The sequence below is a fragment of the Marmota flaviventris genome, chromosome 8 (assembly GCF_047511675.1).
Source record: "Marmota flaviventris isolate mMarFla1 chromosome 8, mMarFla1.hap1, whole genome shotgun sequence".
NCBI classification, from domain to species: Eukaryota; Metazoa; Chordata; class Mammalia; order Rodentia; family Sciuridae; genus Marmota; species Marmota flaviventris.
This window is the reverse complement of record NC_092505.1, coordinates 64454178-64526266: the sequence shown is the minus strand read 5'-3', so window position 1 is coordinate 64526266 and position 72089 is coordinate 64454178. Positions and strand designations below refer to the sequence as shown.

General features: G+C 34.9%; 1 protein-coding gene and 1 non-coding gene across 4 annotated transcripts; both read left to right on the top strand.

Moving 5' to 3' along the window:
- Positions 1-4908: 4908 nt before the first annotated feature.
- LOC114093402 (U6 spliceosomal RNA) lies at positions 4909-5012 on the top strand. Its single transcript, XR_003582886.1, has one exon. It is a non-coding gene; the product is annotated as a U6 spliceosomal RNA (small nuclear RNA).
- Positions 5013-37936: 32924 nt separating this feature from the next.
- Positions 37937-71668, top strand: Gramd1c (GRAM domain containing 1C). Of its 3 annotated transcripts, none has more exons than XM_071615816.1 (13): positions 37937-38257; positions 41171-41289; positions 44445-44577; positions 47123-47285; positions 54279-54416; positions 59173-59291; positions 60699-60841; positions 61596-61699; positions 62985-63161; positions 64183-64234; positions 66073-66183; positions 66431-66536; positions 71097-71668. In XM_071615816.1, exons 2-13 carry the CDS (start codon positions 41246-41248, stop codon positions 71175-71177), a joined length of 1371 nt encoding a protein of 456 aa, XP_071471917.1. In that variant the 5' UTR covers positions 37937-38257; positions 41171-41245; the 3' UTR covers positions 71178-71668. The 3 variants fall into 3 exon arrangements, with proteins under 3 accessions (XP_071471917.1, XP_071471918.1, XP_071471919.1); XM_071615817.1 differs by lacking the exon at positions 71097-71668 and adding an exon at positions 68647-68718; XM_071615818.1 differs by lacking the exons at positions 37937-38257; positions 41171-41289 and having other exon boundaries at positions 44451-44581.
- The last annotated feature ends 421 nt before the right edge of the window (positions 71669-72089 follow it).

The following is a 72089-nucleotide window of genomic DNA, read 5'->3' as shown; positions in this document are numbered from 1 at the left end:
TTAAGTTGCTGAGACTGGCCTCAAACTTGAGATGCTCTTATCTCAGCCTCCTAGTTGCTGGAATTATAAGGTTGCACCATCATGCCTAACTATATTGTTTTTCTCTTTAAGGCTGAATTTCTAGTAGTGACCATACATGTCACTCAGTGCTTGCTTAATGATGTGTTCAAATGCATAGAGCCAGTATGGTTTTTCCCTTCTACTGACAGCAGTATGTATAGATTGGGGAATATATTCAAAGTTTAGGCTGTTTTCGAGTTTGTCCCAGTTTTTATGTTCTATTGAGATCTCTTGTGTCCCTAGCCAGGAATATATGGATAGTTGTTTCTAGTCTTTTCTACATATACATGTAAGCCTCTGTTTGGCCAGGAATATGTGGAGAGTATATCAAGCCCATCTGTGGCTGCCTTTCCTTCAAGATTTCTCTGTTAAGTCCCTTGCTCATCTGTCATTTGGCTTACAGCAATGGGGACCAAACTTTCATACTTGCTTGAATAGATTTAGGGTTTCCCCTTTTACTTCCGGGCATAGATTTCCTGCTTTCCACTCCCAGTGAGCTCAACTACCTCGGTTAACATAGCTGCCAGTTTTTGTGGCTTGTTCTACCTTGGTAGAACTATCCCACTAACTTAACTGGTAGAGGAGAAAGGGTTATGAGAACAGGCCCAGGAAAGAGGGCCCACAGACTTCTGCTCCACTGACCCAAGTTCAGATTTCATAAACAAATATTTGACAATTTATTGTGTATCTTTTATCAATTTCCAGCCACTTGAGATGATTGTTAATATTTTTTTTTCCAGCTATATATTCACTTTGAAGAGATAGAATTGCCAAATTCTTTATTATGTTGGAAGTCGTTTCTTTTGTTCTTTTTTCCCTCCTTCGTGTTTTTGAGATGTTTATGTTTTTCATCTGAGAACATATAAAATATTGCATAGAAAAACATGTGATTTTAAATTTTATTAATGTTCTAAGATATTACAATTGTAATTAAGCAGAAATTAAAATTTTTCTATTGTTGCAGATTTCAAGTTCAACATACAAAGATAAGAATGAGGAATACAAAAGACAGTTCACACATCTACCTGATACAGAGAAGCTGATAGCAGGTAAAAAAAAAAAAGATGGAAATTTGCAAAAAACAAACAAACAAAATCCATTTTTAACCATATTATCAAAATAGAAGTGACATGTGACAGTGTATGTAGAAAATTTAAGCCTTTATGTAAGAGAGAAAATAGTTTTCAAGATAAGCACCATCTTCTCATTCACAATTAGACAATATAAAACTAAGTTATAATTTGGGGAGGAGTGATTTCTGACTTAGTAGGTAAGAAATAGAATTAAGTACTAGGAAAATATAAATAAGAAGAAATGATTTGTCACAGTTTCTCCTGGTACTTGTTTAATATGGTGTTAGAGGAAATATTTAAGCTTGATATTCAATATATATTAACTCTCCCTGAAAAGATACACGCTTTAATGAATGTACTCATAGAGAAACTTAATAAAACATTTTAGAGATGAATTAGTATTCATGTCTTTGTTCACATAGACGTTTTTTTTTTCAGAGAAAAAAATCATTTGGCTTATGAACGTACTTCATTTTTAATGTAAGCTTATTACAGATTCATGACAATAAATTATAGGACTAGGTGTTAATTTTAGAATATTTATTTAAAACATTTGTGGGAATTTCTCAGATTTGATACTATGAGGGAATGTGTAATTCAGTGTAAATGATTTTCCAGACGGTTCAGGTCAATAAATATGTTGATGGATTACAATATTTTTAAAAATATTATTTATTGCATGTAACATTCTCATGAAAAAGTTTTCGAATTCTACATTGAACAGTGAGTGATTCTTTCAACCAAACTTCAACATTGTTACAGGGAGATAGCCACTGTTGGCAGTTTCTTCTATGTATTTACAGAAATTTTCTGTGTGTCTTTAGGAACATATGTGTATATATTGCTAAAAAAAAGTTAAATAGTTACATGCTATGATTATTGTTTTGAATCTTGTATGCAGCTCTTTTTAAAAAATATTTATTTTTTAGTTTTAGGTGGACACAATATCTTTATTTTACATTTATGTGGTGCTGAGGATCGAACCCAGTGGCTCGTGCATGCTAGGCGAGCACTCTACCACTGAGCCAGAACCCCAGCCCCTACAGCTCATTTTATTAGCCCTATTTATAAGCCTACATCATGCTTATAATGGCTTCCTAGTATTCAATTGAATGATTTATATTGTAATTTGTTTAATCAATCCTTTACTGATAAGACTTTTTGGTTACGTCTTATCTTTTACCACTAATGTGACATTGAACTTTCTTGTGTGTGTGTGTGTATGTGTGTGTGTGAGTGTGTATTTTTTTAACACATATGAACACATACTCTAAGATAATCTCCGTGAAGTAGAATTGTGACACAAAAGCTAATGAGCATTTAAAATTTTAAATGTTGTTAAGTCACCCTCCAAAGAGGCCTTACAGTTTACATTCTCATCAATAATGTATATGAGTACTTGTTTTGCCACACCTCAGGAACTCTGCTTTATCAAAATTTGTTAGGTAGAAATGGTATTTAATCATTGTTTAAATATGCATTTCCTTAATTGTGAGAGACATTGAACATCTGTTTATGTCTATAAACCATGTGCATTTCTTTTTCTATGAACCTTTCTCTTCATAAACTTTGCCCATTTTTCTAGTGGGTTGTCTTTTTCTAAACTTTGAATAGCTTGTTAGATTTTAAAAACAAATTGTAGATCTTTTTTGCATGTGTGGAATGTTTCTTGCCAGTCTGCCACTTAAAATCAAATACTTTTCACAAAAACTTTTCTAAAATGTATCATCCTCATTACTGCCTTCTTGAAAGAAATTAATCTGATTTTACAGTGAAATATACCCATCATAAAACTGAAAAGCTATATAGAAAAAGTATAAAAAAATGAAAATCGTTGGGGATCCTACTGTCTATATACAATTTGGCTAATATTTTGTAGCTATCTTTTTATAAATGGTTAGTGGGCAGCTCTAATACTACCTCTGGGGAAGAGATTAGGCTAAAAGTTTGCTCACTGCTCCAAAAATATTTGGAGTCAAATTGGTAGGAAAATTTTATTCAAAGCTGGCTTTTAAAAAAGACAGAAAAAAAACCCCTATTGTTTTAAAAGTTCCATCTTTGAGATCTCTGAATGTGAGCAAGGCTTTTAAAAGAGAAGAGCAGCATCCAGGCAGCAGAGGCAGGATGTAAGACAAAAGGCAGGAAGTGTACATGTATAGATTTAGTGTGCTGCACAGGCCTGGGAAGGGGACAGTCTCCATTCTCAGCTTCCTTAGGACATAGTGGTGGTGGTGGTTGTTGGAGGAGAACCCTTTAGCTCCCTCTCAGCATGAGAAATTTGCTCTTAATTTCAGAGGGAGACTTCCAAATTCAGTCTGTTTTAATATCTTTCAGTGTGTATATATGCTTTCAAAAATTAACATTTTTAATTTTTTTCTCACTGCTATAGTAAACCTGCTCCATTTAGAAAATTTGGAAAATGTTATGAGAGGTAAAATGGCTGCCCAGGGGAATTTCTAGGGTGATAGGATGGTTCTACATGGTACTTCAGTGGTGGATTCTTAACTGCTGGTTTGTCAAACCTTTACACAGGAAACTTGTCGCTTAATCAATTAAGACATCAGAATAGTTCTTTAGTATCCCCAGAGTATGATTGGATCCAGGATTTCCCCTCAGATACTAAAGTCTGTGGATGTTCAACTCCCTTATATAAAATGATATAGTATTTGCCTATAACCTGTGCACATCATTTAGTATTCTTTAAATCATCTCTAATACATTTAATACCCCTAATATAATATAAATGCTGTATAAATAGTTATTATGTTTCAGGGATCCAGTATTTGTGCTGCTCAGTACTCAGCTTAAAACTTGAGGGGAAAAAAACTTGGTTGAATGAAACAGTTTTATTCAAAACCAGCTGTGAAGAATACAGACTAGACTTTTTCATCTCAAATCTCTCCTAGGGGCATCAGGGGTGCAAAGGGTTTTTGTAGGAGAAAAAGGAGGTATAGTGGGATAAGAGGCAAGACATCCACATGCAAGGTGAGTCTTCTTCTTCATTATTTGTGTTTCCACTTGTCTGTCTCATCCTTTCCCAGAACATCAAGTAGAGCCTCTCCGTCCCTTGCCCTACTGGGAATTAAACCCAGGACTGCTCATACATCCCCATATTTTTTTTATTGCATTTTAAGACATGGTCTTCCTAAATTGCCCAGGCTTGCCTCGAACTTGTGATTCTCTTGCCTCAGTTTCCAGAGTCTCTGGGATTACAAGCATGTTTCACCACACCTGGCTTGCAATTTCTTTTCTGAAGGTATTACTTTTCTGCAAGTCTGTTCACAAGAGCTAATAAAAGGAAGGGTTGTTAAGGGGGAGGACTCTCTTTAGAATACCATGTGAAAAGGATGAGTTGTAAAAAGATTAGGATAAAGATTAGAAGAGAAGGGGAAAGTAATTCTGTTAAAGACTGCTTCTGAGCAAACTGTTCTGTTATAGTTACAGTGATAGGAGACAAACAGATGTGAGTGGTGGGAACACAAGGTTAAAGGAATAATTTTATAAAATGGGCACATTGTGTTCAAGAAGCAGTTTACCTGTAGCCCTACCTGGCTTAGGTAGACAGGAAGGATATGTCACATTCCTCAGCAAACTACTTGTTATCTTTAGGAGAAATGCAGGCCCAAAATAATGTCCATAAGAGGAACCCACGTTACCCTGAAGGGGGAGATTTTTGTGGTTCTTGTCACAGACCAGATCCTGAAACTCAGAGAGGTAAGGATGATTCCTCCTAATCATAAAATCTGTAAGAATTTGTGGGTAAGAATCCAGTTAAGTGCTTGCTTTGTCAGCACATATACTAAAATTGTAACCATACAGAGATTAGCATGGCCCCTGTGCAAGGATGACATGCAAATTTGTAAAGTGTTCCATATTTTTTCCTATACATAAGTGATGAATATACTGTAGGAGAAATTAGGAAAACTACTCTCAAACAGTAGCCTCAAAAATTAAAATACTTGGGAATCAACCTAACAAAAGAGGTGAAAGACCTCTATAATGAAAACTAAAGAAAGAAATTGAAGACCTTAGAAGATGAAAAAATCTCCCATGCTCTCAGATAGGCAGCATTAATATTGTCAAAATGGCCGTATACCCAAAACTGTTATACAGATTTAATGCCACTTCTACAACAGTCCCAATGACATTCTTCATAGAAATAGAAAAAGCAGTCATGAAATTCATTTGGAAAAATAAGAGGCCCAAAATAGCTAAAGCAATCTTCAGCAAGAAGAATGAAGCAGAATGCATCACAATACCAGACCTTAAATTGTACAACAGAGCTATAGTAAGAAAAACAGCATGGTATTGCCACCAAAACAGACATGAAGACCAGTGGTACAGAATAGAAGACATAGAGAAAAACCCACATAAATACAGTTATCTCATACTAGACAAAGACGCTAAAAACATTCATTGGAGAAAAAATAGCCTTTTCCACAAATGGTGCTGGGAAAACTGGAAATCCATATGTAGCAAAATGAAATTAAGCCTCCATCTCTCACCCCACACAAAAATCAACTCAAAGTGGATCAAAGACTTAGTCACTAGAACAGAAACTCTGCAGCTAATAGAAGAAAAATTAGGTCCAGATCTTCATCATGTTGGCTCAGGACCTGACTTCTTTAATAAGACTCCTAAAGCACAAGAAGTAAACCCAAGAATCAATAAATGGGATGGATTCAAACTAAAGAGCTTCTTCTCAGCAAACTAAACAATCAATAATGTGAAGACAGAGCCTAGAGATTGGGAGAAAATTTTTCCCACATACACCTCAGAGCCCTAATCTCCAGGATATATAAAGAACTCAAAAAACTTAACATCAATAAAACAAATAACCCAGTCAATAAATGCAAGAATAAGCATTTGAAAGTGAGATGTGGTCTTCATTCTGCCTCACTTCCCCAGAAGGCCCTTTCCTTATAACAATAGTATATTGTTTAGGGAATGATGCAAGCAAAAATATTTATACATATTCAGTATGGGTGAAATCTCCCTTCCTCCCTCTCACCCCTCTCCCTCCCATCCCTCTCCCTCCCTCCCTCCTGCCCCTCTCCTTCCCTCCTTTCCTTTCTTCCTTCTTCCCATGTGTATGGAGGGCTGACTTTATAGATCTATTCCATAGCTCTGTTTGCTGAGAGGATTTAAAACATAGTACCCTAGTAATAACAAGCATGTCTAGGGCCCAGATTTCAGTTTCTAAATACCACTCTCCAATAAAAGGAACAAGAATTCTTTGAAGAAATAGCCTGTTATAGGGCTGGAACAGTGAAAATGCAGAATGAGTTTGAAATATCTTGTAGTTATTTCAGAAGTCAGGAGAAGAGCTTATTAAAAAAAAAAAAAAAAGGAGCCAAGTTGAAAATGGTCAAATCTAGAATTGCTTGGGCAACAAAGTAACAATAATTTTGGATTGTAATTTTAAGAATCAAATAAATATTCATGAGCCCATAGTGTTATAAATAAATGCTTGAATAATTAAATAGGGAGAAGCCCACAACTCTACCTGAAATTCCAAGCATCCCTAGGTAATTTATATGCACATTAAATTTTGAGAAAATCTAATCTAGGGAATAAGTGTGCACCTGGGTTGAAAGCCTTACTAGATTCTTACACTCTGTACCTGTAATGGTGAAGAAAATCTAAAATATTTTCGCCAACAACTGAATAGTGACAAAACTTATTTCATCAATGTTAATGCATGTCTAACATCCTGATTAACAAGCCAGTAATTTCACCAGTGAAATTCCTTTTTTTTTTTTGGTACTGGGGATTAAACTCACAGGTGTTTAACAACTGACCCACATTCCCAGCCCTCTTTTATAGTTTATTTAGAGGCAGGGTCTCACTGCTAAGTTGAGTTGCTGAGGTTCCCTAAATTGCTGAGGCTGCCTTTGAATTCATGAACCTCCTGCCTCAGCCTCCCAATTTGCTGGGATTATAGGCATGCGCCATTATGCCTGGCTTGAAATCCCTTTTCTAATGTATCTATGCTAATTAGCCAAACATTTGATGTTAAACTGTGATAATAATAGTTGAAGTGCTTATGGTAGTCTCTGCTGGAGTATAGTTATTTTAATTAGATTGTTAGTAGACCCATACCAAGTATGATTCTGTAAATTACAACTAACTCTCCCTACTTAAGCCTGGGTATATATATCTGCTTTTTCACTTCTAATATTAATTCATGTTTATCTTTTTTTTTTCTTGCCTGATCTTGGGCAAAGAAATGTTTATTAAAATTAAAAACATATTTGACCCAGCAATTCTACTTCTAGAAAAAATGGTATTATGGGGATACATTAATTTCCCAATACTTTGGCTTATCATGAGTATGCAGGTAGCAGAGCCTTTGGGTAACGTGATTGAAGTGCTAATAGTTGGAATCTGGGCTGGAATGTATGGAAATGCATTGAGTAGAGCATACTATCTGTTATTTAAAGAATCTATAATCCTTTAATTTTATCAGTCAAAATTCTGCCAAACATAAGGCCTTATGCCCAGATGTTTTCAGAGATAATATTTATTCAATTTTCAAGGAACTGATGGCCCCAAATTATGCAATAGAAGAAAAGCAAAATTTTTCTCATTTTTTTTTTTTTTTTTTTTTTAATTTTTTATTGTGGGTTGTTCAAAACATTACAAATTTCTTGACATATCATATTCCACACTTTGATTCAAGTGGGTTATGAACTCCCACCTTCACCCCATACACAGATTGCAGAATCACATCAGTTACACATCCATTGATTTACAAATTGCCATACTAGTGTCTGTTGTGCTCCACTGCCTTTCCCATCCTCCCCCCTCCCCCCTCCCCACCTCTCCCCTCCCCTCCCCTCCTCTCTCTCTACCTCCTCCACTGTATAACCCTGAGGGTCTCCTTCCATTACCATGCAATTTCCCTTCTCTCTCCCTTTCCCTCCCACCTCTCATCCCTGTTAAATGTTAATCTTCTTCTCCTGTTCTTCGTCCCTACACTGTTCTTAGTTACTCTCCTTATATCAAAGAAGACATTTGGCATTTGTTTTTTAGGGATTGGCTAGCTTCACTTAGCATAATCTGCTCTAATGCCATCCATTTCCCTGTAAATTCTATGATTTTGTCATTTTTCAATGCAGAGTAATACTCCATTGTGTATAAATGCCACATTTTTTTTATCCATTCGTCTATTGAAGGGCATCTAGGTTGGTTCCACAGTCTTGCTATTGTGAACTGTGCTGCTATGAACATTGATGTAGCAGTGTCCCTGTAGCATGCTCTTTTTAGGTCTTTAGGGAATAGACCAAGAAGGGGAATAGCTGGGTCAAATGGTGGCTCCATTCCCAGCTTTCCAAGAAATCTCCATACTGCTTTCCAAATTGGCTGCACCAATCTGCAGTCCCACCAGCAATGTACAAGTGTACCCTTTTCCCCACATCCTCGCCAGCACTTGTTGTTGTTTGACTTCCTAATGGCTGCCAATCTTACTGGAGTGAGATGGTATCTTAGGGTGGTTTTGATTTGCATTTCTCTGACAGCTAGAGATGTTGAGCATTTTTTCATGTACTTGTTGATTGACTGTATGTCCTCCTCTGAGAAGTGTCTGTTCAGGTCCTTGGCCCATTTGTTGATTGGGTTGTTTGTTTTCTTATTGTCTAATTTTTTGAGTTCTTTGTATACTCTGGATATTAGGGCTCTATCTGAAGTGTGAGGAGTAAAGATTTGTTCCCAGGGTGTAGGCTCCCTATTTACCTCTCTTATTGTTTCTTTTGCTGAGAAAAAACTTTTTAGTTTGAGTAAGTCCCATTTGTTGATTCTAGTTATTAACTTTTGTGCTATGGGTGTCCTATTGAGGAATTTGGAGCCCGACCCCACCGACTGTAGATCGTAGCCAACTTTTTCTTCTATCAGACGGCGCGTCTCTGATTTGATATCAAGCTCCTTGATCCATTTTGAATTCACTTTTGTGCATGGCGAGAGAAAGGGATTCAGTTTCATTTTGTTGCATATGGATTTCCAATTTTCCCAGCACCATTTGTTGAAGATGCTATCCTTCCTCCATTGCATGCTTTTAGCCCCTTTATCAAATATAAGATAGTTGTAGTTTTGTGGATTGGTTTCTGTGTCCTCTATTCTGTACCATTGGTCCACCCGCCTGTTTTGGTACCAGTACCATGCTGTTTTTGTTACTATTGCTCTGTAGTATAGTTTGAAGTCTGGTATCGCTATACCGCCTGATTCACACTTCCTGCTTAGCATTGTTTTTGCTATTCTGGGTCTTTTATTTTTCCATATGAATTTCATGATTGCTTTCTCTATTTCTACAAGAAATGCCGTTGGGATTTTGATTGGCATTGCATTAAACCTATAGAGAACTTTTGGTAATATCGCCATTTTGATGATGTTAGTTCTGCCTATCCATGAACAGGGTATATTTTTCCATCTTCTAAGATCTTCTTCTATTTCTCTCTTTAGGGTTCTGTAGTTTTCATTGTATAAGTCTTTCACCTCTTTTGTTAGGTTGATTCCCAAGTATTTTATTTTTTTTTGAAGATATTTTGAATGGAGTGGTTGTCCTCATTTCCAATTCAGAGGATTTGTCGCTGATATACAGGAATGCCTTTGATTTATGCGTGTTGATTTTATATCCTGCCACTTTGCTGAATTCATTTATTAGCTCTAATAGTTTCTTTGTAGAGCCTTTTGGGTCTGCTAGGTATAGAATCATATCATCTGCAAATAGTGATAATTTAAGTTCTTCTTTTCCTATTTTTATGCCTTTAATTTCTTTCGTCTGTCTAATTGCTCTGGCCAGTGTTTCGAGAACTATGTTGAACAGAAGTGGAGAGAGAGGGCATCCCTGTCTAGTTCCAGATTTTAGAGGGAATGCCTTCAGTTTTTCTCCATTCAGAATGATGCTAGCCTGAGGCTTAGCATAGATTGCTTTTACAATATTGAGGTATGTTCCTGTTATCCCTAGTTTTTCTAGAGTTTTGAACATAAAGGGATGCTGTACTTTGTCAAATGCTTTTTCCGCATCTATCGAGATGATCATATGGTTCTTATTTTTAAGTCTATTGATGTGGTGAATAACATTTATTGATTTCCGTATATTGAACCAGCCTTGCATCCCAGGGATGAATCCTACTTGATCATGGTGTACAATTTTTTTGATATGTTTTTGTATCCGATTCGCCAGAATTTTATTGAGGATTTTTGCATCTGGGTTCATTAGAGATATTGGTCTGTAGTTTTCTTTCTTTGAAGTGTCTTTGTCTGGTTTAGGTATCAGGGTGATGTTGGCCTCATAGAATGAATTTGGAAGTTCTCCCTCCTTTTCTATTTCCTGAAGTAGCTTGAAAAGTATTGGTATTAGTTCTTCTTTAAAGGTTTTGTAAAATTCTGCTGTATACCCATCTGGACCTGGGCTTTTCTTAGTTGGTAGTCTTTTTATGGTTTCTTCTATTTCCTCAATTGATATTGGTCTGTTTAGGTTTTCTATATCCTCCTGACTCAATCTGGGCAGATCATATGACTTAAGAAATTTATCTATGCCTTCACTATCTTCTAATTTGTTGGAGTATAAGGATTCAAAATAGTTTTTGATTATCTTCTGTATTTCTGAACTGTCTGTTGTGATATTGCCTTTTTCATCCCGTATGCTAGTAATTTGAGTTCTCTCTCTTCTTCTCTTCGCTAGCATCGCTAAGGGTCTGTCGATTTTGTTTATTTTTTCAAAGAACCAACTTTTAGTTTTGTCAATTTTTTCAATTGTTTCTTTTGTTTCGATTTCATTAATTTCAGCTCTGATTTTAATTATTTCTTGCCTTCTACTTCTTTTGCTGTTGTTTTGCTCTTCTTTTTCAAGGATTTTGAGATGAAGTATGAGATCATTTATTTGTTGGTTTTTTCTTTTTTTAAGGAATGAACTCCAAGCAATGAATTTTCCTCTTAGAACTGCTTTCAATGTGTCCCATAGATTCCGATATGTTGTGTCTGTGTTTTCATTTATCTCTAAGAATTTTTTAATTTCCTTCTTGATGTCTTCTATAACCCATTGATCATTCAGTAACCTATTGTTCATTCTCCAAGTGATGTATGCTTTTTCCTTCCTTCTTTTATCGTTGATTTTCAGTTTCATTCCATTATGATCAGATAAGATGCATGGTATTATCTCTACTCCTTTATATTGTCTAAGAGTTGCCCTGTGACATAATATATGATCTATTTTTGAGAAGGATCCATGTGCTGCTGAGAAAAAAGTGTAACTGCTTAATGTTGGGTGGTATATTCTATATATGTCCATTAGGTCTAGGTTATTAATAGTGTTATTGAGTTCTATAGTTTCCTTATTCAACTTTTGTTTGGAAGATCTGTCCAGTGGCGAGAGAGGTGTGTTGAAGTCTCCCATGATTATGGTATGGTGGTCTATTAGAGTCTTGAACTTGAGAAGAGTTTGTTTGACGAACATAGCTGCACCATTGTTTGGGGCATAAATATTTATAATTGTTATGTCTTGTTGGTGTATGGTTCCCTTAAGCAGTATGTAGTGTCCCTCTTTATCTCTTTTGATTAACTTTGGCTTGAAATCTATTTTATTTGATATGAGTATGGACACTCCTGCTTGTTTCCGAAGTCCATATGAGTGATATGATTTTTCCCAACCTTTCACCTTCAGCCTATGTAAGTCTTTTCCTATCAAATGCGTCTCCTGTAGGCAGCATATTGTTGGGTCTTGTTTTGTGATCCATTCTACTAGCCTGTGTCTCTTAATTGGTGAGTTTAAGCCATTAACATTTAGGGTTATTATTGAGATATGGGTTGTTCTTCCAGCCATATTTGTTTATTTCTGTTACTAAACATGGTTTGTTTTCCTCTTTGATTATTCCCCCCCCCTTTACTGTCCTACCTCCCACTGTTGGTTTTCATTGTTATTTTCCATTTCCTCTTCCTGTAATGCTTTGGCGAGGATGTTTTGAAGAGATGGTTTTCTAGCTGCGAATTCTTTAAACTTTTGTTTATCGTGGAAGGTTTTAATTTCATCCTCCATCCTGAAGCTTAATTTCGCTGGATACACAATTCTTGGTTGGAACCCATTTTCTTTCAGTGTTTGAAATATGTTGTTCCAGGATCTTCTAGCTTTCAGAGTCTGTGTTGAAAGATCAGCTGTTATCCTGATTGGCTTACCCCTAAATGTAATCTGCTTCCTTTCTCTTGTAGCTTTTAAAATTCTCTCCTTATTCTGTATGTTGGGCATCTTCATTATAATGTGTCTAGGTGTGGATCTCTTATGATTTTGCACATTCGGCGTCCTGTAGGCTTCTAGGATTTGGGATTCTGTCTCATTCTTCAAGTCTGGGAAGTTTTCTTGTATTATTTCATTGAATAGACTTCTCATTCCTTTGGTTTGGAGCTCTGTACCTTCCTGTATCCCAATGACTCTTAAGTTTGGTCTCTTAATGTTATCCCATATTTCTTGGATGTTCTGCTCATGGTTTCTTAACAGTCTTGCTGAGCTGTCTATGTTCTTTTCCAGTTGAAATACTTTGTCTTCATTGTCTGATGTTCTATCTTCTAAGTGTTCTACTCTGCTGGTAGTATTCTCCATTGAGTTTTTAAGTTGGTTTATTGCTTCCTGCATTTCTAGGATTTCTGTTTGTTTGTTTTTTATAACCTCTATCTCCCTGTATAGTTGATCCTTTGCTTCCTGGATTTGTTTGCGTAATTCGTTGTCGAAGTGATCTTTCATTGTCTGATTTTGCTGTTTAATGTCTTCCTTGATACTCCAGATCATCTGAAGCATGTATATCCTGAATTCTTTATCTGACATTCCATCTGCTGCAGCTGTTACCTCTTCTAAAGTTGCGTTGACCTGCATTGCTTGTGGTCCTTTCTTTCCTTGTCTTTTCATACTGCTTGCGTATCTTTCCTGCAGGTGCGGGCGGCGGCTCTGCTCTCTCCTTATTCCAATTGGGGTGTCGTGGCTACCACGCCGGCAGGTCACTGGGCCTGTTCTGGGAGCTGGCGGCGGCTCTGTTCTGCCCCTACTCCAATTGGGGTGACGAGTGTACCACGCCGGCAGGCCACCGGGCCTGATCCGCCGGTCGGTTGCAGGTTTGCCTACCCTGCAGGCGCGGGCGGCGGCTCTACCCTGCCCCTACTGCAAATGGGGTGACGTGTCTGTCGTACCGGCAGGCCACTGGGCCTGTCCCGCTGGTCGGTCGCAGATCTGCCCACCTTTCGGGCACGGGTGGAGGCTCTGCTCTGCCCCTACTCCAATTGGGGCGTCGTGACTACCCCGCCTGCAGGACGCTGGGCCTGTTCCTGGCACGGGCGGCGACTCTGCTCTGCCACTATTCCAATTAGGGTGGTGTTTGTACCACGCCGGCAGGCTCCTGGGCCTGATCCGCCGGTCTGTTGTAGGTCTGCCTACCTTGGAGGCGCGGGCGGCGGATCTGCCCTGCCCCTCCTACAACGCCTGCGGACCCCTGGGCCTGATCTGCAGGTTGATCACTGGTCCGCTCACCCTGCGGGCACGGGTGGCGGTTCCGCTCCGCCCCCCACTCCAATTGGGGTCACGTGACCACCACACCGGCAGGGCCTGGTCCGGGCGTGGGAGAAGGATCTGCTCTGCCCCTACTCCAGTTGGGGTGACTTGTGTACCACACTGGTAGGCCACTGGGCCTGACCCACCAGGCTGTCACAGGTCTGTTTACCTTGCAAGCGCGAACCGCGGCTCTGCCCTGCCCCTCCTACCACGCCCATGTACCACTGGGTCGCGGGTCTGCCCACCTTGCGGTTGCGGGTGGCGGCTCCGCTCCGCCCCCTCTCCAATTGGGGTCACGCAGTCACCACGCTGGCGAGCCACTGGGCCTGCTCCGGGCGCTGGCGGCGGCCCGGCTCCTTCCCTCTGGCTCTACGACAAATTGAGGCGACTCGGGTGATTGTGCCTCACCCCCCCTACCAGGAGACCAACTGCTTATGTCACCACTGGTATTGATGAAGTTCCCTCCTCCGCCGCTTTCTGCAGACATCAGATCTCTGCCATGTTGGTATCCTATGCAAATGGCAGCATTTCGTTCCCCTTGCCGGGCAGCCAAAGCACCGGGTGAGTCCTGACCGGCCCTCAGCAGGACCCGGACCGAGAAGCAGTTTCCGCGGGCTCCTAGCCCCGGGCCAGGGAAGTTCCGGGAGCCGGAACTCGGCCACTCTGTGCTCGGTGTAAGCTCCTATAAATGTAAGCTCCAAGAAGCAGTCCCCGCGGGCTCAGTTCCGGGAGCCGTAATTCGGCTGCTTAGTGCTTGTTGTATGCTCTGGTAGGCGCAGGGTCCAAGAAGCAGCCTCCGCGGGCTCAGCAGCCCTGGGCCAGGGCGGTTCCGGGAGCCGGAACTCGGCCGCCCCGTGCTGGGTATTCACTCCGATAAGATCAGGTTCTAAGAAGCACCCAGGCGCTGAGCCCTAGCAATCTGTCTGCAAGCCGCAGGCGAATTGCAGCCTGAAATTACTTGTTCTATGGCTGAATGAGCTGCGGTCAGTCGAAAACAGCGGTGGTGACGTCAGTTTACCAACATGGTGGCTGCTGGCCTCCTCTGTGGTCTGACCGGTGTGGAGAACCGAGATGGACCGCTTCCTTCCCCCGTCTCGAACCCAGAATTCAGCCCTGAGTACGGTGCTTGCGCGGCTGGCAGAAACTGCAGCGCTATAACCCTGCGTCTCTATCCCAGCGCACGCTGCAGATTCTAGCCTCGGGCCGATTTGCTGAATAAGCAGTGCGACAAACCTCTCGCGTTTGAGTCCCCGTAGCTGATCCTCGTGTGATGGAAATCCTTCCTCCAGGTTCCGGAGCACCCCACTATTGCTGGAAATTCCTAACAAGATATCCTTTAGCCGTCCTGACTTGTCATACTCCCACACAGTGAAGCAGCACACGGGGGCAATGCACTCCCCTCGCCGCCATCTTTTGTCTCATTTGTTTTTGAAGTTATGTCAACCTTGAAATAAGTTGGTGCTGGTTTGTAGGGGTTGGGGGAAGGAGAATGTGTGCTGGAAGAATATGAACTGTATAATCTTATGGTTGTCCTTCTATATTATGAATGAAGGAATAGATTGTTATAGAGTTGGAGTGGATTATCTCTAAGCATATCCCTTTGTTTATCCAAGAAAACTCTCCCCTGTATGTATGGAAAGGTAGAAAGGTAGAAAGGAGGCATATTGACTGACAAATCTTTCTTTGTACAGAGAGAAAGCAGATTTGGATTCCTATGCTGTATTAGTCAGCTTTCCATTGCTGTGACTAAATACCTGAGATAATCAACTTGTAAGAAGGAAAGATTTATTCTGGCTCACAGTTTCAGAGGTTTCTGACCATGATTGGTCGACTTCATTGCTTTTGAGCCTGTGGCAAGGAAGTACATGATGGTGGGGAGCATGTGGTGGAGCAAAGCTTGATTACCTCATGGCTTCTGAGAAGCAAAGAGAGAGGAGGGCTGGGGTCATAATATCCCCTTCAATGGCAGTGACCCAACTTCCTTCCACTAGGTCCCACCATTTAAAGGTTTTACTACCTCGCAAAGGTGCTTTAGCACATGGTGTTTGGTGGACATTCAAGATCTAAACTGTGCTATACCGTCAACCTTAAATGCCTACATTCGACTTTTACTCTGGTACACTAACATTCACATTAGGAGCTGTGGCCTTTTAAAGGTTGGGTAAATTCTGCCAGTGTTTGGAAGACATAGTGGGTATGGCTGACCTCTGAGGGAACCCATCGGTTAGTTCCTTGATGTCTGTATCTATTGTAACCATCCCTCTTTGTACTTGCTGATTCTAAGTGTGTATATATAGGGAAGAATGGCTGTATTTCTACTGTAGCTTTTGTCTGTATATTTTTTTCAAGATGAGGCTTTCTCCATACTTTGTTCATTGATATCCACCTTTTGTCTTCTAAAATTTAACAAAACCTTCAGTCTGCTAATATAATCATTCTTTTACCTACACCTCAGCATTGTTATGGATTTAATCTCTTTTGTGTTTTCCCTGTCCTCTCAAAACAATTGTAGAGAAAAACGGGAAGTAAGTGCATGTCAGTATCCCTCCCAACTTAGATCAGTCATTCTATGTATGATTTACTACTAAAATAACTCTATTGCATTGAAAGTATTTGGCTTAGGAGACTATATTCTTTTTTTCCAGGGATATCATTACTTAAAACCTTGTTAAATTCTCTGAGTATCTGAGTGAACAATGTGGATAAGACAAATAACATTGTGTTGAAGGAATATAAAAATCTCTTACCAACTCAGAAAACCTCTCCACAAAAGTCAAAGAAAAAGAAAATAATTTATTATCAATTAAGCATTAAACCAAAATGTGAAGTGCATTGCAGACAACCCACTAGAGGTCTTAAAAACTGAAAGAAATCTCTTACCCTGTTACACAGTCAAGCACATACAAACCACTATGTGTAGGCTCTAAAGAAATGATCATTAGTCCTTAAAATAAGAGGACTTGACATCACCATATGTCACACATAGTTCATCCCAAATTTACCTCATAATTAGGGCAACCATCAGTGACAGGTAGTTGGCATAAATCCAAAGGAAAAATAAACTCATATTTTTATGGCAGGAGTTAGTTTTGCAACTTGAAGTGAGGTGTCCACTGAAATTAGACTCCTACCTTCTCACAGATTCTGGAGATAGAGATATTATCTTCCTTGATATTTACTTTTCAGAGATGGCTCCCAGGTCCTTGAGAAAAAATTCCTGGTTTAAAATTGGCAAGAAGCCTATTTAGCTTTTAAAAAGATTTACATGCATCCTCAAAGGAGCAGGGAAAGAATTTGCAAGTTTTCTAAAGAAAATATTCCAAGAAAAGCAAGGGAAGTATCTGTTTCCCTTTCTGCAGGAGGGAAAATCAGAGTTTTTTTTTTTTCTTCTTCAATTTATATTTACTCCTATTATTTCAAGTAAAACACAAAATAAAAAATGAAATAGTTATCTTTGATAACTTAATTTTCTTAAATTTGTAAGCAATTCTAAAAATGTCTTGAGTCTTTTAATTTTTTTAAAGCAATGTCAGCATAATTGGGCTCTCAAAGATGATTGCTGCTAGAATGAAATGCTTTTAGATATGTATTTCCTAATATTATTGTTTAAAAAGGCACATTCACATAGTTCATTGTCACTTCCCTTTTGGGTAGTAGGCCTAACTCCATCAATAAAACAAAATAGTATATCTTATCTAATTAAGTATGTGCTTACTATTTACTGTGCAAGTTTAATGTATACGTATATGGTACCGACACACTCTTTATCTATTACCATAGCACTTTATTCTATATCCTTCATTTTGTTGTAGTTGCTAAAGTAAATCTTTAGAGTTGGAGCTATTCAGTTTGCTGCAATTGATCATGTAATAGCTAGTAATTGATTGATGTTAATGCTTGTCACATATTGACTTAAGTTTCTTGGTTAACTTCTTCAATTTTACTTTTTCTGATAACCAATTTTAAAGTTGTAAACAATCCATAAAATAATTTGTTTTAAATGTTATTTTCTCATTTCATTCTAGGTAAATTAGATTGTTAATATGACTTAAGTCAGGTAGAATATTGCCTTTTGAAACACTGATTATTATTGTGGTGCATACTCATTTATCAGTTGGTAAATTAGGAGAAAAGAAGAAGAGTAAAACCTCTTTACTTTTAAAAGAAAATGTTTTATTTCTTGCATAGGATATATTGCCTTTGTCATTTTTTAAAAATTCAATTTTATTGAGATATACATTCATTATGATAGAACATACACATTTTAGGGAAGTCATTTTAAAAACCCACTGATAAAAAGTATGCCCAGGTAATGGTTTCTGTAGCTTTTTTCCCCTATAACTTTTAGTATGATTAATTTAAAATAATGTGCTGTGGTGTACAGACTAGCCATGCTGGCATCACCTGAGATCCTGTTGGACACACAGACTCTTGACCTTTCTCCAGACCTATTTAATCAGAAATTCTAAGGGAGGGACCTAGCAATCTGTGTTCTAATAAGTCTGCCAGGTATTTCTAATATGAAATATGAGGAGCATTAAAGTAATGAAATATTTTAGTGGTTTATATAAAAATTTCATGATACCTCAAGGTAACCTTTAGTCTAATATCTGTTTTGAAGATGTATACTAGTAAATGAGTAACTTAATCTGCTTAATTATTTACTAGGAATTTTTGTTTGGTGGTATCTCAGGTTTGTTTTACTGAAGAAAGCATTGTGAAAGACTGGCTACTTTGCTCAATTTTTAGTGTTTGCTTAGAAATTTAACATGACTAAGTATAAATATTTTGAGGTTTGTGAAACCTTTTTCTAAAATTGCTAATTACATTATGGAATTTAAAAATTTACTGCCTAATTAAAACACCTCATAGCAACTCTTTATGTCTCACATTTATACTCCTGTTAGTATTTGCCACAGAGTCAGACTTCATCTTAGACACATGGTATTAACTTGTTTGGTAGGCAGTGACATTTGCACAAAGTTTCTTTTGTGTTTTTTAAATTGAAGACTTGATTTTGCTGGATTTTAGTGCTGAGATCAAGAGGATCAACTTTGAAATTGACTTAAAAAATTTATACAAATTTCTGAGTCATCTTTGCCTTCTCTTTTAACATTATAACCAATCACCAATTCCTCATCAGTGCTACTTCCTAATTATTTATGAATTTAACTCTTTCCCTTAATATTGTTTTCTTCTGGTCCGAACCACCATCATCTGTCCCCTGGACTTCCAGCTGGCATATTGAAATCAATTTTTGCAATGTGATTAAAGCACTGTTTAATAATATACATCTGATCATGTCCTTTCCACTTAAAACTCCTAAGTAGGGGGCTGTAGTTGTAGCTCAGTGGTAGAGTGCTTGCCTAGCACATGTGAGGCACTGGGTTTAGTCCTCAGCACCACATAAAAATAATTAAATAAAAACAAAGGCATTAAAAAAACAAAAACTCATCAGTAGCTTCTCAGAGTCCATTCTACTGTGAGACCTTACAAGATGTACTTATTTAGCTTCTCCAGCCTAGAGAGCTATCTTTTTCTAGATCCTAAAATGTACCATGTTTTTTTCTACCATAGGGCTTTTTTAAAAACTATTTTTTTATTAAAGCATCGTTATTATACACAGTTATTGGTTTCATTTTGACAAAATAATACATGCAAGGAATTTGTTTGCAAGCCCCATCCCCCCATTTTCCTCTCCTCTTCCTTCCCCCTATTTTCCCTCCTGTATGCTATTACATTTCCTTTCTTCTACATATACATAAAAGTGAAATTCCCTTTGGTATCTATATATGGAATATAATGTGATTTTGTTAAGTTCATTTCATTTATCTTCCCCTTTTCCTTCATTCCTCCTTTTCATTTTCCTACTCCTCTGTTTTTCCCTGAATTTTTACACCATAGGGCTTTTAAATGTGTTATTCCTTTATGATCCTGGTCAGACTTCATTGATCTTTAGACTTTAGTTTATAGACTGCTTTTTTAGGGGAATCATTCCTGATATCCTATCTCCACATCCCACCCACTTACCTTCATAGCTCTTATTACATGTATATGTTCATAGCTTTATCTGTGTTTGGTCATTATCATACTTACTTTTGTATTTATTTGTTTATTATCTGCCATCCTTCTAGACTGATTCATGAGGGTAAGATCCACTTCTGGTAATCTTAGTGCACAGCCAAGTATATGAAGAGTGAACTAATGAACAAATTGTGATGACTTTTTATTTGTTGAAATAGTATTGGGTTTATTCAGTTGCCACATTTTTGTGAATAAGATGTTCCTTATTTTTGTGTATATAGATTATGCTTGTGCTCTTCAAAGGGACATTTTGCTTCAGGGACGACTATACCTTTCAGAAAACTGGCTGTGTTTCTATAGCAACATCTTCAGATGGGAAACTACAGTAAGACATATTTTTGAATTTGATTAGTTAGTACGAATAATTGTATAAATAGAAATATATACTGTCCCCTTAAAATCAATGTATTCTAGACAATTCCAAAGTAAATTCATATGTATGTTTGTGCATCTTTACTTAGGTATGAGTAAATTTACATGTTGTATAAAATATAACATATTTTTCTAACTTAATACCTTGAGCTCCATTTATACTTATTAGATATGGTTACAGAAAAATTTCAGATTGCAAAAGCTTGGATATATATCTGTTGGCTGACAAAACCAAATCTTATGTGAAAGACTGTCTGAGTTTTGCTTGTGTGTTGGTGTGTTAACGTGGAACATGAACACCCATGCGTATTTTCACACTGTGTCCTACTGTAAGATGTGGGAGTTGGTGGAGGAGAATACTGAAGGGAAGAATGTCTGAGTGCTTACCTTGTTTTTCCTAAAGGATATAAGCATGTGTTTATTAATCCCTTCAGAATTTTCTACTAAATATTCTGGATTAGAATTATATTATAATCCTTGGCATTTTGTATTGTATATACTTCTAAAAAATATACTTTTTTGATTTTTCAATTCTTTTGTATGTTTAGATTTCTATTGCTTTGAAGAATATAACCTTTATGACCAAGGAGAAAACTGCTCGACTGATCCCAAACGCTATCCAGATCATTACAGATGGTGAAAAGGTGAAAAACTTTTCTACCTTTGCCATGTTCCATAGTGTGAAGAAAATTTGCATCATACTGATCATCAGTATTGAGAATATAGGTAGCTGTTGAAGTTAGGAATATCTTGTAGAAATACACTGTATTTAATACTAGGTTTATGTATACTTTAATAATTATTGGTGATTAACTTTAAATTACTGACTTTTTTGTACTTCATAGTTTATGAGAACTTTCACCCATATTTTTCATTTTCTCATTGTTAAGAGGTAGGCAGTGTGAGTGTTGGCAAAATGTTCTTATTATTTCTAAATACTGTAATAATTTCATTATTGTTTAGTCAGTAATACCTGCATAATAGCAACTAATAAAAACAAATACTCTTGTGAGCAGAGATTTGGGCAGCATACAAGTAAGAACACATAATCATTATAGTCTTTTCTTAACAATGGCAATTAATAGCCATCATTTTATTATTCACCTGCAATGTCTATCATTTCTTGGTGGGGATATATGAGTAATTTTTCTGTACCCATCTGAAAAAAATTGTTCAGGGCTATGTGTCTGATATTAGAAACATAATGCTGAGGAAGAAGAAGAAAGAAGGAAGGTACAGAAGGAAAGTATGGTAGGGTATGAAGGGGAGTCAGAGAGAAGGAAAGAAGGAAGGAAGGGAAGAAGTAAGTGAAGGAAAGAAAGAACATGGGGAGAGAGAAACAGGATCATGATATTAAGTCTTTGTAATTATACTTAAATTTTTTTTTTTTAGTTGTGGATGGACACAATATATTTATTTTTATGTGGTGCTGAAGTTTGAACCTAGTACCTCACAGGTGCAAAGCAAGCGCTCTACCACTGAGCTACAGTCCCAGCTCTGTAATTATAGTTTTTAATCTTATAAAGTTTCTTTCAAATGCACTTTGAGTTTTATTGTTTATTTATTTTTGTGGTGTCAGGCATCAAATCCAGGGCCTCACACATGGTAGGCAAGTTCTCTGACACTGAACTATATTCCCAACCCCTTATATTTGTTTTTGAACATTCTCATTCCTACAGAGTATTTCCAAATACAATACAAAGACCTTTCCCCACTGAACTATTTTGAGAGTAAACTGTCTGTCAACCCAGATGCCTCGTTGCCCTCATATTACATAACCACAATATAACCATCAAAATCAAGAAAGTAATATTGATTTATCATTGTTTAATCTTTGGACTGCTTTCAGTTTCCACAGTTATTCCAGTAATCTCATAGACTCAGTTCTGTGTTCCTCAGTTTCCTGGAGGAGTCCTTTTTGCCTTTGCTTTACCTTTATGTTCCTGACACTTTTAAAGATTACAGGTCAATTATTTTGTAAGATATTCCTGAATCTGTTTGATGTTTCCTTATGATTAAATTTGGGTTATGCAATTTTGGAAGAAATCCCTAGAAATGATGCTCTTTTGTTCCTTTTGGATCCTATCAGATGGCACATAATTTTAGTTTGTGCCATTACTGGTGATATTTATATTGATTATTTAATTGTGTCTGCCAGTCTTTGTTTTAAAGTTAATCTATTTTCCTATACAAATATTTTGAAGCAAGATGCTTTGAAACTATATAAACATACCATTCTTGCCAAACTTAAATTTATTTATTTGTTTATTTTTATCATTTACTTATATCATTATGAACTCATAGTTTTTATTTTATTCAATGCTTATAATCACTACAGTTACTTATTTTGATGTTCAGATTTCCCAAGTTTGGGCATTTGAAACTCTTTCAACCTGGTGTTTATGTTCTTTTAATTATTTTCAGTATTGTTTGAGCATTTCTTTGCTTTTTGACACAAGATGTTTCAGACTTTGGCTGTTCCAGTGCTAGAATCTATCATTTCTTCAAGGAGTTTTGATTTCTTTAGGAGAAGACCAATATTTAGAAGCTAGCATATTCATTGTATTGGGGTATCACTATTTCTGAATTCTCTGTGGACAGAAAAAGAGTGTATATTATGTGTATAATGTTTTATTGTTTATTTATTTTATGTAATCATACACCAACATAATCATACACCCACATTCAAAATGCACACACATACATATGCCCACTTATATATCTATCTATCCCTCCTTCCATGCAGCCATTCATTCATCTATCCATCTATCCATCCATGAACACATATCAATACTTCCCATTCCAATTGAACACCACAGAGTTCATTCTTGTTTTCTCCATTTCCATGTTTGTAACCCCTCCTTCCCTGACAATGAGAAACCAGGCTCCCATTATCCATTATTTGATCAGTTAGCCTGTTTGGAACCAATCTCCATCTCCACTATCACCCCCAACATGGATGTCCTTTCACCTCATGAAAGGTTCTGACAGAGTTGGGCCACTGCCCATCCCACCATGACTCAAATATTCTCATATGCCTGACCTATGATCTCCTCACCTTGCTTGGACGGATGCCACATGTCCTTTCCATGTATCCACATTTCTCTGTCAGAGGTCTTTTTACCCACTTGGGCTCTGACACTGTGTTGGGACAATGCTTCTGTGTGAACAACCTCCTCATTCTGATCTAAACACTACTTTGAGTTTTTCTGCCCTCATCCTCACTGCTAGTGTAGGGCCTTCTTTTCTCTGTTCTACCAACACCTTTAGTGATAACCTATTTAGTAAGGGAATAGTTTAATATTCTTACCTTTATAATTAATACATGCATACATTTTCATTATTTAACAAAATCATCAAATGATTCTTAACTAACATTTTCCTTCCATGCCAGTAAAGCCTCAATTCCATTGTCCTTCCAGAGGCAAATGCTATTATAATTTGATTTGTATTTTCAGTCTGCCTTTGTGTTTACATATATATGTGCATACATATGTGTATGCATATATGTATATATATATATGTATATATAATTTTGCTTTTCTAAAGTAAATACTATCTTATTCATATTGTTCTTCAGCTCTCTTGCTCTTTTTTGGGGGTAGTGGTGGTAGGAGTACTGGAGATTTAACCCAGGGGCCCAGAGGTGCTTTATCACTAAGCCACATTCCCAGCCCTTTTTAAAAAATCTTTTATTTTGAAACAGGATCTCACTAAATTGCTTAGGGTCTTGCTAAATTGCTGAGGCTGGTCTTGAATTTGCAATCCCCTTGTCTGAGCTTCCTGAGTCCCTGGAATTACAAGTAGGTACCAAGGTACGTGGCTGAGCTCTCTTTTTAAAAGAAATTAGCACCAAATTGGGTATAATAGTGAATGCCTATAATTCTGTGGACTGTGGAGGCTGAGATAGGAGAATCCCAAGCTGGGCAATTTAGTGAGACCCTGTATTTAAAAAAAGGGTTCTGGGGAGGGGGGTGGCCTGGGAATGTAGTTCAGTGGTAAAGCACTTGCCTGGCATGCACAAGGCTCCATCAATCCCCAGTACTACAAAATTAATGACTACCATCACCACAATAAAATCCAACAAAATTATCTCTTGGAATTGCAGATGGACGCATATAGAAAGATCGATCTCTGATTTTTGAAGTGTTATATAGTATTTCTTTGGATGTCTTGTGGTTCCGTTGATCATTAATTCAGTTTTAATATTTTACTCTTATAACAGTGCTGCAGTGAACAGTCTTACCATGCCTTCTTAAGCTCATGAGTTACTGTTTCTTACATACATAGTGAAATTTCAGGGGGAAACATATTAATTTTGATAATGATAATAACACCTAGCATTTACTGAACACTTGGTTGTAGATGTTATTTTAAACATTTCACATGTTTTCTCATTTAATTTTCATAAAAATCTGCTATTATAATTATTCAGTTATTCTCTTTTTATAGATGAGAAAAGAAGGCAGAAATGCCCCAAAGTCAGAGAACTAATAAGTGATAGAACCAGAACAGCAGCTTAATTCATAGACCCTGGTCTTAAATTCCTGTAGACTGTGTTAGCTCAATGAATTCTTTTTCTATCAGAATGGGGAAAAACTCTTGTACTGCTTAATCTTCATCACTTATATTATACTTTATGATTAAAGGAAGACTAATTATTTTACTTTTTACTTTTAGTTCTTATTAAGTTCTAGAATATATTCTGTGCTTCACTGGTTTAGATAGTACATTATTCAGAACTCTTCCTGAATTAGTAGGCTTATTCTTGAACCAACGCTTATTAATAGTTTGTTTGTTGTTGTTGTCATTGTTTTTTTCAGTCCTGGGGATTGAACTGAAGACCTTGCCACATGCTAGGCAAATGCTCTACTACTAAGCTATCTCCCCTTTTTATTTCTTGTATAGTGGAATGGTCTTGCTAAGTTGCTGAGGCTATTCTTTTTTTTTTTTTGGTAGTTATTAAAATAGCTTATTTATTTTTATTATTATTATTTTTTATTATTAGTTGTTCAAAACATTACAAAGCTCTTGACATATCTTATTTTATACATTTGATTCAAGCGGATTATGAACTCCCATTTTTACCCTGTATACAGATTGCTGAGGCTATTCTTAAAATCCTCCTACCTCAGCCTCTGGAGTTGCAGGGATTACAGGTGAGTGTCACTGCACTCTACCTTGTTAATAATTTTTGAAGTTGGATATGTAGCAAGAAATAAAGGAAGGTAGTAATATGTCAAGTTATCCAGAAAACTGGGAGTTTTAAGGAACTGGAAATGTGGTGATTGTGTTCAAGAGTGGAGTATTTAGTTCTAGAAGTGGAGGTTAGCAAACATAGCATACTGGTGAAAATGAGATAGACAAGATTTTTCTTATCTATGTTTCTGAACACAGAATTTTAAGGTTATCTTAATTAGGCAAAACAATTTGGCTTAAGAAATGAGAATAGTGGACAGTAATAAGTAGTGACCATTACATTATATATTATGGTTATAAAATTATTTGAAAGAGTTCCTGGAAAAATCCTATTTATAAAATGTTTTGCTCTATGAAGAATATTTACCAAAATTTCAATTTTAGGAATCAGAACATTGATTAAAATCTGTGCACTTTAAAATCTGTCTATGTAAAGTGTCAATACCCTCAATATTTTTTGACATTTTATTTAATAACTCCAGCATAGAACCAAGATATCTCATTCCTGAAGATAATACCTTAGTCATGAAAGGTCACTAAGAAGGAGATTGGAAGAGATGTCACACTGAGAGTCTGTATTTAAAATAGGCTCTCTTGTCACATTTTCCTATTAAAGCCTATTTTACAGTATGACTTTGCAAAAATCAGTTAAATGCAAAGAAAAATATGAACTGAAAACAGAATGATAAATTGAAACATACTACTTTTCTTTTGTAACAAAAAAAAGTTCAGAGTTAACATGGGTGTTTTATATCTATAATTAGTAGAAAGTATTTCTGGAGTTTTTCAAAGATTACAAAAGATAATATAATTTAAAATTAAGATCCTTAAAATAAGTCCATCTCTTTAATCCACTTGTATTTTTTGTTCTTTTTTTTGTATATTTTGCTCAAATGTCAGTCAATTCAATTTATTTATCTTTGTAAGTTCAGAATAAAATAAAATTTGTAATTTTAAAAATTAAGTTGATTTTCTAATAAACTTTGATGAACATAAATACCTGCTTATGATATTTAAAGTCCCTTTCCCTACTAATACTGACAAAATTGTGTTTGCTGTAAGATACTATTTGTTGTGAGACACTATTTATAAAGACACTGTGTTCATACAACAGATACCTGCTTTTCTCCTATTGTAATAAAAAGTCAAATAAAAAAGAGTATATAAAGTAGGCAATTGCAACCTATTAGTTTGCTTTGACCATTGAAATCCCCAGCAGACCTCTATGGCAGATGCTTTTTCCTTCTTTTCTGTTACTAAAATTGTTCTATTATTTTTCCTTTGCAGTTTTTCTTTACATCTTTTGGTGCCAGGGACAGAAGTTACCTCAGTATATTTAGGTTGTGGCAGAACGTTTTATTAGATAAGGTAAGTGTTCATCCCAGAGGCAGGTGTTTGTTTTAATAAGAATCTTCTACTGGGTACATAAATAAAATTTATGAAGAGCTCTTTTATTTTTCTGAACCTAACTTTGACTACACTATTCAAATTCCAAAAAACTTGAAGCAAAACAAGATCCATAATTACAAATTAAGATGTTAATTGTTATCCCCAGGGTAACCACCACCCCTAGGAAAAAAAAGAAATTAAAAATATTAAAAGATAATAAATAAATGATATTAAAATGAACTACTATAAAATATATTTTTAACACACAAAATGGTAGTAAGGGAGCCGGGCATGGTGGCTCACGCCTGTAATCCCAGCAGCTTGGGAGGCTGAGACAGGATGATCGCAAGTTCAAATCCATCCTCAGCAACAGTGAGGTGCTTAGCAACTCAGTGAGACCCTGTCTTTAAATAAAATACAAAATAGGGCTGGGGATGTGACTCAGTGGTTGAGTGTCCCCAAGTTCAATCTCTGGAACAACAACAACAAAAAAAGCAGTAATGGCAGAATAAGTGGACATAAAAGTTATGACATAAAAACCAATTAGCAAAATGTAGACATTACACAGATCAATAAACCTAAGTGGATTAAACACTTGAAAGTTAGAGATTGGCAGAATAAAAAAGCATATGATCCAACTATATGCTGGATGTAAGAGGCAGATTAGATTTAAAGACAAAAATATATTGAAAGTAAAGGGAATTAAATGATATTTCATGCAAACCCTAACCAGAGGTGACTATAGTAATATCAGACAAAATAGAGGAATACCAAAATTTTTAGAGGCAAAAAAACAATATTTTATAATGATAAAAGGATCAGTTCATTTGGAATTCATAACAATCATGAATGTGTGTACTTTTTAACACAGTCCTAAAATATATAAAGCAAAACCTGACAGAATTGAATGAAGAAATAAACAATTCAGCAGTAATAGTTGGAAAATTCAGTACTCCATTTTCAGTGACAGAACAACTAGACAGAAGGTCAACAAGTAAATAAAACGTTTGAACAACACCATAAACTAACTTGAACCAAAAGACATCTGTGGAATACTCCGCACAACAACAGGAACACGTATCTTTCATAAGGGCACATGACATTCTCTAGAGAAGACCACATGCTAGGTAATAATGAACCTCAGTACATTTAAAAGGATTAAAATAATATAAAATGTGTTCTGTAACCATAATGGAATGAAATTTGAAATCAATTTGGGCAAATTTGCTAGAAAGTGGAGATTAAATAGAAGAGTCCTAAATAACCACTGGATAAAAGAAGAAATAGGGAAAGTAGAAAATACATTGTTGAGTTAAATTAAAACAAAACACAAAAGTAATTAAGTCAGGCTCCTGGGTTGGGGGCACTTGCATCCCATGTGTAAGGGTCAAGTTCAATTACCAGGTTCCTTTTTGCAACAGGAACATAAACACACAGGTGGGAACTTCAACTTCTCTCCTCCCCCATCCCTAGCTAATAACTGAAGTGAGCACATTGTAAAAGAACTTCAGGGCTCTTAGGATTGAATGGCTTTTGGAACTCAGTCTCTGAAGACAGGTTGTTCCAAGTAGCACCCCACTGGGGATGCTTTAGCTTTGCTGGAGTGAGGGTGATGTCTGAAAAAGAGGCCTGAAAGTCAGAGGAAGGCGAAGGCAGGGAGGAGGGACTCATGAGTCCTTCTTTGGTATTTTAGCTTTCTGCCTACACTGAACCACATGCTCATGCTCCTGGCTTGAGCAACACCTTAAGGTACAAAACATGCAGCTCTATTTCAAGTGGAAATTATACTCTCATTTTAAAAAGGAGAATGGCAGTTGTTTTTGCTCTGTAGTAGACAACAGTATCTGTTATATATTAAATACTATATAAAATTGGCCTAACAGGAAATTTTAAGCATGGTAGAATTCACCCAGAAAAAGAACTAAAAAAACAAACAGAAAACTACCTTCTTTTTATTTATTTTTTGTATTTTCCTAGTGATCGTTGAAGAACAATGCTATTTTTTAAAATATACAATATCTACAACAATAATAGCAACTCCCATTTATGCTGTATTAGGTGCCAGTACTGTGTATATTGTTGATATTGTCCAGGGTTTCACAAGCCCCATTTGCCTTCTCGTTTTTTTGGTTTGTTTTTTTTTTGGTACTGGGGAATAAACCTAGGGGCACTTAACTACTGAGCTACATCCCCCGCCCTTTTTATTTTTTATTTTGAGACAGGGTCTCACTAAGTTACCTAGAGCCTTGCTAAGTTGCTGAAGCTGCCTTTGAATGTGTGATCCTCCTGCCTCAGCCTCCCAGGTCTCTGGGACTAAAGGCCTGTGCCACTGTGCCTGGCCTACCTTCTAGTTTTTTGAAGTGAAATAGTTACATTGGTTAGATTTCTTGATCTTGTGTAACACTTCTGAAAACAAACAAACAAACAAAAAAACACAAGAAAAAAATCCATAGATTATGCAAGAGTATAGCTATAAAATTCTATAAAAACCTTATACATAAATTGAATAATACATTTTATTTGGGTTATAATATTTGGAATCTATTTAGAGAATTTAAGTTCAGAATATTTTACTTATGTTTACCTGTAATTAGGAAATCTGAGAGTAAAAATAAATATTTTTTACTTCTGTTTACTTTTTTTGTGTGTGTGAGAAGGCTGTAAAAACAAAGCAAATTAATCTAGAAGAAAGATTATTGAAAGATTATTTGATTAAGTATTATGAAAACCAAACATGATTGTATGTGCTTGTTTCTTATTTATTAAGTCCCACAAAAGAGCTTCAGAAAAAGCTGGAGCCATACTATTGCCTTTGAAAAAGAATGCTTTTTAAAGAACCATCTTTTTCATTCATAACTTAGCATAACATAAGTTGGAGTTTAGTAGATATGTGTTAGAACTGCCAGCATACTCATTTATGATGTAATTTATAGCATTTCAGCTTAGTTGACAACATTTGAGCTTGGCTCTGATTGTCTATACAGCATATTGAGTTATCTGAGATTTGTGGGGCTAGAGGACAGACTTGTTTGTTTCAAATTGCCATTTTTAAAATTTATTCTTTTTAGTTATATATGACAGTAGAATATATTTTGACATAGGATACATACATAGAGTGTAACATCATTCTTATTGTACATGATGTGGAGTTGCACTGGTCAAGTATTCATATATGAAAATAAGCAGTTTATGTCTGATTCATTCCACTCTCTATCCCATTCCCATCCACACTCCCTTTCTCCCATTTCCCCATCCAATGTGGTCAACCTCTACTCTCCCCCAACCGCCTATTGTGAGTCATCATCTGCATTGAGAACATTTGGCCTTTGGTTTTTTGGGTTTGGCTTATTTTACGTAGCCTAATAGCCTTCAGTTCCATCCATTTACTGGCAAATGCCATAATTTTATTCTTCTTTAAGGCTGAGTAATATTTCATTGTGTACATGTACCACATTTTCTTTATCCATTCCTCTATTGAAGGGCATCTAGGTTGGTTCCATAGCTTAACTGAATTGAGCTGCTATGAATATTGATGTGGCCTCATCACTGTGATATGCTGATTTCTTAAAAAATATTTTTTTTAGCTGTAGATGGACACAATATTTTTATTTTTATGTGGTGCTGGAGATTGAACCCAGTGCCTCACGCATGTGAGGCATGCACTCTACCACTGAGCTATCACCCCAGCCTTAATATGTTGATTTTAAGTCTTTTGGGTATATGCTGAGAAGTGGGTTAATTGGGTCAAATGGTGGTTCCGTTCCAAGTTTCCTGAGTGATTTCCGTACTAGTTTCCAGAGTGGTTGTACCAATTTGCAGTCCCACCAGCAATGTATGAGTGTACCTTTTCCCCCACATCCTCGCCAACACTTATTGTTGCTTGTATTCTTGATAATTGCATTCTGATTGAGGTGAGATGAAATCTCAGTGTAATTTTAATTTGCATTTCTGTGTTAGTGATGTTGAACATTTTTTCATATATTTATAGATTGCTTAATATCTTCTTCTGTGAAGAGCCTGTTTAGTTCCTTAGCTCATTTGTTGTTTTAGTTATTTATTTTTTGGAGGTAATTTTTAAAAATTTCTTTATATATCCTGGAGATTAATGCTGTATCTGAAGTATAGGTGGCAAAGATTTTCTCCCATTATTTAGGCTCTCTCTTCATGTTCTTTATTGTTTCCTTTGCTGAGAAGAAGATTTTTAGTTTGAATCCATCCCATTTATTGATTTTTGATTTTATTTCTTGTGCTTTAGGAGTCTTATTGTGGAATTCTGTTCCTAAGCCTACATGATGGAGATTTGGGCCTACTTTATTTTTTCCTAGGCATAGGTTCTCTGGTCTAATGCCTAAGTCCTTGATCCACCTAGAGTTGAGTTTTGTGCAGGGTGAGAGATAGAGGTCTAATTTCATTCTGCTACATATGGATTTCCAGTTTTCCCTGTGCCATTTGTTAAATAGGCTATCTTTTCTCCAGTGCATGTTTTTGGAGCCTCTCTCTAGTATGAGATAACTGTATTTATGTGGGTTTGTTTCTATGTCTTCTATTCTGTATCACTGGCCTTCATGTCTATTTTGGTGCCAATACCATGCTAGTTCTGTTACTATAGCTCTGTTGTATTATTTAAGTCTGGTATTGTGATGCCTCTGCTTCACTTTTTTTTTTTAAGGATTGCTTTGGCTATTCTGGGCCTTTTATTTTTCCAAATGAATTTCATGACTGCTTTTTCTATTTCTATGAAGAACATCATTGGAAACTTAATAGGAATTACATTAAATCTGAATAGTGCTTTTGGTAGGATAGCCATTTTGACAATATTAATTCTGCCTATCCAAGAAAAAAACAAAGAAAAAAATCCATAGATTATACAGGAGCATAGCTATAAAATTCTATAAAAACCTCATACATTATGCTCCATTGTTTGGGGCATAAATATTTACAATTATTATGTCTTGTTGATGTATGATCCCTTAGCATTATTGTCCATTCTGATTAATGTTTGCTTGAAGTCCATTTTATCTGAACCGAGACTAGAAACCCCTGCCTGTTTATGAGATCCATGTGAATAATATATTTTTTCCCATCCTTTTACCTTCAGTCTGTCAAATGTCTTTGCCTATGAGTTGAGTCTCTTGGAGATAGCATATTGTTGGTTGTTTTTTTTTTTTTTTAATCCAGTCTGCCAATCAGTCTTTTGATTGATGAGTTTAAGCCATTTACACTTAGTGTTCTTATTGAGATATGATTTTTATTCCCTGTCATTTTGATTTACTTCTTTTTTTAATTTGAATTAGTTTCTCCATTGATTCACTGTTATTTTAGTATAGTTATTCCCTTTGCTTGTTTTCACTTTTATTTTTTATTTCTTCTTCATGAAATATCTTATTGAGTATGTTTTGTAGTGCAGGCTTTCTAGTTATGAGTTCTTTTAACTTTTATCTGGAAGGTTTTTATTTCATCATCCATCCTGAAGCTTAATTTTTCTCGGTATAGTATTCTTCACTGGCATCCATCTTTCCCCCTCCACAGCTTGGTATACATTATTCCAGAACCACCTAGGTTTGAGGGTCTGGGTTGAGAGCTCATCTGAGATTCAGATTGGTTTCCTTCTAAATGTTACCTGTCATTTTTCTGGCAGCCTTTAAAATTCTCTTATTCTGTATATTAGGCATTTTCATAATAATATATCTTGGTGTGGGTTTTTTGGAATTTTGTATATCTGGGGTCCTGTAACCCTCCCATATTTGATTTTCCATTTCATCCTTTATGTTTGGGAAATTTTCTGATATTATTTCATTGAGAAGATTGTGCATTTCCTTTTGTTTGTATCTTTGAGCCTTCATCTATCCCAGTAAATCTTAAATTTTGTCTTTTCAGGTTATCCCATATTTCTTGGAAGTTCTGTTCATGGTCTCTTACCATCTTTTCTCCATGGTCATCTTTGTTTTCAAGATTATATATTTTGTCTTCATTGCCTAAAACTGTCTTCCAAGTGAGCTAGTCTGTTGGTGATGCTTTCAATTGAATTTTTAATTTAGTTTATTGATTCCTCTGGATTGGTGGAATGGGAGAGGTAATCCCATAGGCAGAATTCCTGTTTAGGCTTAGGTGGGCTCCAGGCTCTTCCCTGAATGCCAATCGGTCTGGATATTTTAAATCAGTGCACCTCCAGGGCCCAGTGATTGCTGGTCTATGCAGAAAGACTATACCCCAGGGACCTCGCCTAAGTTCCACTTGTGTGTTAGAGGAGCCAATTCTTAGTCCTCTATGTCACCTGTGGCCCCCATGTTTCCTGGTCTTGGGTTCAGTCTCTAAACTCAATCTCTCCTGCCCTTGCTTCCACTCTTCCAAATTCCCAGCCAGACTTATTTCTCCCAGCTGGTTCTGCAAGCAGCCAGATTGGAGTGAGGGCAGACTTTTAATATAAACAATTGATGTTTTCTATCTGTTATTTAGTGTTGTTCTTCAAATTCACTAGGAAAATACAAAATAGTTAGTTTTCCCTTTGTTTTTCTAGATCTTTTTTTTTTTTTTTGGGGGGGGGGTGGTGAATTCTACAGTGCTTAAAATTTCTTTTTAGGACAGTTTTATTTAGTATTTAAAATATAAATAGATGTTTAAGCATTGTTTGTTGTCATATTAAAGAACAGAAACAGAATTCCTTATGAAAATGAGAGTATAGTGCCCTCTTGGAATAGAGAGGCATGTTCAACATTAAAAATAACCAAATTATCCAAAGACTTGAACATGGCGATGTTTCAACCATGGTTCAAGATAAGTTTTAGGATCTTTCCCACCACATTCCTCAGCTCCATTTTGCTTAATTTCAACTAGTCCCTGCTCCAGAATCAAATAGTCCTGTCTCCTGTTTTTAATGGTCTTCCCACAAGAAATGAGTTGTACATTTTTAAATTAAAAATTTTAAAATAAAAAATTTAAAATAACATTTCATTATAGTGGCAATTATATAAAATTAAAATTTTGGTGTTTAAAAATAAAGTTTTATTGAAACACAGCCATGCTCATATTTTTATGTTTTCACTACAACAAAAGAGTTCAATATTTGCAACAGAAACCATGTGGCCCACAAAGCCTAAAATAGTTACTATATGGTTCTTTATAGAAACAGTTGGTCAAACCCTGAACAATACTTCAGCCAAAGTTATGTTTTTTAAAAAAATGCTAAGACCTATTTCAACTTCCTATTTAATACCTATTGCACCTGGAATTAAAATCTAAAAACTTTATATAGAGGCTACATAATCTAACATAGTCCATAACTGCAACCACATCTCATTATCATCATCTTTTTTTTCATGTTCTTCATTTTTTTGCATTAGATCTTCAAATATTTCTTTCTTTCTAGAACTTGTAACCCATTTATTCTCACCTCTTGCCCTATTTGAAACTCCTTAATAAATCTGATGTCATTCTATTATTCATCTTTCTTTATATTTTGCACTTCTCTTTTAAAACATAGTTATGATTCTTTATTCTATTTTTATTAGTTCATTTTAATTATACAGAATAATGCATTTCATTGTGATGTATTCATACCTGCAAATAACATACTTTGATTATATCCAACCCCCATTTCTTTCCCTTCCCATTCCCCAAACTCTTCTTCCTCTCTAAAGTTCTCCCTATTACTATCATGGCATCCTCCTCACCCACTAGATTCCACATATGAGAGAAAATATGCAAACTTGTATGACTTTTTTCCCTTAATGTTACTATCTTCAGTTCCATTCATTTTCCTTGATCTTTGTTCTGTTTTTCTTCTCCTTATTTGATTATAAACACCTGAGAATAAGGACAATGTCTGTCTTGTTTACTGCTGTATGTCCAGTGACAGAGCTCAGATTTGGCATATGTTTCAGTCTACTCAGTACAGTCAGAAACTGTCTGGGTCTAAGCCTCTGTCAAAGTAAATATTAACTGTGTCCCTTGACTCTCAAAAGTATTCCCAGTTTAGATAATAAGTTATATATTACATGTAGCATATGTCCAATAAATACTTTTTGAATGACACAATTTATGGAATTTTAATGATTTCAGGTCAAAATAATCAGTACTCTTAATTAAGAAGATTTGTTAAATGAAAAACCAAAGAATGGAGAGAAAACTCAGAAATTTGGTTTCAGAATAATTCAGAGTTTACCCAAAATCCAATGTGTATTTAACTTAATTTCTTTAGCCTCCTATAAACATAGGGTGAAAAAATGATCTTGAAACAATGTACAGTACAGTATAAAATAAAATCTATTCTGTATACACTTGAATTTAAAATAATAGGGTATAGATATAAAAGATTATTAGTAGCAGTAAGGGTTAAAGTTTAAAACTTTTGCTTTTCTTTAGTTAAAGCTCTTAATCCTTTCATATTTCAATTATATTATTGTTTTATTGGATTCAGGATTAATAATAATAGAATGCATACAGACTCCGAATTTACTTTTGTGGCACAGTTTTTCTCTTAGAGCATAGTCGTCTCTTGCCAGTACATGGGAGGTTACAAGGAAGCTAGGTTTCCCAGAAATTTAAGAGTAACTTCTGAGAGTATTTAAATCTAGAGCCTAATAGAGCAGAAATCTACACTCATTTAAAATTTTAAGGCTTAAAAAGAAAGCATGACTTTCAGCTTATTCTTAAAGGGCAGAGGGACATAGCATGTATTGTTAGATTACAGGTGAGGTGATGGGGAGCTTTTTAAAATACATACAGATCCACCCACTCCAAATTCTGAAACATGTCATTCCAGCTTCACTTTTGGGGTGCTGGGTGAGGGAAGGTTTGAAACAATTCACTAAATGTACTAGTGAATATATAGAGAAAGAATATGTGAGTGTGAAGGAGGCTTGGTCAGAATTCGGCCAAGAACTTAAGACTCAGGACAGAAAAGTAGGGTAACAGAGGCAGACTCTGATCAGCAGAGAAAGAGTGCAGAGATAGGACATTAGGCTCCACAGGTCACAGTGAGTTGTTCCCTAAAGCTCAGATTCCATGCTTACCATGCAATTTTATGATTACTAATCTGACTTCCAAGGTATTCAGGTGCCCTGCATGGTAGAATGAGATTTCTTATCCCTAGCAAGCAATATAACCCTTTTATGTCTTAGTATATTTCCAACTTAATCACTATAATGTAGTTTGTAAGTGTGACCTATTTAGCTCAGCTTCTCTGAGCCCCAGTCTAGGGCACGGGCAGTAATAAGGCTGTTCTCCAAATATTAGTTAGTTTACAGAGCTTTATGTCACCTTCTAAGACCTTTTAGAAAAGTATCATGTAGCGTTCTCCTCTAGACAGCTCAACTTGATCAAATCCCCTTGTTCTACCTTAATCCGCTGTCTAGTGATCACTCTTTTTGGAGTTACTTAGAATTTTAGAAGTTTTCTAGTAGTGCTACAAATCTAATAAATGCAACATTCAAACCTACCTTGAAAAAGATAATTGTGAAGTTGCTAACTATTTTAGTCACATTTGCTACATAGTAGCCTGGCAGGACAGAAGTATTTGTATTTCTATATTGTTCCCACTTTTTTACCTTTTGTTTGGCAGCACTCCACCTACTCTCCTTGGTCAGTGAACCATACCAACTGTAGCCGGGTCATTTGAGCCAGAAACCCAAGAATATCCTTGTTTCTTACCTCTTCTTTGTCAACATGTCTAGTTAATCACCAAGGTTCTCATCATTTCTAGCTTGCAGCATCACTTAGTCTCCTAATTATCTCTTTTACAACATTCTAATCTGCCTTTGAGGTTGTTGCCAAGTAATGGTAGTTTTTAAAGTTTTTTTTTGAAAGCACAATTACTTTTTCACAGAAACTACTAGGTGATTTTTCACAATGTAAAGTCCATAGTTTAAAGCATGGCATACAAGGTTTTTCAAGAACTGGCCTTTCCTCCTTTCCCAAGGAGTCTTTCTTTCCCTTCCCCCAGCACTCATATGCTAGTCATGTTGCTTGGCCTGCCAGCCTGCTTCATTCCTCTGGAGGCTTGCATTTGCCACATGTGCTGCCTTTCAACATTGACAACTTTGTATACTCCCTCCATTTTGAAACACCTTCTATCCTTCACTTCCATGATACCATTCTTTCTACTTTCCTCTTCCCTCTCTGATATTTCCCTCAGTCTTTTTTTGTTGGCCACTCATTCTCTACTTATCCTTTGTATGTTGTTCTTTCTTGGGGCTCAATTTTAGGTTCTGTTTTCCTTCTTAAATCTCCTGAATTAAAACTCTGCTCTATATACCAGTGGTTTGCTTTGCTATGAGGATTTTTATAGTTAGCAAAAGAAGTAGATAAATATTACAATACATTTTATTCTCATAGGTGGAGAGTAAATATATTCATCTATAGTTTCAGCCAATGAGAACTTGCCTCGTGGGCTAAAACCTCTTAATTTTATATGTGGAAGCTAGCCCCCATAGTGTGCTTTCTTCATTTGAGTGGTCTTCTCCATGTCATTTTGCTCTCTCATTCTGCCCTTGTAAAAATGATTAGATTTTAGCAACCCCAGAAAGGTCAAGCGTTGTAGTTCATCAGGTAGCATTTGACCTTCTGTCAATAAATTGGTAGAAATTAGGATGTTTAACTTTAAAAAATGAAATTTAGAAGAAAACTCTTCATCTTTGGAATAAATTGGAATTGGCAGACAAGACTGTAGTGTTTATTATAGTCCAGGAAATTATTCTGAATGGATTAAAGTCAGAAATATTTTCAAAGGAAAGAACTAAATCAAGATGTTATCATAACTTTTCAATGATGAAAGATGTGCCAAGTACTCACTGGAATTGCTCCACCTGAATAGCTGGCTCTTCCTGCTATTTCCTGAAATTCCATTTATAATACTCAAGAGATACAATCGATAGTAGTCATAGAGGAGTCAGATGGGAATGCTATGTCAGTATTGAAGAAGTGGTATATGAAGAAGTAATTATCATATTTCTGGAATTGAGTTAAAAGTACTATCATGGAGAAGAAAATTTAATCTTTTAACAGTTAAATTTTCAAATGAAATTTGAAAATATTGCAGTAGGTTTTTTTTTTTTTTTTAGAGTAATTGAGCATGAGCAAGATATTTTCATTTGCATCTTGTCTCTACACCATGTATGGAACTGAAGAAATTAGGAACTGTCCCTTTAATAAAACCCTGTTTACTTCTTCTCTTCTAGTAGGAGTGGCTTAGGAACCTGTAGAGTGAGGTATAACTTCAATTGTGCATTCTGACCTGTAGCCTTGGAAAGAGTGCTAGAACTGCAAACCAGGAAGCAACAAATAATGTGCTTTAAACTACACTAGAACTTTTCTTTTACATGGAAAAACATCTCATAACAAAATTAGGAAACTGAAGCAGTGATTTTGTGTAGTTGTCATTAAATATTTGGCACTCTGCTTCAGATAGAGTTTGCAGCATACTGGGAATACAAAGCTTTCTGGGCCAGAAATTGATCTGCTGGTTTTTGAGCTTTATCTGATTACTGCTTGGTTCATCTTTATTTTGTTAAACTACTCTGTAGGCTGAACTGGAAAGATTCTACTTTGTTTGCAGGTAGGTGGTCTAAATTTTGTTTAAAATTTAGGTTGTTTTTAAGATTACTCAAGCAGATTGATTCTACTGCTGATTATTGAAAGAATTATTAATTCAGGCTGAACATGTTTGAATGTTCAGAATTGCTGAACATACTGTGTTTTTATGACAATTGGACAGCTTTGTAGAAAAGTGATGTTTAACAAATTACCAAATCTATAGCATGGTGAATTCAATGAGTTTTGTTTCCCATTAACATATATATATATATATATATGCGTGCGCACATGCGTGTGTTCAATTAATAGGTCAAAAAGCATATTGAAATTATCCTGTGATTAACTTCCTAGTATTATTTGTTAAAAATTTTAAAACATGTATTTCTGTAGTCAAATAAAATTACATTTTTGTTATTAGTATTTTACTTATAAGTTTCATTTCTTTCACTGTTAGGAAGCTGTCTTGAGTATTTGTTGATTTGTTTATTTTAGTCTTTCTTTGGAAATATCTATTTGTTTTTGAAAAGTTTGAGAGGTTAATCTTACACAAGTATATTGAAATATTGTTTGCTTCTCTTTATAAAGCTAACTATCCTTACATGACACTAAAATATTTTGAAGATAGTCTTTGAAAGAATGAGTTAATTAGTGGTAAAGTTGTCATTATGAAAAGCAAATGACTCTTTGGGAGTGGAAGTAGGAAATGTATGCTGGGTTTTTTTAGGATCAAAGACAGTTGTTCATCATCTTTCTCTACCACCAGTGATCCTTTTTATTTTATTTTGTTAATTTTTCTTCTCTGGATCCTATGTCTTAAAAGACTCTGTCCACCAAAAAGTGGTTATATTGAATAGTAAATATTAGAAGATTGTTATTTGTTAGACATACATTATTTCCAATGAGATATCCACTCTAGGTTAACACAATAGCTCAAAGCAAAGAGTGTTGCCCATTTACTTAGCTTGAGTAGCTTTATTATAGGTAAATACTCGGATATTTTCAACATGTTGAAGTACTGATAATAACACCTGAATTTTAATCAAGTATTCTTGTGGTATCCTAGTGATCTGACATGGCAGACAGGGAATTAGCAGTCAAGGGTGCAGAAATCTGAGTAATATTAGGCAAATTATATTGTTATATTGTGTGCATGTATGAATATGTAACAGCAAATCCCGTATGTACAACTATAATACACCAATTATAAAAATTTGGGGAAAAAAGTGCAGAAATTTTGTTCTTAATCTCTTTGAGGTTCTACAAAATGTAATGAAGGTCATCTAGTATAAATATCAAACAAAGATACCACAGCTACTAGAGAGAGAAAAGAAAAAAAAGAGAAAAATAGGAAATATATTTGTTATAGGAAATATTGCAGAAGAATTCCAGGCATCTATATACATTTTAGCCCTGTTAAATCTATATTTATCTTTACTGTTACCCAACTTTAAATTTTTACTCCAATCGGGCTGACAAACTATTACTGACCGTGAAACAAATATTACTTATGTTCATGCATTTAGTCTGTACTTTTATGTTGGTTTCTCTCTCCTCTACTTTTCTCATTTCTCCCCTGCTCTCATTCATGTTTTTTTTTCAGTTCAGCTGAAAACCAGTGTGAAAACATAGCAGATCTCCCTAATCCATAGTAGTAATTTTTCTTTTAGACTTTTATGTCATCTTGATTCTACCAGCACTTTAGTACATAATCATATATTGTCATATTTAACTTAAAGTGTCCCATGGCTCTTCAGTTATAATAGAAATTATTTGAGGGTCAAGAACTTAACTTCTACATCATTTTTATACCCCTTAGCATCTAGTAGAGTGGTATACATTTGGAGGGTACTCAATAAATACCTGTTGAATGACTGAAAGAGATGAAGAATCTTATTGACAATATCTTCAAGTGTTAAGCTGCCTCCCTCTACCTTGCTTAATCATGTAATTAACTATAATGCTTCCTGTTTTATCATAATATCATTCTTTTGCATAAATGTGCTGTATTTGGTGGTTTTGGGTTTTTTTGGGGGGTACCAGGGATTGAAATTAGGGGCACTTAGCTACTGAGCCACATCCCAGCCCTATTTTATATTATATTTAGAGACAGGGTCTCACTGAGTTGCTTAGTGCCTTGCTTTTTGCTGAGGCTAGCTTTGAACTAGAAATCCTCCTGCCTTATCCTTCTGAGCTTCTAGGATTACAGGTGTGCTCCACTGTGCCTGGAGTATTTGATGATTTTTAGCACTGGTAAAAGACAGAGAACAAACTAGACTTTATTAAAAGTAAAGGAAATTCTGAAGTCCAGCCTCTTGCATTTTGAATTTTAGGAAAATATAATTTAAAGTGTATTGGTATATCAGGTTCTAAATGCAGCTAAAATATTCAGATACATTATGGATTAAAAGGATGTATTCCAAGTTGGCATTTAGGATGCTGAATGGTGATAACAGTGGTTGTGGTAGGCTGTTGGATTTCAGATCCAGAAACTACAAATTATTTTATAAAGACAAAATTTTAAACTTTTTTTCTTCCCACCTATAGTAGTTATTTTGTTACATACTTAAAGAATCATCATTTTCCAGGTGTGATGATGTGTGCTTATAGTACCAGCTTTTTGGGGGGTTGAAACAGGAGAATCACTTGAACCCAAGAGTTTGAGATCAGCCTAGACAATGTAGTGAGACTCTGTCTTGAAAAATAAAAACAAAATATAAAATCACAATTTTGTACAAATCTCATATCAACTCTGTCAGATGGGCTTTAAGTCATTTTTATAGAGAAAATGAAGGTTTATAAAAATCAGAAAGCTACCAAGGCCACACTTTTGGTAGCTGTTCCACAGGTCATTTTAACTTTAATATTCATGTTTTAAATCACTGTGTTATATTATCTTTTATATTATCTAAAACTCATTATGTTTCTGTCATTTTAGAGTCTGACCAGACAAGAATTCTGGCAACTTCTCCAGCAGAACTATGGCACTGAGCTAGGTTTAAATGCTGAAGAGATGGAAAACTTGTCACTGTCGATTGAAGATAATGTGCAGCCAAGGTACAGCAAAATGTTTTGAAATGTCAAGGTTTATTAGCCTTTAAGGTGGACTTATTTTAGATTCTACTAATTCTGAATCTCTATTAATTCACCCTTGGGTACAGTTTGCCTTGTTCTTTGAGGTAGAATGGGGTAAAAGATAGGCATGGAGAATAGTTTGCCAAATTCGAGACATATGAAGAAATGTAAACTATAAACTGTCACCTAGAATTTGCTTAAAGCTTGGTTAATTTTTATTATTGGAGCTTTATAGCTATACATAGTAGTTGGGTTCATTCCTACAAACATATATGCATAGAAATTGATTTCAGTTTATGATCCCCCTTTCCCGTTTTTATAGCTTATTTTTTAAAAAATATGAAATTCTCATTTTATACACACACACACACACACACACACATATATACATATCTATATATCTATCTGTATATATATACATATCTATATATCTATCTATATATTAGTTGTAGATGGACAATTTAGTACCTTTGTTTTATTTATTTATTTTTATGTGGTGCTGAGAAATGAACCCAGCGCCTCACACATGCTAGGCAAGTGCTCTACCACTGAGCTACAACACCAGCCCCTCACAGCTTAGTTTTAATTAATCTTTTTACTAAGGGTCTGGAGAATTACCTGGTGAAATCTCTGAATTTATAGATGAAAATAAAGTAAATTAAATGGAACATGTCTTGAGGAATACAATGATACTATGACTTACTCAAGGATATCCTAGCATTTGTGTGTGGCATGTGGCTGGCACTCCGTAAATATTGAGTACATTAATAAAAGAAGTTTATAATACTATGGGGATGCAAATAATGACAAGATAAGAGCCATGAAGGAGGAATAAATAATGTGATAAAGAAATTATGAGTAGAGAAATATATTTTTAACAGATTCGGATTCATTTAGAAGAGTGAACATTTTTGTTGTTATTGTGTTTTGTCTTTTGCAGTACTGGGGATTAAACCTAGAGGCACTGAGCTACATTTTGAGACAGGGTCTTACCAACTTCCCCAGATTAGCCTTTAAACTTGTGATCCTCCTACCTTAGCCTCCAGAGGAGCTGGGATTGTAGATGTGCACCACCATGCCTGGCAATGAGTGGACATTTTTTATTAACCATTCGAGTAAAAGTGCATTTCATCTAATGGCAAGATTGGGCCATAGCAATAAAAACAAACAGGGTAATACTTTAAAATTCTATAGCAAACATTATGTTAACTTGGAGAAGCCAGTAACAAAAGACCATATATTGTATAATACCATGTATATGAAATGGAGTTCAGAATTCATTAATACCTAGAAAATGTATGTTTGTAGTTGCTAGATCTAAGAGGAAGAAAGAATGGGAATGACAGCTTATGGGTACAGGTTTTCTTTTTGGGGTGATTAAAATGTTCTAAAATTAGGTAGTGGTGATGTTTGTACAACTCTATAAACAACTGAATTTTACTCTTTAAATGAAGGATAATTTTTTGTTGTATGAATTATATGTTATAATATGTTATAGCTTATCTTAAAATGGAAATATTTTGAAGATTTTAAATTGTGTATAAAATTTTTAGTCATCTTGCTAGTCTTCTAGTGATGCTGATCCTATTTATATTGCTTCAGTTTAGCATCAATATTTTATAGTCTTTTTTACCAGGTAGAACATGCATATTTTATTAGTTTTCTGTAAAGTTAAAAATTTCCATTATACTACTTTCCTTGTAAAGTTTACAAGTTTCTCTCAGGTACTGAAGCTGGGTAGAAAAGCAACTGATTTAATGCAAAGAGACTCAGACTGTGGTAAACACGATCTGGATTCTAATCTGGGCCATCAAGTAGCTGAGCAACCTCATGCAAATCTTTTAACCTTTCTGATCCTCAGTTTACTCATCTATGAAACGAGGCCACTAAACTAGATGACCTTCAAAATCCCTGCCATCTTGAAAAGTTTCTAGTCTTTGCAAAAGCAGGGGGCTTCAGACTTTTAGGATCAGCTTTTCAATGTGACCAGTCCTGGTTTTGTGTTGTAGATCTCTTGCCAAATGTATGCACTGCTACTTTCATCTAGTAACTTTTTTCCTAATAAAATATGTGACAGGACTCTGATTTCCTGTTCATTCCTTTTCCCATTCTTCTAGTCTCTGAAAGAAGCATTGTCTGTTTCAAACCTTTATTTCCTCAGGGCTTCCATATTCTCTCTTCATTCTCAGTCTCTCCTTATTTCTCCGTATCTCATCTCCATCCTTAAAATCCTTAAGTGTAGACACTCAACTGGTAGGCAAGTCCTGACAACCCATTTTTCTTGTTTGGCTCATCAGAGGCCTGCCATTCTGCCTGGCTAAGAATAATTTGTAACAGACCTTAAGTATTATTTGGGCAGAGTAAAACAGGGTTGAAATACCTTTTGGCTTTTTTTTTTCCTTCCTTAGGATTATATTGTGTGAGAATCAGGCTGCTACTTTATTTTAGCAGAAGAGCTTTAAATGTACATAGTTATGATTATATGGGAATTGTGGTTGCCTGATAAGGTTGGGCACTGGAAATTAGATCAGTTATGCTCCTTTTGTATTTAATCTCTTTCCTTTCTTTATGCTTCCTGAGATGGGAAAAGCAGATACTAAGACATTCCTGGTAGTTTTGGCCCTGTGATCATTTGAAAGCTATTTCTTACCCCTTGTTCTTAGTATTGAGAAGAATCATGAGAGGGCAAGATTCATTGATGGACTCAGATAGCAGGAGCTTCCATTTCTGAGAGGGATTGGCCATTTTAGCTGGGTCTGAGTCAGAATGAAGGAGATGTAAAAACTGTCTTCTATGCTGATTGATGTCCAATTCACACATCCTCCCTGAACATTTCACATTTTCATGGTTGTCCCCAACTCGTTTGATCTGCTGTTGTTGGCTGCTTGTACTTTGTTAATTTTTTTAATGATTTCTGAAATTTATAAAACTTTATATTACCTATGATTTGTTTTTAGGAATAAAGTCAATTTGCTTGTGATTTAAAAAGATAGCTTTGGTATAAGTAGAGGCCTATTTGCTCCAGTACAATAGTCCATTTGCCATCAAAATGGTTTATAATAAAAAGATTCCAGGAGTCTAAATAACTTATTTGTGTGGAGGTGACTATATTTTTATAATGATGTGTTTCTTAACAGCAGTCCCAGAAGAAGTGGTGTGGATGATTCTGGGGAAAGAGATGAAAAATTATCCAAGTCTATCAGTTTTACCCGTGAATCAATTCATCAAGTTTCAGAAACAGAGTCATTGGATGGAAATTCATCAAAAGGAGTTAGTATATGTTATTCCTTTAAAATATATCTGATATTGCCATGTGGTAGTCACAATATAAGATAAAGTAAAAAATGCAATCTATAAAATGTTTAAAAACCTTAGGACATCAGGCTTCTATTTTATTAGAAGAGTTTTAAGTATGTAAGTAGCAGAGGTTATATGGGGGAAAGTGTGGTTTTGTTTAGAGCTGGATAAGGTATAGAGCTACCAGGCAGTTCTCTGGGCATTGTCAATGGGGAGGATAAATGCATTTAAAAAATCACAAGATGTAGAAATTTGTAGTTTGCAGAATTTTCTCCAGGGAGAGTAGTAAGTGTGATGCATAAACTGTTTCAATTGAAAGTGAACCCACCTATGGCCAGCAGTGGTTCTTTTCTATCCTCCCCCAAGGAGCTTCCAGCATTTCCTCTGTGTAAATGTTGGGAAAACATGGAAAGGAATTTATTATGTGAAAGGCCCTAAGTTATGAACTTGCCTTAGGCAACCATCATCTATCATGCAACTACCTCAGCCTGGTTTTGTGTTCTGGATTTCTTGAAAAATGTATGCACTGAGAGACACTTAAGGACTCACTACTGATACAAGGAATTTGACTCTGGATGTTAATCTCTTTGCATGTTCTCACTGAGATGATGAAACTACTGAACTTGGGTGAGGTAACAAGATAGGGAATTTCGTGTAGTCTCCTTATTCTTTTATAGAAGTCTGACTTTAAGGACTGGGTTTTCAGAACTGCTAATCTCTGCTTGAGTCCTTCCTACAACCTCTCTACAATTTCTTCTATACCAACTCTTGAATGCTTAACCTGTTGGTTCTTGCCTCTAGTTTTGTTCCTAAAGAAGGTCACATTTGATCTCAATAAAAGAATGGAGTATAGAAGAGTAACAATGTTATGAGATCAATCAGACATTCCTTGATGTGTTTAGTATAGTTGTTTTTAGGTTATGGAATATAAGTAATATAGAAATTTGGTCCTTATTCCTTATTTTTCCCTTTTGCTTTCAAGAGCAGTTTGGGGAGATTCTCAGATGTCAACAAATATTGTGTGTCACTTAGTTTGGCTTATTTTCACTTCTAGCACAAGTTAGAAATAAGAAAAAATCTGAAGCAATTTTTTTTCCAAGATGAAAACATGCTTTTTAAGTTATTAAAATTAACACTCTTTGTAAAACTTTTTGAAATGTAGAAGAATAAATGAAGAAATAAAAACTGTCTAAATGCCACCCACTGAAATAGTCACTGTTACTTTTCTTATATGTATCAATCTAAATTCCCCCCCCCCCCCCATGGTGGGGATTGAACTCAGGGCTTCATGCATGCTAGGCAAGAACTCTACCACTAAGCTATATTTCAAGCCCTATCTATATTCTTTATAAGAAATATAATTTAATTAGCAACAAGAGGGGAAACATAAATGTGGAGTTAGAGAAACTTACTCTACTTAGCATATGTTAGAGCCCTGGTGGTGCTTAAGCATGCTGCTTTATAGTGTGGAACTCCCAAACACATCAGCTCTTGATTTTAGTAGTAATCTCTGCCTAAAGAATCTTTCCTCTGACTAGGGTAGTCTAATCCTTTAGTAAATTGTGTCCTGTTCCCAGTTGTTGTTATGCTTCTGGGTGGCCAATGGAAACCTATATCCTCCCTAGAGTTGTTTTCCTGTTCAGTGTTGCTCAAGAATCTCCTGGGGCAGGAAGTCAAAGAATTGTGTATGTAGCTTTTGCTCTTTCATCTGTGTACACATAGATATTGCAAGGAAGTACTTTGCTGTACAGTTTATACAGTTTTATTTTTTTACACTGTCCTACTAAGCCTGATTGTAAAACTAGCCTATCTGAATATTAACATAGTAATTGTATTCATGCTTTAATGCTTAGCATTAGTTTACTGTAGAAATGACACGTCTTTATCAAACCATCCCCAAAGGTATAGATAGCATCATATATCGAATATATTTTAATGCTTAGGCTCTTAACAGTAAAGCCAATTGTGTGCTTTTGAGTTTGCTATGAAATTAATTTCCCTTTGAATCTTGTCTTCCCCACTGTACTCTTATGTGACTTTTATCTCTCTATTTTCTTTCCCCTTTCTGCTTTAGTTACTGGTTTTGAGAGGTAGGTGAATTCTCTTCCTTGAGATGATGGGGCAGACATTGGCTGGGGAAAGTAGTGGGTTTGGTTATTCTCCTTTGTTCATTCTAAAAAACTGATTATTGCATTATTTTTGCCCTTTGTCCCTTTCCCTTCTGCTTACTTATTTCACATGACATTAACTTTATGTGAGTTCTTTTATATAAATTTGTTGTTTATTACTGTGTAAGAAGATGACTTCAGGAAGGCATGTATTATTTACTGACATTTCATGGGCCCACATTTAGCAGCCTTGGAAATGTGATTGATTCAGCCCTAATAAACAAAATGCTACAAATATTTTTCAAAGAGCAGTATTTGAAAACATCCTTAATAATCTTTAAATAAAAGTTCTCACTGTAAAATCTAGGCTTAAAATTTGTTTTTCACTAACTGTGTTATATGCCTTTTAGGCATTAGGGAAAGAGGAGCCTGAAAGTGAGAAACAGATCCAAAAGAGTCCTTTACTAACTTCAGAAAAGAGGTTAAATAGAATGCCATCAAAATCGCTGTATTTGAACAAAAATGAATATCTTTCTCTGGAAAAAAGCAGCACTTCAGATTCTGTTGATGAAGGTAAAGAATTTCTGGAAATTTTTTAAAAAATTGAAAGTAAGTCTTAATGTTTATCTTTGTATTAGGTGTCTGCAGATTGAGAATTTGGTTTTGTTAGATGAAGTCTTGCCCTATAAAGAATCTTAAAAGAAATGAAAGTTTATAGAAAACAGGAGAAAGCCTACTAAATCTAACCCATCTGCACTATTTTCAAAGCCTGGAATTTGAAAATATCCATTATATTTAGCTTTTAAAATCCCAACCATTGAATAAGTACCAGTGGAAAAGCAAATCTGTTAATAAAAATCTGCATGCCCACTCCCACATACCAGGCAGGGTAAAATGCTCACATTTTATAGGTGGAGTGATCTATTGGTTTATCTAGGTAACTGTTAGGGAAAGTAAGACCTAGATGGGTTCAGTCTAAAATTATGCTGCCAGTTCACTATATATAGCTGGAATTAAGTGACCAGGTCTCTTAGGTTAATGCTCTTTTTACTTTATCCAGTACTTCCAAAATTATTGTTTCTTTTCCTCCTTTTTCTTTAAAAAAGATACCTTAGCAAAGGTGTATAATTATGAAAGCAAGTATTTGTAGTAGGGGCACATTCTGAAATGGATATTAATTTAGTTTATTGAGTAGCTTCCCAAAGGTAATAAAGAATATCAAAATTTCTAACAAGGAAACTTTTTAAAAAATATTACTCATTGTATTACTCAGAAGAATATTCTACTTTTGAATGTGGAAGATAAAATCTTTTGATTGAATAATGGGGTGAGTTTTTTAAAGCAGGCGCATGGACAGTTCATAATTTCTTCTGAATTTGGTATGCATTTACTATAGCCAATTTCCATTCAGTTTTTAAAAACTTCATTCAATTTCAATTTGTTTTTAAATGAACATTCTACAGTTGAAATTTATTACCAAAACAAATGATAAATAATGTTCCACATGGCATTAAAAAGCAACTTACTTAGTTTTAGAAGGCCAACAGAGATTTAATTTAATTCTAATATAATGATGAATAATAATGAAAATTACAAACCAGAGACCTTCTGAATCTCAGAAGTATTATATTCCAGATGGCATTTTAAATACATGTTTAGTATTGTAATCCTTGCATACATGGGGTCTCTAGTGGCTCAACAAACAGCCATCTTTCTTGACCACCCTTGTTGTTACAAAATTGGGAAAGAAAACAAAAAGCAAGTCTTATAGAGCCCAAAATATCACTTCTAATAGTAATAGTGGCAAAGTTAGAGGATGAAGATGTGTGACAAAGGTACTTGGGCTGCTGATTGAGCTGATGAATGAGATAGACTTACCCATCAGTCACCATGTTTGACCTTTTCCCAATCTAGAAGGGAAGATCATCCCTATAGGAGTATTAACCTCGGTGGGCACTTAAGGCCTAGAAGAAAGGACAGAGGTGTGACAGGCCTGCCAGTACAACCCTTGCATACTTACTAAGATTGACTTAATCAGATTGGGCTGCCCTAACAAAATACCACAGCCTGTGTGGCTTAAACAACAGAAATGTATTTTCTTATTATTCTGGAGGATAGAAATCCTTGATTAAGGTGAGGATTCTCTGGGCTTGTAGATAGCTACCTTCTTGCTATGTCCTCACATGTCTTTTCCTCACCTTCTCACAAAGGGGAAGAAAGGTAGGAAGAGATGGAGCAGGGAGAGAGGAAGGGGGAGGCAGGCAAAAGTTGAGAATATCATAAGTATAAAAAGTAGTTGTTTAAAAGAAACTTTATAGCAAATTGTGTTCTCTGTACTTTATGTTAGAACCCACAACCTGGGGCTTGTCATACTTATTAAGTAGGTATTTTCAGGAATCTTTTTTAAAAATTATAAGATCATTGACATTGAAGTCATTGCAGTGGGAGTCATTGGTAAGGAGGTAGGGTAGTGAGTGCTTTATCAGTGCTTTGGTATGCAGCAGGGCAGGAATTAGTTACACCCTGCCTGACTGAATCAAGCTTTAGAAGATCTACTCTGGCACCCAGTGGCCAAATAGGTAAGTGACACCAAAATAAGGATTTATTTATTTGTCTGTCTACCTCTCACCTGTAGTTTTATAAGAATGGTCCTTGAAAAAGTAATTTCATTATTGAGTTCCTATTAAATTAACATTAATGATAAAGTTATACAGGGGACAACATAAACTCATAAAAGCTGTGCATATAACCATGAGTAAAGAATAATAGTGGTATATTTTCTGTATTATATATGAACACTGATCACATTTTTTTCCTTGCTCCTTCCCCTTCAAAGACTGTTCAGCTTTACAGCAATAAAAACTTAACATGTAACACCCTCTGTTTGTGGCAGTTTTCCTTAAGGTGTGTGGCATAATGACTTCTTCTTATTAGATTATCATTAGGTAACAATTCTGGACTCCTGCTGCTTTCCTCAAATGGGTTCCAAAATCATGTCAGATGTATCAAATGGGTATAATAATCAATCTAGTTTTCATTTTCTTAAAATTGTAAAGTTATATAGACACTTGAAGTAAGGGAATTGGGGAGAAAATGGGAAAGGCCAGAAGTAGTAAACCATCTCAAGAGACCTGGAGATGTGTGTGTGATTGAGAGGGAGCTGAATGGGTGACAGATCACTTTAAACCAAACATAATTTTGTTTAAATGATAGTGTTTTCATCTATTTTTGTGACCAGGCTGAGTGAGAAAATGACAATATTTTTTCACCTTTTCTGTTCCCCACATGCTATAATTTTGGAGAGTGGGGGCCCTAAACTATTTTGATATAGACACTCCACTATTTTGATATAGAGACTCTATTTTTATATAGAGACCCATGTATTCCTGACAGGACTTAACAAATCAGAGCATCATGAAATGTCTTATGAGGGAACTGCTGAAACTTTTGGCCCCAATCTTTGATGAGGAATTTAAGTGGAACACAGATAGAGAAATTTTGACTAGAATCTGCTTGGGCTAACATCTACTTTAATGATCTTCCTCTATGCTAAGCAGTTTAGAATACAACAAGATTGAAGGGTGTCCTTTTTCTAGCTATTTCTATCCTTTCAGAACTGGGCTCCCTCCACCTAGCTCCTAAACAAAATAAGCATTGTGTTTAATATGTTAAATCATATTTCTATTTTTAATCTTTGATATGATTTATAGAATAAGCTACAGAATTTCTTCATCTATTTAAAGGATCATTGTGGATAGACTTTCTCTAGCCAGGGGAAGTTGGGAAGGAGTTTAAAAGATGCTGGGAGTTTCCTGGGAAATGAAGATGAGCTGTTGCATGTGTCAAGAACAAAGAAATGTCATGGTGACAGGACGCTTATGCAGAGAATGGAAGCTACAACTCAAGCGAAGATTAGGTTGTGAGGACAACACAAAAGGATAGCGAAATTGAAATCCATGACCCATAACTGACAGAAAAAGATGAATTAGAGGCAAAGCCAAGCAAAGAGTAACAGGAATTGAAATTTTGGATAATGCTTATTAATTACTAAAGTCAAAGACAAGTAGACTCTGGCAAAAGCCAGAGAAAAAGCCACATGATAAGCTAGCATATCAGTGAAGCAGCCCTGAGCTTAAACCAGGTAACCCAACAGTTACCTGAGTTGGATTTTTTTTTAATATTTTTTAGTTGTAGATGGACACAATACCTTTTTTATTTATCTTTATATGGTGCTGAGGATTAAACCCAGGGCTTCACACATGCTAAGTGAGCGCTCTCCACTGAGCCACAACCCCAGCCTGTGAATTGGATTTTTGAACAACACATTCAATTGAACTTAGTTTTCAGGTGTAAGGAATACCTGAATCAAGAAGATAGCAGGTCACTAGTTTTTAGAAAATGGAGGATATAACTGATTGCGGGTCCTTAGTTACTAAATTAAGCTTCAATCAACTGCTTTTTTTTTTTTTCATACCTACCTACTACATTTTTAAAGTACCATCAAAAAACTGCCAGCATATATTTTCAGTTTCATTTATGTTCATGCATTTCTCCTATATTTATTTGTCTCACTTTACATACTCTCCACTGGCTGCTTTTAAACTGATATGTTTAAAATACCATTTCTTCTTTATTGGCCATAGTAACCTTCTACTGAATGGAGCAATACCCCCTCTAGCTTAATATATTATATCAATACTATTGGCGATGTTATTCAGATAGGAGACTTTGAAGTATATGAATTTCATAAATGAATAATCCCATGTGGAAATAATTTATTTCATTTACTTACTCCCTTGAATAAATTTACATACAAAATAGATGGTTGTTCATTCCTTATAGTCATACAACAAATTATATTTTTATTAATAGTAATTCAGAATCTGTTGTCTAAAAATAGGATTTAAAAGAAATATGAAATATTGTATTGAGTCAGGCACAGTGGTGCACACCTGTAATCCCAGCAACTCAGGAGACTGAGGCAGGAGCATGACAAATTCATGGCCAGCCTCAGCAACATAGTGAGATTCTGTCTGAGAATAATTATTTTTTAAAAAGGGATGGGAATGTATGTAGCTCAGTGGCAGAGTGTCCCTGGGTTCAATTCCCAGTACTGAAATATGCATGAGTGCAATTTTCCCCTTTTACAGATGAATAAGAGGCTTACATTTTTGGTGCTGGGATTGAATCTAGGGTCTCACACATACTAGGCAAGTGTTCTACATCCCTAGCCCCAAGAAATTTATTTTTGAAAAGTTATAGTCCCAGGGATCCTTAGAAGAATAGCTGATTCTAAGAATAGAGAAAATTGAAGATGAGCTTGGAGCACATTGTGGTGCCAGAAAGTAAGGAAGTGGGAGAGGGTGGACATGTCAAAAAAATACAGGCACCAACCTGAAGGAGCTCCTAATGACCAAATCAAATAGTTAAATAATTTGAGGAACAAAATAAATAGTGACAGTATTAGATTATAACCTAAAAAATAAAATAACTTCACTAGTCCAATGGAATGTAGTGTTTTGGATTTTATTCTTATACAGAAAAAGGACATTACTGGAAGGGGGATAAATCATAGTTTAATTAATTATATATCTCAAAATAAAATAAGAAGTTTTTTTAGAGGTTACAAATTCAAAAGTCCTAGATACAAAAATAGAACCTAAGATATTTCTAGCATTTTCTGTATTAATTTATGCATTCAAAAATACAGTTCTTATATGTCAAACACTGAATGTAAAAGTTTAAAACTGACATTATCCCAACTTGCATGGATCATATAGTCAAGTACAGGAGAGATATAGTAAGCAAGTGAATAAGACACCAAAAGTTTAATTACAAATAAGGATAGGTTCTGTGAAGAAATGGCAGGATCAATAGAATTATCTCTAGTTTGCTTTTTTGTGTATTTGAGTTATTTTTTGCATGAACAAATAATACTTCTATGTGGGCAAAAGCTGTTTTGCAACCCTAATTGGGGAGTTACTTCATAAAACCTCAGCGGATTGCCTAATTTTAGTGATTTGTTCCTATACCAAAAAAGCTATTATTTGAAATTGAAGTGAATCATTTTTTCTGACATACAGTATTATTGCAGGGTGAAGATAAGTCAATATCTACCATGTGTCCCTAAGTTCTTTGCACTTGTAACAAAATAGAGAGGTACAGATCATTTAATAAGGTAAAAATAGTGATAATTGGAGCTGAAACTAGAGCTACAGGAGTTTTTTTCTGATTCATAGGCCATTGCCTTTCATTTAAATGGACTAGTTCCCATGGATTAATATTGACATGTGCTTTGCACAGGTAATTCTCAGAGCTTGATTTCTGAAATATGGGGAGCTTTTGTCATAATTTTTATTTTGTATTGATGGAGCATAACCCTTGAAATAAGAAGTAATACCTATCCTTAAATGATTAAACTTTCACGTTGGATTCCTTTTCACTTTTTTCTTTATTATACAGAGTTCTTATACCTATCTGTCTTTTTCTTTTTGATTCTTTGAAGTAAAATGCTTTCTGGCAGCCTAAAATAAAGGTTATGCTTGTGTGCTCTAGAGCTGAAGTGGGTTCAGTTCCCAAACCAGTCACTGACACTGGTTTGTCAGTGGAGCCCTGACACTTCTCTCTATGTGTCCATTTCCTCATTCGTAAAATAGAAATGATGATGATGATACCACTTTTTTCGGAGGAATGCAGTGAGAGGTACTTAGTACCTCTGACACATGGAAAATATTATGTAAATATGGGCCATTTTTATCTAATGTTTCCAGGGAGCATGAGAAGAGATGAACAAATATAACTTTCTTTACTTGCTAGTTTTCAACATCGTCATTAGTTCTTAGAAAAAACAAATGTGTTCCATTGGGCATTGTTTGGCTTTGAAGAGTATTTTTCAGAGGGTATACCTATTCTTTTAATGTGTGGTATTGGTATTATTGTGAATATAGTGATCCTTGTCTTGGGGGAGTTAGCAGTCAGGTTGTATCATTCAGGCTGACAAGCTAGTGAGCATAGCAGATATTATAGCCATTGATGACTAAATATTTACTGAATGTATGAGTATGGAGAGATAGGACCTACTAATGGCTGTGTGTCTCAATATTGTTTTTTTTAATATTTATTTTTTAGCTGCAGTTGGACATAATACCTTTATTTATTTATTTTTATGTGGTGCTGAGGATCGAACCCAGGGCCTCACATGTACTAGGCAAGCGCTCTACCGCTGCACCACAACCCCAGCCCTCAATATTGTTTTAATCACTTATGAAATATTCTTTTGAGTATCAAGAGTTTGATATCATTCCAGTAAAATATTCCTATATTTTCTAGATTTTAATAATTGAAATATTTGATTATATGTAGTCAACTATACATACTTATGTTTACATAAATATATATAGTGCATACATATTATTCTATTTGGAGTTTTGATAGTGTACTAGAATGCAATGATCATTGTAATCACATTTAAAAAACATTTTGTGCCCAAAAGAATATACCCATACATACACTCATTGAAATTACCTTTTCTTAACTTCTCTTTGGTGTATATTTTTGTTTTTCTAGAAGATTTTCCTGAGAAAGATCTTCGAGGAAGACTTTATATCAATCGAGTTTTTCATATCAGTGCTGAGAGGATGTTTGAATTGCTCTTCACTAGTTCACGCTTTATGCAGAGATTTTCCAGTTCTAGAAATATAATAGGTTGGTCCTTGTATTCTTTCCTAATGATAAATTCTATCCTTAGAATGTTTAGCATATATAAACTGATTTATGATATCAGGGGAAAATATTAGATCTGCTTTGATTATTTTGGTGATATATAAACTAGTTTTTAAATGTTGGGTTAAATTCACACGTGAATGGTTTAATTGTTTAACTAGACAGATGCTACTTAAAATAAATTCAAACCCTTTAAAAACTAAAACTATATTTATTCATTTATGTATCTATTCAATTGGGATGAATCTAGTTCAAAAGCATCCACTGTGGAACAACTGGATTCTGGTAGAATATAAACTAGAACAACCACTTTCCAAATGGTTTGCTAATGTTTGTTAAAGCTATGAATTCTCTAACTCAGAGATTCCACTCCTTAGGTGTACACCCCTGAGAAATGGGCACATGAGTTCTCTGAATGACATCTGCTGTAGTGTTCACAGTAGCTTTATTTATAATAGTCCAAACTCAGAACCTTCCAAATATCTATCAATAATAAAATATATAAATTCCAAAGCTTCCATAGAATAATACTATATACTAATGAAAACAATGGCAAACTGTAGTATGAAGGAACCTCAGACACAATGTTAAGCTAAGAAACCAGGTACAAAAGAACACATGGTATATAATTTCTGTATATAAAGTTTAAAAACAGACAAAATAAACTTATAAAGTCGACATAGTGATTTCAGTTGTGGAGAGTCAGTGGGTAAAGACTGGGAGGAAGCTTTTGGGATACTGGTAGACATTTTATATCTTAGTCTGAGTGGGGCACATGTATATCTTTCCTTTGTGAAAAGCATGGACCTATGTATTTGAGATTATATATTTTAGTGAAAAAAAATAAAGTTTTTTAGGAATTTGGAAGGATTTCAATGATCAAGGTAAATATCTCGAATATCTTATAGTTTAAAAATGAATATAACCTAAACATTTCCAGATACTTTACTAACTTTGGGAGTAAGTGGTTTAGTTTGCTATATAGAATTAGAATGTAGCAGCATCAGAGATTGACATAAGGTAAGTTGCTTATGAGAAAGTTATTGTATAATCAATTTAAATAAAATTTTTAATCTATGGATTTTATTTACCACTAAATGTTATTCCTTTATTTGAAACTTTTATGTAAACATAATTATATATTCATAGATGATATTATCAATATTGTTTCTACATATAAAAATCAATTTTTTCTTATACACAGTAGAATAGCAAAGATATTTCTAATTGATAGATATTGACTCTTGTGATTATATTGATTCATGGTTTTAATAAATCACTTTCTTTTGTTTTTAAAAATGTGTTTTTTTTAAAGTGTGGCTTATTGGAGAGTTATAAATTTTCCTCTTCACTCAGTATCTTATATTAACTTATTATCTCTCTTTGGAATTTATTTTATATTTTATTGTTATTCATTTCTACTTGGAGAAGTAGAAGACTCAGATTTATTATTTCCCTTAATTTTCTAAGTGATGCCTATTGACATTGCACTGCCATTTTTTTATGGCTGAAAAACCCCCAAAGGGACTAGCATGTTTATTCCATGCTTTATACTAAATGAAGTTCAGGTTTTGAAACATAATTACATTTGTTGTCTGATATCATACCTGGCTTCAATATGGATGACTATATCTGCTATCTGATGTTATAATGAACAATTATAGGCACAGTGCAAGATTATAGGGAAAAACTTTCCCTCAAAAGACAATTTGCACATGGCTGCAAAACATACTGCTGTCCTTGGAACCTTTTACCTGGTAATCGAATTGTATTTCTTAATTATGAGTTTCAAAGGCATCTTTTAAAAATGTAAAAATTTAATATTTTTGTGTAATTGACTATTGTGGGTTAAGTCTAATTCCAGCATTGAAATGGTCACTACTGGATATCTTTAAAAAAAACAAGGAGTTTTTAAGTGGATCTTCTATTTAATCTTAATTTACAGTTGTGTGACACTACCTGTAATTAAAAACTCAGCTTTCAGTACTTTTATACAAATTTTTCATTTTGAAAATGTAAAAGAATTTGCATGTATAATAACATCCATATACCCTCTACCTAGATTTATCAATTTTAAAAATTATGATAAAATATACATAAGACCCATTTTTAAGTGTACAGTTCAGAGGCATTTAGTACATTCATATTGTTGCAGAAACGTTATCACCATTCATTTTCAGAACTTCATTATCCCAAGCAAGCTCTGAACCTACTAAATAATAACTTTCTGTTTTTCCTTTCCCTTTGTTCCTGGTGACCTCCATTATATTTTCTGTCTCTGAGTTTAGCTACTCTAGGTACCTTGTGTAAGTGGAATCATACAATATTTGTCCTTAAATGATGGGCTTATTACACTTAGCATGCCTTCAAGGTTTATTCATCCATGTTGTAGCATGTGTCAGAATTTTATAACTTTTTAAGGCAGAATAACATTCCATTGTACGCATATACAGTAGTACATTCTGTTTATTCATTCATCTGCTAATGACATTTGGTCATTTACATTTTTTGGCTACTATGAATAATGCTGCTGTGAATACTGATGTATAAATACCTGTTCAAGTCCCTGCCTTCAGCTCTTTTGGGTATATACTTACAAGTGGAGTTGTTACATCATAAGATAACTCTATGTTTAATTTTTTGAGAAAGAGCACGCTGTTTTCCATAATAATCATACCATTTTCCATTCCCACCAGTAGTGGACAGAGGTTCTGGTTTCTCCACATCCTCACCAACACTTGTTATTTTCTATTTTTTAAAAATCATAAGGATCCTGTGCTCTCTATGTGTAATCAGAATTGTAATGCATTCCACTGTCATATATAAATAAAAAAGAAAAAATAATAAGGATCCTAATGGGTGTTAAGTTTCACCAGTTTAAATATTTAAATTAAATATTTAAATTAAAAATTTAAAGTGTTTGTTCTACAATCCCTGCTCTGTACTTTATTACTTTAACTCAGTATATCAGATGACTCATGTGTCCTTTTGTACACTATTGCCACTTTTCTTATAATTTCATTCTAGTATTTTTTTATATTATCATGAACTTTATTTAGATATTGGAGGACTTATTTCTAATATGATGTTAATTATGTGATGTCTGGCAAATGATATTTAGTGCATCTTGTTGGTAACATTGTTAAAAATGCAAACATAACATACAGGGGAAAATAGATATTTTTCTTTTATCCTTGTTTATTGTTTTATTGAATAGTATGCAATTAAAATATCAGAAATCAATGATATCTTTCAGTTTTGATATGCAATTGGTTATTCATGTCATTTTCCTGAAATAGGCTGACATGACCAAAGCAATCTTCCGAAACAGTATTTTAGAATTAATTGTATATCTTCTTTTATGAACACCCAAATAAATCCTTTTTTTCAGCAAATCCTGGATAAAGATTTTATGGTTCATGATGTTGCCTTTTTAATTTAGTTATAAGGTTTTGCCAGATACTCAAGAAGCAGCTTCATGGTCCATAATTAAATCCCTAGGCCTAGCTGTATAAAAGAAATTAAGTAAAATTGACTATATCATAAATCTTTGCTTCATTTTTTTTTATGATGGATAATAGGTTAGATAAAGGCTCCTAAACTTTAGAATGCTGGTGAATAGCAGCAAAACATACTGAGTTATTGCCCAAGTCCATTTGTCCTCGTGCCATCAGGTGTCAGGTCTTTGAATAGAGTCCATACTGCTTTTATCTGTATTTAACTAATTGTATGGTGCTGTAATCTAGAGCTACATTTCTCTTCAAAGTGTGTTTTCACTTACTGTGCTGTTCCTCAGTAAATAAAATAGAACTCTGACCAAGATCCTGTCAAAAATATGGAGATGTTCCTATAGCCCTGTTAATATAAAAATGTTTATATAGAATGTAATCATTTTTTCATCCTATTGCCTTACCTTGATTGAAGATGTTGTAGACAAACTGCTAATATTCTGACTTCTCATGATGTTGACGTGATTTCTTTACAAGTGGTTATCAAGGTCATATTGTTATATAAAAATAAATGTCTTCTAAAGTTTTGTCCTCAATGATAGTATATTGAAGTATTGTTCTGTTTGATAAGGTTGTTGCCATTACTTTTGTCCATAGGTACTGGGGACTTTAAAGAGAAGCTTATAGCTAAACCAACTTTTAATTTTATCTTCTAAAAAAAAAGAAAAATTGTATTAATAAGAAACAGTTTAGGAATAAGTAGATCAAACACATGTATATGTAACATAAGACTATCTAATGTTTAATCTCTCCCTCTCTCCCCACCTTCCTTCCTTCCTTCCTTTTTTCTGGCATTGGGGTTGAATTCAGGGTATTCTACCACTGAGTTACATCCATAGACCTTTTTGTTTTGAGACAGGGTCTCACTAAGTTGACCAGGCTGGCCTTGAACTTGAAAAGTTCCTGCTTTAGTCTCCTGAGCAGCCGAGGTGACATGTGTGCTCCACCATGCCCAGCTAATTTCTTTTTCTTCAGCATTGAACATACATAATTATAAGGGGCTCAGGATTGGTCAAAAATAAAAATTTAGGGCTGATGGTTATAGCTCAGTGGTAGAGTGCTTGTTTAACATGTGCTAGCCCCTAAGTTTGGTCTCCCACACTGTAGGAAAAAAATGCAAAAGCAAACCATTTTTTAAAAACTAATTCTAAAATAATACTTTTGATTCTATTTAAAGTCATGCACTTAAAATTTCTAGAGCTAACATGTTTTATGTTTCCCATGACTAGATGTAGTGTCTACTCCTTGGACTGTAGAATCTGGAGGTGATCAACTGAGAAACATGACCTACACTATAGTCCTTAATAATCCACTTACTAGAAAGTGCACTGCTGCCACTGAAAAGCAGGTATGCCTATCCTGTCAGTATTCTGAAAGAATCGTGTGTGTGATGAGAGAGAACCTGTCTACCATAGTCACCAATTTACAAGATAATTTCAACAAAAAAATGGAGGAAAAAAAAAGGAAGGGGGACTGTTGGAGGTTACAAGAGATTTACCAGGCATATAAACCATATTAATCCAAACTTAATTAAATAAACTACCTGTTAAAAAGAATTATTAACTTGTTATACATAATAATGGCACTGTAGCTGTGTTTTAAGGAACACACTATTTTTAAAAGAAATATATCAGTATATGTGTGTGTGTCTGTGTGTGTGTAAAAGAGATATGCTGAGATATTTATGAATGAAAGTATATTGATGCCTGAGATTCTTTTAAAACTAATCTAGCCAGGCAAAAAAATGGTGGTAGAAGGAGGGAATGTGGGAGTTGGGTACAGATAAAAAAAATTGGGCAGTAGATAATGTTATTAAAGTTGGTTGATGAGCTCATGAGGGCTCATTATACTTCATTTCTTCTACTGTGTTAACAATTTTTCATAATAAAATATTTTAAAAAGAGCACTTCTAAAATCCAACTTGCAGAATCATGTCAAAACTTAGTACCAAATAACTAGATGGCTATTGTGAAACATGGGAAAGAAACCAAACATAAGCTATTTAATGACCAGTTTGGCACTATCTTGGAGTAATCAATACTATAATCAATAATGACAGTATTGGCAACTTGTGTTTAAGTGTAATGTACCTGTTTTGTAAATACCCATTATAATCTATGCTTTTGCAGTTTTGTTCATTACCTTTTAAATTTTTTTAAATATTGTCAAACATATAAGAAAAGTTTGGTATTTTTGTATCAGGGAATCTTTAATAACCTTGGAAACCTCATTTTCCCCTCTTAGAGGATAGGTAGAAAAGATATGGTTAAAATGAGGAAGGTTTATCTGACAGCCACTTTAAATCTGGTATAACAAAAGCAATATTTTTTGGTTGCCTTTGCTATTTGGGTGAAGGGTGGCTTGGTTAAACTTTGATAAATTTTGTATTATTTTTGATGAATTTTTGTATTATTCAGTTGATTTTTGAATGTCCTCCAATGCAAAGATTTAAAACTTCTTATAAACTAAGAAACATTCAAGAGATTATATGGTTCCTTTCCCCTCCTCATGCCTAAAATAAAAAATTAATTGTATAGTGAAATGACAGTGGGACATTAAATCTATTTCTGTGGGCCCCTTCTCACTTCATAGATGTCACAGTCAACGTGGAGGTTCTTCTAGCTTGGTATATAGATTTCTCATGTCTTTTGTAACTTCTGGGAAGGAATTCTAGTATATATGTTCTAAATTGCCAAAAAACTTATAAAATTGTTAAAATGTACATGCCAACATTTTTAAAATCTTATTTTGGCAGACACTGTATAAAGAAAGTCGAGAAGCACAATTTTATTTAATAGATTCAGAAGTACTGACACATGATGTCCCCTACCATGATTACTTCTATACACTGAACAGATACTGTATCATCCCATCTTCAAAACAGAAATGCAGGCTAAGGTGAGCTATCATCAATGAGTGTATAGTCAGAGTAGGCTAAATTATGCTCTGGTAACATTTTAACCCTGAATTTTTAGGTTTATACAATGAAGCTTTATTTCTTGCTTAAATTATATATCCTCAGAGATCAGAAGAGGGGTGGGGCTCTTTACCCGAGACTCCAATTGATAACAGCTTTAACATCCTACCACACAATCCATAAGTGTCATTTCAGTTGCTATAGAAAGAGAAAGCTATAGAATTGAGCTCACAGTCCATTGCCCTGAACTCATCCCATGACCTTATTTTAGGGCAGGGGGGCTGGGAGTTCTGGGGGAGCAGATGGCGAGCAGTAACTGGCTGCAGTGGGAAGTGAGGATTGGTGCATTGAAGTGTGATGAGCTATCATATGCCTGGCCTAGTCCTAGTTAATGTGGTTACTCTTAACAAATATGTGACCACTAGAAATTTCATACAAGGCATGAAGAAAATTTAGCATTTATTTAGAGCCATGATTGCTATATCAGTAAGAAAAATTCAGGATTAGAGAAAGGAAAGAAATATAATAGCAAGTATTTAAAAGGAGAATTTGATGAAATTATTAACAATTCAGTAGTTTTTTGAAGGCATTATTAGTGAACAAATTTTCTTTTAAAATCTTAATGACTTTGAATCCTTTTGGCTTTCCACTGAATATAATCTTTCATTTAATTATAATATTAATATAACTATAGTATGACCTTAAATAAATATTTTTTCCTTCTTATCCTATTAGAGTTTCCACAGATTTGAAATACAGAAAACAACCATGGGGACTTGTCAAATCTTTAATTGAAAAGAATTCCTGGAGTTCTTTGGAGCAGTATTTTAAACAGCTTGGTTTGTAAAGTTTTTGATGCATCTATTTCTGTAAAGGTAGCACTTATTAATAAGATAAATTGCTTTTTCATTTGGATTCATAGCAGGAGACAATAGATGATGGTGGGAATGATTCACTAAAGTGGTTCAAAATCCCCTACTTGCTCTATCTCTTATGGGATTTCAAAACTTCAGATTTTTAATGGTCTATCAAACACTTACATAATGTTTATTAATGCCAGATATATAATAAAATTTTTTGTACTTTATAAATACTAACTCATTTCATACTCATCCAGCCCTGCAAATAGGAATGATTATGCTTTTCCACTTTAGTATAGAGGAAATTGAAACATGGTATGGTTAAGTGACTTGTCCAGTATTATACAGTGAAGAGCTATCACAACCCCTGCCTCTGCAAGGAACCAAGAAAGATGAATACAGAGAGAGGATTATGTGATCAGGTCACAGATATATCCTGTGCTCTCTAAGATCTGGAACTTTCTTCTTTGTGGAAGGTTTCCTGGACTTGTGGAGGCCCACTTACCAATGGTGTTATATACATGTATAGATTTGGTGGAGGTAGGTACTAAGGAGTGACTGGGGAAGTGATACAGCTATTCTGTTTGGATGTTTTTAAATATATACATATGTGAATGTAATTTTAATTGAGGAAAAACTGGAGGTCATTCATTTCATAGTATCATTTAGTTTTGTTGATTATTTTCCTGGCCTTATTCTCTTTGACTATTTCATTAGTAAACTTCTCATCAGAAGCAGAGAAAATAAAACTCAAAAATTATTTTGGTCACTGAATAATGAGCTAATTTAAAAAATCTTGTGAAGGAAAAGGTTGAAAGAAATAACAAAAATGAGGATTTCAGCTTGTGTAGATTTTTTTTTTACTTGTGCTTCCTTTCTTGCAAACCCTCATTGAAAATTAAAACTATTATATGCTAGTCCTTCCTTTGAGGTTGACAAGTATCTTAGCATATTTTGGAGATTTTTCTAATGATCCATTGTAAGTGGGTGGCCTGTTGTTTCCATAACTGAAACCATTACATTAATATTTAATATAGCACATGGCAAATTGGCATTGATGATCCCATCATTTGTTAATACACATTCTTCCTAGAAAAATAAAACCTCATTATGGGGGTCATCATACTCTCTAAAGCTTTTCATTAAGAATAAAGTTTGAATCTAGGCCATAAGAATCTAACAGATAGTTAAATCTTTAAAAAACCCTACTATCTTAGAGTTGAGAAGGTTTCCCTGTATTTAAAGATTTTGTTTTCCTTCTTAGAATCAGATTTGTTAATGGAAGAATCTTCGTTAAATCAATCTATTGAAGACCCTGGAAAACTTAGCTGCCTGCGGAGGAGAAGGCGAACTTTCAACCGAACAGCAGAAACAGTTCCTAACCTTTCTTCTCAGCATTCTTCTGGAGATATGGGCTTAGAGACCAAAGGGGATGTTACAGGTAGCTGTTGTTGGTGAACAGATGAAGGACTTTAGCTCAGTTATAGAAAGCAGAAGGTCTCCCTTGTTTGTATGTCAGGATGTCTGTCTTTCTTCCCTATCATTTTGATAATGTTTATCACACTCTTGAGATCCTTAAAGATAACAAATACTAAAGCATAAAGGAGCAGTTATTAAAATGGCAGGCATATGGCCAAAAGTATTCTATTTAACCCACACAGCATTTTAAAAATTGGACATTTTTATACAAAAACTCAGATCTGACAACCCTTCACAGCAGCAGTTGGTTAGAGCTTCCTCCTTGCTGCCCCTTCAGATGCGTGCGTGTGTTCCTCTGCTGGCCACAGTCCCACCACAATAGCTTGTCCTGTCTTCTGGATCACTTCACTCATTTGATTTCTATCTTTGAGAAGACTGTTCTTATGTACTGTCAGGGCCAGTTTAGGAAAGTTTCAAAGATGGAATTGACTTTTATTATCCCCACTCTCAATTTTGAAGACATTTTGCTGCTTCTGCCTTCTCAGCATTATAAAATTGTCATACCTCTCATTCTCCTACATTATCAAATCCTCTTTAGGCTTATACCTTAGTGTGAATGTTTAACACTATTTAAGATTAATGGCTCTTTAATTTTGGAATTTAAAAGTGTAGGCAACAGTGAATAGATGAGAATGATTTTTTTTAAAAGGAAGGAAGCTCTGTACATAAATCCAGCTCACATATTTTTTTTTTAGTACTTAGCTGTATATCACACATGCTGTAATGAATTGCTTAATTTTAGAGTAAATTAATTTGTAATATACCCCAAATTTGAAGGATTAATGTAGGTTTTTCTTTGTAAATTTTTTTCTGCCTTACATAGGATACAAGAAATCAAAAAAGAGGCACAGGGAAAACTACCCTAAATCACTTTATCTTATAACTTTTAAAATTTCTTTTTCAGTTTTCAAATGAACATTAAATTTTTATCAGTTGTAATCACAATCTTCACTCTAATGCAGCCTTTTTATTGTGATCTTCAGGAAAGAAAATGAACACCTGTAACACTGCTGTTATTGTGGTGATGAGTATTTTGTAAGTATTTGTTGTGAATGCTCATTTTATTTGTGTCTTCATTTACTTTTAACTAGTTTCCCAAAGAATTTGGATGCATTTGTATATTATTGGGTTGAAATTACTACTATTTGACCAATGTTGGCCTACAAACCCAGCAATTTTATAGGTTTCAGTATGTAGTTTTTGATGTATGATTTTCATATAGTTAAATTTGGAGGAATACAAGTATGTATTTCAAAAACATTTTTAAAAATTTTTAAACAAATCAGATCCATTTCTACTATTATGGGTTTTTATGGGAAATTCCATAAATTTCAAAGGAATACTTATGTGTACATGCTGGTAAAGTCTCAATGATACTATTTTACTCTATTTGATTAGGTCAGTAGTTCTTACCATATACTGTGTTTAAGAATCACTTGGGGAGTTAGCTACAATGTGAATTTCTTGGCCCCAGTCCCAGAGATTGATTGGGTAGATCTCTACTAGGGATCAATAATCAGTATTTTAAAGCACACTCCACAGGTTATTCCAACACAAGTAATCTGAGCATCACATAGTGATGTGTTTATGTATATATGCGTGTGCGTGCGTGCGTGTGTTTGTGTATGTACTTGAATCTCAGGGTACACTCTAGGAATCTACTTAACCATTTATATTTAGAGAACTAATATCTACATGGGTCTATATGAATCTTGAGATAGTCCTTTAAATTGATTGAATTGGTTCTGACTCAGTGATACACTTTGGGTGATAATTTTTTGGAATGAAGCTTTTATATTAATTATTTTTCTTATTATAGATTTCAAATCAGTAAATATTGTTATTCCTTTGAGTTTTATAAAATGCTATCATATTTTGCTTAAATTGACTTTCTATGACAATAATGAATGGCAGATATTATCAATGTTATTTTGCATTACTTTGCAGAAAATTTATAGTCAAATATTGAAATATTGATCCCTATATAATTTCAATGCCATAATAATTTTATAGATTTATTTTCTTGCTACCTTTAAATTTCTTTTTCTTAAATCATTTTCTTGAAGGGTAAAGGTGAATTATTTTTTATTTTTGTGGTGCTGAAGATCTACCACTGAACTATATCACAAACTTCCATTATATATTTTTAATGTCAAGTCATTGCTTTAACAGAAAAAAAGTAGATATGGTGTCATCTATATATTTGCATATATGTGTAATAAGATATGTATTCATTCACTTGAAAGGTTGCTATGAATACCAATACATTAAGTATATTTAACATATAACATTTTATATTTGACAACATTATTGTATACTGGGTATTTGATACTTCCTTTTTCCAGGATGAACAAGAGGAAAGTTTTGCTAAATGGTAATTGTTTGTTTAGTTTTTCTTTTTGGTTCCACTGGGAATAAAGAGATAGATCATTATCCACCTAAGATCAGCTGCATATCGATCTTCATTTCCTTTTTTAAAATGCAGCATTATGGGTGTATAATTGCTTAAGCCAAAGTACCCAAAAATAGATCCTGAAAGCTTACCTGGTAGATTTCTAAGCTGGTGGTCACATATCAATACTGGCTGGGATTCCAAGCAGAGAGGAGAGATGTCAGATACAATCCCAACCTGTGAGTTGGAGTTATTTAAAGACTTTTATTGTTACTCTAGTTACCCTCCATCTTTTTTTTCCCAATGTTCACTTAATATTTAAAAGTAATTATTTAACACAATAAAATAGGGATGATTTATTTAAGTGATTAGCAAATAGTCTTAGAAATACACATTTTTTGAGGCTTTTGCATATATATTGTGTACTAGCAATGCTTGAGGTATAAGTATGGATTAACCAGGTATGGTTTGTTCTGTTTAGTTTGCTGTTGCTAGTTTTGTTGAATGTGACACTGTTTCTGAAGCTGTCAAAGGTAGAATATGCTGCTCAGTCCTTTTACCGTCTCCACCTCCGAGAAGAGAAATCTTTAAAGTAAGTGTCATCCCACTCCCCAGCCTGTTTTCACCATATTATTTCAGCAGTTCTTTAGTTGTAGAAAAATCTAATTCCAGTCTTAAAAATTCTGGTCTCCTCATTACCCTGTAGTCATAATTAGCTTTTTTTGTTTGTTTGTTTGTTTACTTTTGTATTTTGTTTGCAATGTATGGGGCACTGACAATTTTTGGAAATGAAAGTTCAGAAGCTATTCTCTTGATTTGGGATGTTATTTTTCTTTCAGTTTAGCCTCTGATATTGTCTCAAGAACTGAAAACATTAAAAAGAACAAAGATCAGGCTCATCATTTAAAAGGAGTACTCCAAGATTCCATAGTGATGCTTGAACAGGTAGGCAAATGTCTGTACCAAAGTACTTAATATCTTCATACCAGTGTGAAGCAGTTGCTGTGGTTATGAGAGAATATTTCCTATACTATAATTTAAGGAAAATTTCTGCATTATACATATTATGTATGTAGCCATTGTGTTATTCTTGCAAAACTGGGAACATAGTATACACATTGTTGAGTATCCTCTTTTTAAAATTAGTAATAGATTTTGAAAATGTTTGTATATATCAGTATGTATATATCTATGTACTTCGTTCTTTTTACTGGTCTTCTAGTAAAATTTTATGCTTAAAATTAAATTTTTATAGAAGTGGTAGCTCCTATATACACTCTTCATTATTTTTCTTTTATGTATGAATGATATATCTTAGTGATACTTCTGTGTCACCATATAAAGCACTTCCTGTTCTTTTAATAGCTGCATAGGGTTGAACTGTATAAATGTGACATAATTATTTTACCAGTTTTTCATTACAGTGAATACTTAGGTAATTTCATTATTTTGTTATTGTCCTCTCTTGAACATGGTCTCACCAGTATGTGCTAGTTAGTTCTATGAACTAGACTTAGAATTTCCTTTGAAAAGTGAAGATTAATATTTCCATTATGACTATAACACACTCACTTTTCAAAATTAAAAAATAGAGAGTATTACAAGAGAATATATAGTTTTAACATTCAGATACAATTACTGTTAATAGTTCATTTCCTTCTGTCCCTTTCTTTTTTAAAAAAATATTTATTTTTTAGTTATAAGTGGACACAATATCTTTATTTTATTTTTATGTGGTGCTGAGGATCAAACCTGGTGCCTCATACATGGTATACACTCTACCTCTAAGCCACAACCACAGCCCCTTCTCTTTCTTCTATGTATATATATGTATTTTTTTAAGAATATTCAATTATAGTTCTTGGACTTTCATGTGGGCACTAAGGTTACAGCTTCAACTTGGTGCTTCTCAGATATGCTGTACCTACAGTTCCTTAGTGACTTTCCTCCCACCCTCAGCAAGGACAGATGGTGTTCACTTTTCCCCTTGCCCTCTCCTCCCATTTTCCCTCTCAATTGATGACTGTGCCATATGGAGAAAAGAGAAACTTTCCCTCTTCCTTCGATAATCAATCTATAAATCATCCTATCCTTGCACCCCCATTCTCTTCTTGACTAATTTTAGAAACACTCCTCCACCTGTGGGAGGTAAAGTTCCAGTGTGTGTTAGTGGGTGACTTCATCCATCACTTCTCTAGCTTCTCCACACCTTCCTTCATTCGTTCCCTTGTTATCTTACTACTGAGGATTGAAACCAGGGGCACTCTACCACAGAGCTATAACTCCAGACCTTTATACTGAAACAATGTCTTGCTAATCCTCCTGCTTCAGCCTCCTGAGTAGCTGGGATTACCTCTCCATTTTCATTCTCCCTCATCAAATAGATCTTGACCATCAGCACTTAACTCTGCTCTGTTATCTTCTACATTAACAAACCTGCTTTACCCACATTTGTTTTCTACCCCTTTATATCTACTTCTTTTCATGGTCAGGCACTTTGGCTGTCATACTTTATATTTCATTTTTCAATTTTTATTTTCATCAAAAATCACTTCACATAAAGAATTAACTTGTTCTACAAGGCTTATTCAGAAAAGTGGCAATCTCAGTACTCTTTCCCCCATTTCTTTCCTGAAGTTCATATGTAACTCTTTCAGTTCACTCTTTTGCTTACATCCGTATTTGTCAACAACCACGTATTGTTAATTCTTGATTTTTTTTTCAGTTTTAGACATTATCTTTTGACTTTCTTTTATGGAAAACAAGGTTTTGGTTTTCTTTCCTACCTCCCACCCACCACACATACATTTCAGATTTCTATTATCTTTCCAGTGAAGTTATAATTTTGGTTAGAACAATACTCAGTATTTGCTGTTTTGACCAAGTTTGCTATTCCAAGATGAGAGCCATAAAATTAAACCATAACTACCTTCTCTGTGCTTTTTATTATCCTTAAAGTTCTTATTATAGTTGATGAGTTTATCAGTATTACTTATAAGCATTTCATCTCCTAATTCTGTTTACAGATCTCTTCTCAAAATCTTTATTTACTCAGGTATTCTACTGATGGAGCCTTCTGACTAACTCTAGTCAGGTCTGGTGATCCTGTATCTGGTGTGCAGCTGTCCTCCTGGGGATTTCTGTTGTCTGTCTCCTAGCTTTCCATGTCCCATGTTTTCCTTTCTTGGCTTTTTTTCTTTTTCTTTTTGCTGTGCTAGAGACTGAACCCAGGGCCTTGCGCCTGCTAGGCAAGTGCTCTGTGGCTGAGCTGTATCCCCAGGCCTTGCATTCTCCTTTTAATGGAGCACATTCTCTAGTAGTGCCTCTGAAAGGTGTGGCACATAGAGTGGCACAAGCCTGGCCTATAATCCCAACTCCTTGGGAGGCTGAGACAGGAGGATATCAAATTTGATGCCAACCTGAAAATTTAGTGAGACCCTATCTCAAAATTTTAAAAAAGGGTTGGAAATATAGCTCAGTGATGACTGCCCCTGTGTTTAATCCCCACTAAAAAAAGAAGGAAAAGAAAAAAACAAGAAAGGAGGAAGAAAATCCCTTTATTGTACTTTTAGTAGGGTTTGAAGAGGGTGCAAGTAGAGTGTATGCATTTTCTCTCCCTGTTATTCCCTTTATGGATATTGTTTGAGATAAGGTTTTCTGTGATCTTTAGCATGTAAAAATTATGTCTTTTTAAAGTCTTCATCTTAGTGTCAGCACTATTTGAAACTGACCACACCTTTCTTGAAATATAGCTAATCTTGCCTTCTTTAAAACCATCAAAAGCTTCATTGTGACATAATTCAAGTAATATAAATTCGCCCTTTTAAAGAATGTTTATTATATTCACAAGTCTGTATAACTATCACCACCATCTAATTCCTAAGTATTGTCATCACCCCCAAAGAAAACCTTGTACACATTAGCAGTCACCCCCCTGGCACACACCAATCTGTTTTCATTACTATGGGTTTGCCTATTTGGGACATTTCATATAAATGGCTTATATAAGATGTGTTATTTTCTGTCTTCTTTCAGTTAGAATAATGTAAAGCTACTTTTTGTTGGTCAAAACCAACTCTTATACTCACTTCTTCCTGGCCCAAATGCTTTAGAGCTCTGTGATAGATTCTCTTTCCTTCTCCATTACTTTCCCTTTAGGTGTTCTCATCTACTCCCCTAACTTTAAATAATCACATTAGCTTCTGACTCCTTCCTTACTGTCTTGTGCTGCTATGACAAAATACCTGAGACTGGATAGTTTATAAATAACAGAACTTTCTCACAGTTCCATAAGCTGAGAAATTCAAGATAAAGGAATAGGCAGGTTCAGTGTCTGAGGGTTATTGCTCATAAATGGTGCCATCTAAGTGTAAGGACCTAGCTAGTTTCCTTCAGCCCTTTTATAAGAGCACTACTCTGAAGGCAGAGTCTTCACGACCTAATCACTCTCTAAAGACAACATCTGTTAATATTGTTGCTTTGGGGATTAAGTTTTAACATGAATTTTGGAGGTGATATAGTCAAGCTGCAGCAAACCCAAAATCTGTACTTCCTACTCTGACCCCCTTTCCTGAGCTTTACCCTAACGACTTAATGGGCATTGCAAATCAATCAGAACAAAACTCAATTCCCTTCTAGTGAACCTCATTTCAGAAAATACTATTTTCCTCTAATTACTTATGTTAAAAATGTGATAAAGTAGGGCTGAAGATATAACTTAGTGATATAGTGCTTATGTAAGCAAGCCCCAGCACCACAAAAATAAATAAATAAAATGTCTAAGTTTATACTTATGTATGTGACTATTCATTTTAGTAACCCTCACTAGTCTGTAAGCTCCATGAAGGTGGGGAGCCATTTTATTTATACTCAGTCTTAGAATAGTGATCAGCATGTAATAGATAAGCAATAAATATTTGTGGAATGAATGAGTGAATACAAGAAAGAATAAGACATAATTCTTCGTCCCAAGTTGTTTATAATTTTATTAGAGAAATCAACATCCATGTGTATTGTTAAAGACTAAGAAAAGTATAAAATTCAGCATCAGAGTGTTAAGTAGTAAAGGTATTATTCTGGGGGTTTAGAAGCAACATGATTAAGGAAAACCACAGAGACAGAGGGTATGTATAAGTTTTAGATGCGCGAACAGGAACATGAACATAATAGTAAGGAACAGCCCATCAGTGGAACTTAAATTGTGTAGGAATAGTGAAGAGACCAGTCCAATTTCAGAAACCATTTAAGAAAATGAGCCTTTCACCCGGGATAATTTGATTAATGGACATATTGGAAAGTAGAATATAAAGTAGTAGGAAAAAATGCAGTACTCCAGCTGATGAGGGGAACTGTGTAGCAAACAGCAGATATCCTAAAGAATTGAGTGTGTTATATTCAGTTTTTATTTGTATAAACAAAACTCTATTGAATTTAATTGTAAAGTTTTGGCATAAAATAATCAAAGAATTTTAAAAATCTGACTTTGAAAATTAATTTTGTTTGCAGCTGAAGAGCTCACTCATTATGCTTCAGAAAACCTTCGATCTACTAAATAAGAACAAAACTGGCATGGCCGTCAAAAGCTAGTGATCTATGGATTGAAACTGTAGAAATACTTGGAACTAATAGAAAACCTTAGGAAGAAAGTCAGAGGATGAAGGATTTTCATTGTCATATGAACATTTCCACGTTTTCATATTATTTGGATTCCTAATATGAAATTCTTTTTAATAACATTTATTTGATAATTATTCTCTGATGGCCTTATAAATTTATCCTTTCATTTCCTAAAACATGTTTTTAAGCTGTGAACTTCTTCAGTGAACCATGAAATATATTCTGGAATTGAAATGCTGTGATTAAAAAAAAAAGAGAAAAGCAAACACTCTGAATTGAATGGTACAGCCTCTTTTCTACACTGAGGCTTGGAAGTTTGATGCTTTAAATTTATCTGTTAGCACAGAACCAATAAGTGTCCAGTAGACTGCTTTCACAGTTGAGATAAGCTTAAGAGACTAAAGAAGATAATATAAGAAACCTCTAAATCATTACTAATATTAAAGGATCAGTTTTCAGGCATACAGGACATTTCTGATTTTGTGTAAAATATTACAATATCTCCATTTATTTGGCATGCAAATTCAGTGGTCAAACCTTTGAATCTGCATGTTGATGGTTATTATCAGAAAGGTTCCTTAGCCATGTTGTATCTTTATGAAAGAGTTATTTTTTATTAAGGTAGCAGAGGTGAGATTATCTTGCCTCTTTATGCATCAAATGGCATAAGAGGCAATTTAGGAAAAGGAAATATGTAGGACACAAATGCTCAAAATGAAGAGCCATCCCCTGGGTTTAAAAAACCAGATGATGTTAAAATCTGGGCATTTAATGACAGATCAAATGCATACTTGAACTAAGCTTGGGTTCAGCTTAGCAGTCTTCCATGGAGGAAGTGACTTGTCTGGTTGAAAATAATCTGTGTATTACCATTCAGTAGCC

What these genes read in the sequence shown, in the direction of transcription:
- Gramd1c (XM_071615816.1), top strand. Translation starts at nt 41,246, where the DNA reads ATGGAAAACTTGTCACTGTCGATTGAAGATAATGTGCAGCCAAG. An exon ending in GACCAAAGGGGATGTTACAG is followed by an intron (nt 63,162 to 64,182) that starts GTAGCTGTTGTT and finishes TGTGATCTTCAG; the next exon opens with GAAAGAAAATGAACACCTGT. An exon ending in CGAGAAGAGAAATCTTTAAA is followed by an intron (nt 66,184 to 66,430) that starts GTAAGTGTCATC and finishes TTTTTCTTTCAG; the next exon opens with TTTAGCCTCTGATATTGTCT.